General features: G+C 45.7%; 1 protein-coding gene and 1 long non-coding RNA gene across 3 annotated transcripts; both read right to left on the bottom strand.

Annotated features, from left to right (window-relative positions):
• Positions 1–1,233: 1,233 nt before the first annotated feature.
• On the bottom strand, positions 1,234–4,652 carry LOC101287051 (sal-like protein 4). Of its 2 annotated transcripts, XM_049707688.1 has the most exons (2): positions 3,439–4,652; positions 1,234–2,121 (listed from the first exon to the last, which is right to left on the bottom strand). In XM_049707688.1, exons 1-2 carry the CDS (start codon positions 4,586–4,588, stop codon positions 1,421–1,423), a joined length of 1,851 nt encoding a protein of 616 aa, XP_049563645.1. In that variant the 5' UTR covers positions 4,589–4,652; the 3' UTR covers positions 1,234–1,420. The 2 variants fall into 2 exon arrangements, with proteins under 2 accessions (XP_049563645.1, XP_049563644.1); XM_049707687.1 differs by having other exon boundaries at positions 1,234–4,652.
• Positions 4,653–27,583: 22,931 nt separating this feature from the next.
• On the bottom strand, positions 27,584–33,441 carry LOC125963921 (uncharacterized). The gene is made up of 2 exons (XR_007476368.1): positions 32,049–33,441; positions 27,584–28,212 (listed from the first exon to the last, which is right to left on the bottom strand). It is a non-coding gene; the product is annotated as an uncharacterized LOC125963921 (long non-coding RNA).
• Positions 33,442–72,089: the final 38,648 nt, after the last annotated feature.

The following is a 72,089-nucleotide window of genomic DNA, read 5'->3' as shown; positions in this document are numbered from 1 at the left end:
GGAAAGGCACAACTTGGCAAAACAAAAAAAATTTTTTTTGGATCCTAAAGTCAGGTGCAATTACCGAGAGACAGACTTGAGAACAGTCACAATCCACTTTTCCACATAGAGGGGCAAAGACTTCACCCAGAAATGTGGGTCTTTCTTTCTCCTTCCTTGTTAAATCCTCAAGAGTAACGCTTCATCGTCTGCTTAATATCACATATACAAAAGGGGGATTAAGAAAAAAAGAATCACAACATGTTGAACTTCCAGCTGCTCCCACCAATACATCAACTCTTAGGTTTACGACAGGACCTAGGAACACTTCAGCGGTCATCAAATAAGAAAATAGAGACTATAGCTACAAAAATAACACATGAATGAGGTAGATAAATTAAAGCTTTCACATCCAGGACTTGCCTGTTCCAACTTGGTAGCCTTCATGCAATACTCAGAAAAAAAAAATCTTCATAATTACTTGGCATAAGTCACAATCAAGGAACTTCTGGTACAAATTAGTATAAGAAGTTATTAGTGTATAATAAGACACACCCTTCCTGTGAGTTTGTTTCTTCAAGAACGGACACCCAGCTCTTCAGAGTAGGCACCGGTGAACTAAATTAGGTCACCTGAGATTCCCTGCTCAGGTGCTCACCTCTCCTGGTTTTAGGAAGAAGAAGGGCATCTGGAAAGCATAGGGAGGACACCTTGGCACTCTTGGGACTCCAACTGAACTGTATTTAAATAAGCAGCAACACACACACCGACTTTCTAAGGACTAAAATCCGTCCACTTGAGGGCATTCTACTTCAGGTTCCAAGGTTGAAAAAAAATTTGGAATTCTACAACCTCGGCTTTAAAAAAAAAAAGTACATTCAAAAAAGAAAAGAAAAATGGGTGTAGGGTTGGGAGAATACCAAACAGGTCCCTAAACAGACGACAGACCTTGTCCATTTACCCGCATACAGTCACCGCAGAAGTAAGTATACAGTACCCACCCACCCCTCCCCCCACCCCCCAAACAGGCAAAACAGTTGTCTTCTCCATGGTGGTTCAACACCTTCCAACTTGAAATAGGGGACAGTCTTTGGAAACAGTTACTCTAGGTTGTACAAAGGTTTTATGTATATAGTTTGTTGCAAGTAACAAAACTACTTTGCAAGACCCGCTTTTTTCCAAAATTAAAAAAAAAACTAGTCTATATTTGTTTTAGTATGAATTTTTTTTTTGATTTTTTTCTTTTTTGTTTGTTTTTGCAAAGCAGCATAGCAACATTGTGATTGTAGGATGTGCCTGAGGTTGTGGTCACAACTGTAAACATTATTTGCACATCAGGAAGAAAACTGGAGGAGATGGGGTCTTTAAGAAAAACAAACAAAAAAGGGACAGTTCTAGAGAGGTCACTGCACTACTCCTTCGACGTGCGTTCTCCTGTAGCTTAGCTGACGGCGATCTTGTTTTCCTCCAGGAAGTGAGGGAACTGGTGTTTGGGGACGCTGTCGGCAGCTCCTGGCTTCTCCACCTCGGCACTGATGGCCGACTGGGAGCCATCCATCTTGGAGGTAGCGGTGTTATTCACCACGGAGCTGGCCCCCAGCGACACCGGGAGGGTGGGAATGCCACCACTCTGGATCACAGAGATTTCGTTGGTCTTCATGGCCAGACCACCATTGAGCATGGTGGTGTACTGATTCCACACAACAGGGTCCACGTTCACCGAAGGGGCCAGGATTTCCTTGGGCAATATCTCGGGGACCCTCTTTCCGTCCGTTCCTAATAGAGCCATGGTGTTCTCGATGGCCAGCTTCCTGCCACGGCGTGCCGAGCTATTGTTGGCCCCGTGCGTCATATAATGGACCTTCAAGTTGCCTTTGGTGGTAAAAGCTCGCCCACAAATGTTACACACGAAAGGCCTCTCCCCGGTGTGAGTCCGCTCGTGAATCTGAAGCGCGCTGGCAGATGAGAAGTTCTTCCCGCACCTCGTGCAGCCGTGCTGCTTGGCCTGTCGTCGGGGCTGGATGGCTAGCAAAGGTGTCACGCCTGGGGACATGGTCGCGGGACCAACGAACGCACCAGGAACTTCGACTTTGACATAGGCTGGCTGGGCTCGGATAAATGTCGGTGGGCCAGTGCTCCGACCTTCCGTCTCAGTGCGGCTGTTCTCGGAGCTGTCCACTTTGCCACCGGTATCGGGAGACTTGGACTTGACACTCTCCGCTTGGCTATTGGCTGGGGAGACTGCCTGGAAGGACGTGGTCTCCAGGACATCTGGACTTCGGCTCGGATACTCCTGGTCCCCCATCACTGAGGAGGAAGAGTCGTTGGTCAAGCCATCACTCTCCACGGAACCATTTTCTCGGCTGCTCTGTCGCTGCAGGACAAGACCAGTGAGACCCGTCTTCCCCTGGGCATCTAGGGAAGCCACCGAGGCCAGCCCTAGAGTAGGTGATGCTGAGTGAATGCTGGGAAGGGGCATGGGGACCTTCGAGGAGCTGCCAGGGGCCTCCTGGGAGCAGACTTCGTCTACATCGATGCTTTCGACATCATCATGACAGACAACGCTTGTACTGCCATTTTCACCGACCATCATCGGCTCGGGACCCGCAAAGTCACAGGGATTCTCCGGCAGAGGCGTGTTGGGAATCTGACCGCCCATGTGCATCCGAATATGCTGCTGCAGCATGACCGCGTTGGTAAACTTCTTCTGGCAGATGGGGCACGAATGCTGCGTCTTTATGGACGTGTTGGTCCGGTGCACCCCGAGGTGCGTCTTCAGGTTGCCTTTGGTGGAGAAGGCTCGACCACAGATCTTACACTGGAACGGCCTCTCCCCGGTGTGGGTGCGGTAATGCATCTTGAGGGAACTTTGGCAGCTTAAGACACGGTGGCATATGAGACATTCGTTGGGGTCGGTGGTGGCCTTGTCGATGTTCTCCACCAGCTGCTGCAATTTCAGGGTCTCTGACCCCGGCTCGGGTGTCCCACTCCCTTGGAAGCCACCAACCCTCGGGGAGTTATGGTTGGGCCCCACCCCAGGCAGGATGCATCCATCCTCACTTTCCGGAGAAGGCCCGGGCTGCAGGTCGCTGGGCAACGGGCCACCCATGAGGTCCTTGGAGTTAGTCCCCGAAGAGAGATTCTGAGATAGCCCTACATTGGGGGTCCCCGTCGCAAGGACGGGTTTGTTGTCTAAGGAGAGCCCGGACTCATCTACGGGGACAGGGCCAGAGAGCACGTAGGGAAGGCCACTGCCTGCCGCCATCTTGTCGTGGAACTCGGCAAACAGCTGCGGGTTTGCCTTCACCTGGGGATGCCGATGAAAGTGCACCTTGAGGTTGCCCTTGGTGGTGAAGCGGTGACCGCAGACAGAACACACGAAGGGTCTCTCTCCGGTGTGGGAGCGGAGGTGGATCTGCAAGGAGCTATCAGTCCCAAAAACCTTGCTACAGTACTTACACTTGTGCTTGTAGAGGACCTCGTCCTTGGGTTTGACATCTACCGGGGAGACACTCGGTGGCTTCCCTTTCCCTTTCTTGGACGGGTCTAACGCCACCGCGGAGAAGGGGCTCTGGAAGAGCATAGAGCCTGGGGCCTGAGGTAGCAACGCCCCCGGGAGACGCGACAGGACGTTGGGGAGCACCCGGGTCCCGTCTGGCTTCAGGGCGAAGGGCGTCAGCCCTGGGGACACGGAGCTGGCAGCAGAAGGGATGCTGGTGTGAGGTAGCTTGGCTGGCTTCAAGGTGTCCAGGGGCAAAGCCGGGCTCCCCGCCTTCTGGCTGAGCAGAGCCACAGCCGCCGAAACCTGCTGGGACACGTGGCCACCCAGCGTCTTCAGGGAGTCAGCTCCGGCCACGCCGCTGGAGTGGAGGGCGTGGGAGGCCCACAGGTTCACCTGCACGCGGATCTGCTCCGTGAGCTGGATTTGCTGGAGCTGCTGCTGCTGCAGACACAGGATCTGCTCGAGGACCCAGGGGATGCTGCTGGCGCCGGGCAGCGGGGCTGGGGGCGCGTCTGCGCCCCGCTGGTTCACGGCCACCTTGGTGCCCCGTAGCGCTTGAAGCGTGACGTTGGTGTTGGCCACTTTGCCTTTGGGTAAATAGCTTATGTCCTGGGGTGTGGGTGGCAGGGCGGCCTCCGTCTTTAAGTACACGATGGACTCTGCCCCCGGCTTCTCCCTCGTGTCCCCTGAGCTGCCACCGTCCTCTCTGTGACCGTCCTTCCTGCTTGGGCTGCGTGGCTGGTGGCTCAGCACAGCCCCGGAGAAGTCTTCTGAAGGCACCGGCCCCTCGCTGTCGTTCATGATGAGGACAGGTGGATTTTTAGTGCAATTCTTCTTATGGTCTAAGAACTCCGAGAAACTGAAGAACTCGGCACAGCATTTCTCACAGATGTGAGTCTCCTCCCGCCGAGGCCTCTTTATCCCTGCTCCGTCCACGTTCACGTCATCGCCACTCCCTGGGGGGTTCATTGGAGTACCCGGCTCCCCCGCCGCCGGCGCCGCTGCGGCCGCATCTGCAAACTCCGGGGCCGGCTGCTGCGGCTGCTGCTCGCCCTGGTCCTCCTCCGAGTTGATGTGTTGGGGTTTCGCCTGCTTGCGCCTCGACATGGTGCGAGCATCGGGGCGCCTGGAGAGCCGCGGTTATTTGCCCACTCCGCCACAAATTCCTGGAGTTGGGAAATTTACCCCCCTTCTATAGTTTTTTTTTTTAATATTTATTTGGTTGTGCTGGGGCTTAGTCACAGCAGGCGGGCTCCTTAGTTGTGGCTTACTGGCTCCTTAGTTGTGGCATGTGAACTCTTAGTTGTCGTGTGTGGACTCTTAGTTGCAGCATGCATGTGGGATCTAGTTCCCCGACCAGGGATCAAACCCGGGCCCCCTGCATTGGGAGCACGGGGTCTAATCCACTGCACCACCAGGGAAGTCCCTCTATTGGATTATTTTTATTTTTTTAACATCTTTATTTGAGTATAATTGCTTTACAATGGTGTGTTAGTTTCTGCTGTATAACAAAGTGAATCAGCTATACATAATTAATGTTATAGTTTTAAAAACACAGACGAGCTAAATGAATTTGAAGCTATACTTTCTGAAGCTTTTGAATTAGATAGAATATTGTGTTCATCCAGGACCTCCAAGACAGGACCAAACATGCCAGGATGTATGAGGGGGTAGCTGGAGACAGCTGGGAACACCGCTGTCAGACGATGATGCAGGCCTGACCCTGAGGGCAGGAGAGGGGCAGGCAGGGGGCAGGTGGCATAAGGAAGGTCTGGTGGGGAGGCCACAAGCCCCACTCTGGCTGCCACCGGAGTCGAACGACGCCAGGGAATGGGCACTGACCAGGGCGCCAGGGGGAAGCGTGACCTCAGTGCAAAGGTGGGGCAGGATCTCAGAGGGCAGCAGCTGGGCCCTTGGTCAGTTACATTCCCTCCAGAGGGAGGTCAGTGAGGCACGTTCTCCTGGCCACCACGAACACCAAATACGGTGGCCGCACAGGAGTAGTTGCCAGGACCCAGCCTGGAACCAGTTCTTGAGTTCTGCCTCTGCTTTGAGCAGTGCCAGCTTGGGCACCGTGCTGAACTCTGTCATGACTCAGTTTCTTCAGTTCTAAAATTTGGATTCAAATGGTACTGAATTGAATTCTCACGGCCCTATAATTAATCGGCATAAAGCACTCGGAGCAATGCCACATGCAGAGCAGAAATGCTCAGGGAATGTTAGCTTTTCTTATTGGATTCCAGTTTAGTTGTTGTCTGTGATGGGTTGAATTGTGCCCCCCCCTTACACACACCAAAAAGATGTGTTGTAGCCTTAATCCCAGCACCTCAGAATATGACCCTATTTGGAGATAGTCCTTACAGAGGTCATCAGGTTAAAATGAGGTCATGAGGGTGGGCCCAATCCAATACGACTGGTGTCCTTATAAAAAGGGGAAATCTGGACACAGGGACAGACACCCATAGAGAAAAGGGATGTGAAGAAACATAGGAGGAAGCGTCCATCTAAGGCCAAGGAGAGTGACCTGGAACAGATGCCCCCTCACAGCCCTCAGAAGGAAACGAGCCCGTGGAGACCTAGAACTTGGACCTCTGGCCTCTAGAACTGCAAGACTGTTTCTGTTGTTGAAGCCACCCAATCCGTGGTACTTTGTTATGGCAGCCCTAGCAAACTAACACACAGTCCATTCTTAAATTCTGAAACTAGTCCTTTCTGACGAAGTTTTGAGTGAGAACACCTGCCAGAAGTGGGTGCCTCAGTCCCTGGCTTCAAGGGACTGCGGCTCTTCCAGCATCTTTAGCCAGGTGAGCGTTTCTGGGGTCAGACCCCATCAGGCAGCACCCACTTCCCTGCAGCCACACATGCCCCCGTGGGTGGGTCCCCACCCCAAGGGAAAGAACAGGTGCCTTGCTGTTATTTTCAACCACGTACAATTTAACCCGCGCTGGCAGACTTGGAAACTGACATTTGCCCATAATTGCCGTGACCCGGCACCAGCATTGCTAGCGAATGATAGTGATGAGCTTTATCAGAATTGGAAGCTCCAGACAACGAGATTACAGAATTCAGGATGAAGTTTGCTGTGATTTCACGACCTCAGCCCGAAAACATGTGGCCAAATAAACTGGATTCATTCAAGAGATTTGGGGGCACTTTTAAAACCCACAGAATCTAAATGCTCCACCTGAAATTCAGCATGACCTTATTTCTTGGGAACAGTTGTCTCAGCGAAGAGACTTGGGGTTGAGGAGGATAAAGAAAAACAGAGCAACATTGGTCTGATATTATCTGTGGTTGTCTAAGAGTCGGAGCGAGTTTAATGAGCACCGATCCGAGTTTCAACCAATTTGATTCTTTGCGTTATTGGAATCGGGTTCTCACTGTGCCTCTTATACTGTTTAAAAGAAGGATGCTTTCCTCCCCTGCGCTAGATTGGAGACACTCCTGGAGATGTCACAGCAGAGGTTAAGGCTAGAACCACTCCGGGGACCATGGCCCACCCCTCCGGATGTCTTCTGGGAGAATCTGTTCGATCCAAGCAGCTTGTGAGCAAAGGAAGAGGCGGCCCTGATGTCACTTTACCCGTGGCAGCTCCTGCCCAGTCTCCTGAACTGATGGGTGCCTGTCCCTCTGGATGAGTCACGGGGTAAGAAGCTAGTCCAAGTGGGGTGGCTTTTTTCTTTTTAAGAAGATTGGTTTTTCAAAGGGTTTGCAGGGAGAACTGAATGCATGAGGTTGGAGGATATCCTGCAAACGTCAGATATTTCCAGGATAAAAGAAAATGCCTACAGGAGCAGACCCTCTCAGTTAAGTAGGTCTGGCCACGGGAGGGTGAAGCTGTGGGAGCATAACCCTTCCTCCCTTCCCACCTTACTGTGTCTCCTGGCTGGGCTCCCCCTTGGTAAATTTATTGCTTATTTTAGCATCTGAAGCCAGAGAGTGGATGAGTAAGCTCAACCCCTGTGTCCTAACAGATTGAACAAGATGGTGTGGATGAGAAGAGAGTAAATCATTGGTTCTCAACGCTGGCTGAACTTTAGAATCACCTGGAGAGCATTTACAAACCACCTTTCCCAGCTGGAGCTCCAGATATTCTGATTGAAAAGGGCTGGCCGGGGCTCAGGCAATGGTAGCTTTGAAAAGCTCCCCAGGCTACTCCAATGTGCAGCCTTGGGTTCCAGACCCATGAAGTAACTCCTCACCTGAAGCAATGACGTAATGACCCAGAAAGACTGGATCTCCACCCCTCCGTGCAGCCCCAGCCCAGTTGGCCCTCACTGATGGAGACGCTACGAGAAATGAAGGGACCCCGCCTAGCTGAGGGAGTCCCTGAGGCTGCCAAGGGAGGGGCCCTTTAGTCCAGTCCTGGTACCACTGGAGTCAGGAAGTCTGCAGGGACTCCCTCCAAGGGCAGGGATTGGGGTGAAAAGGGGAGTGTGGAACTTGTTATGCCAGAAAAGAGAGGCCCAATTGTTTCTGCCAAAAAAGAGGAAGGTCGAGGTGGATGTTCCAGAGTTTGAACCTGAAGCCAGGAATCTGTGCGGCGGCAAGAGAGTGCCGTGCTGCGGACCTTCCCTCACGTCCCAGCACCACCACTCAGTGAGGGGCAGGTCACAAGTCACAAGGGTACAGTAATGGTGGTCTTCTTTCCCACCTAAAGAAGAAATAGAAGGACGTTATTTCCCCCTTTGACGTTGATGTTTTTGCATACGGTTCTACTAGGACATCAGTTGCAAGCTGTGCTGTTTCTCTCTTCTGGATGTGGAGGCGTGTGGCGTTTCTTTGTCATTGGCCATGCCCTTTCTGAGGACTGCCCCACCCAGCTGGGCATAAGCTCCCCATGCTTCCGTGTCTGCGAGGGCTGGCTCTGCTCGAAGCGTGGTCACCCAGGCTGAGAGAGGATAAGGGTGACGTTGATGGGTGCGGGGCCGGCTCAGTCATTCAGTGCACCATCTGAGTCTTGCCTCAGAGATGTACTTTCTTCTGCTGACGTGAGATCTAGGTGTAACACACAAGCAAGTAATGCCTCAGATGTGAGAGGAGCCATAGGTGGAGGTCTGTGAACTGCAGCCTTGCCTTCTGTATTGCATTTAAGCCCCATCATGGGAAAATAAAACCAGATTGGCTGTTAAATGCTCAAAGAAGGATTCCCGAGGAAGCACCTAATCCCGCTGCTTTTGTCAGCCAGGCCTTTAATCCTTGTGCGTCTGAAGCCTTGTAAATGAGGGGAGAGGGTGTCCTCTGCTCCCTGGCTCGCACGTGGGATAGATTGGGAAGAGGCACTGCATTTTCTCACCTGCTTATATTTTGCTTCTGGGGGTAGTTCCTTCTACCTTATCTGGATTGAATATTTCTTGAAGCAAGAAATGCTTTTGCCACCTGCCCTGTCAAGGCATTCTAACTCAGATGGAACCACCCCAGAGAATTGTGTAAATGCCTCGGCAGCCCTCTGCGTCACAGGGAAAGAGGCTGACCCCTCGCCGGAGCCCTCCAATTCTCCCGGAGGGCATCCCTGGCCTCTTGTCCTCCACGCAGACCGTGACTTGAAAGAAGAGGTATTTCCTATAGCTGGTTGGAAGAGACACTCGGGAATAAATCAGAGCTCTGTAAGAGCAGGAGTGCGGCTTTGAAACTGCCAGTAGCTAATTTTCTGAAGGAGACAGAATTGGTTTGGCTAAATTGTTGGGCTCCTGTTGGCTGCCTTAACTACGCGTCAGAGTGACCACAACTTCAGAGGGGAGAGAAAAGCCATGGCAATGACAGCTCTGGAGAGGGTGCGGGCCAAGAGGGTGGAGCTAGAGGTAGGAAGCCACTCTCTCCTCTGTTCCTCCTTCCTGTAGTCAGAGAGGTTCAGGCCACACTCCGTCCAACCACGTGGACCCACCCAGCCGGCCTTCCACTACTATTCTAAGCCCCCGAGTCAGCCCATAACCCATGTGGGCCACAAACAGTAGAAAAGGAATGACCTCTGGGGAAGTAGAAAGGGGTATGAAACCACAGGACTGTGCTTTGGGAAAGCAAAGTATTAGAATAAATCCTTAAGGATCTAATCTCATCCTCAGAAACAGTATTCCCAAACCATATAGGCCTCTGACAAGTGTTGGCTCCGGCCCCACTTCTTAAAGCCGGCTGCTGGCCATATCATCAGGTTAAAGGTACAGCAAAGAGGTGCACTTGGAGATGGACCACCAACAATTTCCTGACGGTGGAACCTCACAGAATTGGCTGCAGCCAGACCCTCCTGGGAGAGAGGGGGCTGCAGCAGTGCCATTAAGTAGCTCAACGCAATTATCTTGGATGACAGAGAGGGCAGTGGGCCCAAGGGGGCTTGCTGGGACTTGAGCAGCAGGGACTCCAGTCATATAGACCAGAGTACGAACTGGTCCCACAGACTACAAAGTAGACTAAATTGGGCAATGACTTAATCTTCTACTCCCCATTTTCCTCATGCAAAATAGGAATAATAATGTTTCTATCTCATAGAGCTGCCGTAAGAATTAGTGAGGTAATCTGTCTAAAGCACTTTACCTAGATGTGTAAAGTGCTCAATAGATATTAGATATTAATATTATTAAGAATGAGGCACAGGTTGGAAAAGAAAATCTATACATTTCTAAACACCCAAATTAGCCCCTTTCCAAGTGATTACATACATGAAATACTGTACCATTACACATCTCCTTTTATGAAAATGTCCTAAAATATGCTCACCATGCCTGCACACCAGCCCCACGTGCTTTCTTTCAGACTCCCTGGTAAATGAGGTCTGGTTGCATGTTTTCAAAGCCGATTTTTGCTTTGAAATGATGCATTTAAGAGAACTATTGGTAAGGAACATTTGGGGCAGTTTGGATACCATGAGTCAGCAGAAATTTGAGTTCCCAGGATTATTGTCTTTCGTGTTGTTGAAAATTCCAGCAATTCATGAAAAAGTCTCTTTCATGGCATATTCAGGTCTGGAGGGACTAAAGCATCAGGTATATTCAGGTCTGGAGGGACTAAAGCATAGTTTGTCTAAATGATATGTCCTTTAGGACATTCCTTAAATAATTTGCTTTGTTTGAAGCTCTTTTAAGAAACCACATGTAATTGCGTTCAAGTATTCAGAAAGTTACGCCTCAAACTAGCGAATGCCAAGAAATGTGAAGTTCTGACTGCCACCCCAACCCTAATTCAGCAAACGGGCCTTTGTTCCTCCCCTAAAGCATGATGCCTTCAGAAAAGAATGCAAGCTGCAGTGTCCATGGCTTCTGGCTTCTCTCTGCAGCATTCCTTTCCATTATGTGGGCAGGTCTTTTGATATTAATCAATTCTAGTATTTATAAACAGTCCTGTCTAGGGGGAAAAGGCATATACATATTTTAAGACTGTCACTATGTGCTAATGATGGGGTGTCATGAGATTTTTGTTCAAAGTCTAAGGATGAGTCAGAAACGAAAAAGATTCTAAATCCCAGTTCTCAATGGTTTATTATTCCTTATTCTGACTAACTTGCTTCTAATGTGTATTCATGCCTCCTGCATGCAGAAATATTGCTCTTATTAATCACAGACTAGATCTCCATTGAATTCAATATTCTTCTTTTAGACCATTGCGACCCCGGATGTGGTTTTTTTCCCCTTACAGTTGCTTAAACTATCACCAGTGCATAAGGCCAAAGCTGAAAGAAATAAGGCCATGCCTACAGGAAATCAGACTTCACACAAGTGTGATGTGCAATTAAAGACAAAATGTGTAACTGTTCTCTCCATGACCAGTCTCTACGCTGGATTCCCTTGAGCATTTGGTGCTCGGGGAGTACCAGATTAATACCTGTAATGTGAATAGAAAAGCAAAGAATGGCTGGGAGAAAAGAGCTTCATCCATCCATTCAGCGAACAGTTAGTGATGTCTAGTCTGAACCAAGTACTCTTCTAGGCTCTGAGGATACAGACAATGTTTGCCCGCATGGAGCTCAGGTTGTAGTGCTGGGAAACAGACAATAATGTAGGTGGGTATGGCGTTTGAAGGTAAAGTGTGTGTTATGGCAGGTGGACGTGATACGGAAAAATAAAATACAATGAGGAAGACGGATAGCGGTTTCTGGGAGCACAGGACAGGTGACTACAATTTATAAAAAGGTGGTCAAGGTAGACCTACTAGTATTTGAGCAAAGACCCGAAAGAACTGAATATACGATCCATGTGGATATCTGAAGAAAAAAGCATTCACGGCAACAATGGAAACTTGCAAAGAAGAGGCCAGCATGACTGCAGCTAGGGAGAGGGCAGAGTGGCAGCAGTTAAGGCCTGAGAGAAAGGAGGGGCAGTTTAAATCAGGCACCATGAGTCATTTGTAAGGACTTGGGCTTCTACTCCAAGTGAGATAGAGCCATTGCTGTGTTTTGAGCAGGGGTGCAGGACCCAACTTCTGCTTTAATTACATCCCCTTGGATGCCATGTTAAGAACGGGCTATATGGGGCAAAGGCAGAAGTGGGAAAACCATCTAGGAAGGCTCTTTAAAGACTTGGACCGGAGGTCTGAGAAGCAGCCAGGTCCTGGATTATTTTCAAGGAAGAACTAATGGAACTTGCTAAAGGATTAGATGTAGGTTGTGAGAGAAAGACAAGAGACAAGAATAACTCTAAGATTTTTTGGCATAAGAACCAAAGGGTGGAACTGTCATTTTTTGAGAGGAAAGAAAGTGAGAAGGGGGTGAGGATTTGAAGATGGATGTGTTAAGTGTGAGATGCCTATTAGACGTCCAAATGGAGATGTTGAGTAGGCAGTTGGAGAGAGAAATCTGGGATTCAAGGGAAAAGTTGAAGCTTGAGACATATTTTTAGGTTTTTATCAGCATTTCGATGATATTTAGACCCATGAGACTGACTGAGATCACTCAGGTAGTGAACGTAGGTGGAAAAGAGAAGGTACCTGAGGACTGAGCCCTGTGGCATTTTTTAGCATTTGGAAGTATGTACACGATGCAACTCTGGACAATGGGGTTATTCGTAAATGTCTCGTCCTGCATAGTTCAGAAAACGCTCTTTTGTCAAATCAAGCAATTTAACATGGCCTTTCTCCAAATATTCTCAACTAGAGTGCTCCTGTAATAAAATAGTGCTTAACACTAGGATGACAATAACTCTAAAGTTTTCCATCTTGTTGGTGCTGAAGGAGTCTTTAATCACTGGCTTTCAGAAGCAAGTTTCAAAAGCTTCTTTGTCAATGACTAGGCTAGTGTTGTATATCAAAGCAAAGACAGAGCTCTGAATGTCTTTTTCATTGTGTACATGATGGCAAGTGGGCACTGTTACAAAACCAAGAGTGCAGACGCCAATCTTATGTTTCACTAAGAGATAGTGTATTAGTTATCTATAGCTGGCTAACAAATTGCCCCCCAAACTTAGTTGCTTACAACAACTATTCATTATCTTACAGTTCCTGCAGGCCAGGAATTCAGGTACTTTTAGCTGGGTCTCACACAAGACTGCAATCAAGGTGTGGGTTGGGACTGTGGTCTCATCAAAAGGTTCAACTGGGGCATGATCTGCAACTGGTCAGAAGCCACCTCAGTTCCTTGCCGCATGGACCTCTCCAACTTAATTGATTAGAGAAAGCCTGTGGGAAGAGCCAGAGAGAGAGTGCTAGCACGAGAGTAAGGGTGAACAAGAAGGTAGTCGCAGTCTTCTGTAAGCCAACCACAAAAATGACATCCCGTCACTTTTACCGTATTCTATTAAGCAGTTTCAAGTCAGTGGGCCCAGTCTATATTCAGACTACCAGGAGGCAGGAATCACTGGGGGCCATCCTAGAGCTTTGTCTACCACAGGTAGCATGGATAATTTTTAACACCAATGAATTTAGAGTTACACCATTCCTTTCAGCATGGTAGACGCCATTTGTCCTTTGAAATTGGTTATGATATCCCAACGTTTTTTAAACTGCAAGTTGCTACTATATATAAAATAGATAACTAATAAGGACCTACGGTAGAGCACAGGGAACTCTACTCAATACTGTGTAATGAACTATATGGGAAAAGAATCTCAAAAAGAGTGGAGATGTGGAGATGTATAACTGATTCACTTTGCTGTACAGCTGAAAGTAACACAGCACTGTAAATCAACTCTAAGCCAACAAAAATTAAAATAAAAAATAAATAAACTGCAACGTGTAACTTAGTCATGAAATAAATTTAGTAGTCACGATCAGCATTTTAAAAAAATAAAATGGAATAAAGCAGAAACTATCAGAGTACACTGCACGTAAAAATGTTTAGAAGAGGTTCTAGGTTGTGATATAAATTGTATCTCTTTTTAAGGGTCATGGTCAGAATTAGTGATTTCCAAAATACTGTTAGATATGAATGGGCCACCAAAACAGAATCTGGTAAAATCAGTCACCCCCAAACTATACAAAGGAAAGAATGTCAGAATCAAAAAAGCCCCAATGCACTCAGGTGAGCTAAATGAGCGTGAGCTTGCCAGTTCATGCTTAGAGAGCCCAGTTCCCTCCTGGGGTCTGTAAAGAATAATCAATAAGAGACTGTAAAACCCTAAACAGACATGACAGATGTGACATCTTGCCTCTGCAGAGGCAAAGCAGACACACCACAAACTCATGAAAATACCCTATACAACCCTACACATCTTGAAAGTTCAAAAGCAAGAATTTTTCTGACCAAAAAACCAGCTGTGAGTGGCCTAAGAACAGTAGGCTTGCTCAAGACAGATGAGGCCAGTTTTCAGCTGAATCACTCCCTTCCCTCTCGAGGGAGGCAGCCACCACTGACAAGCACGGTTTCCCTGCCACAGACAGAGTGCAGTCAGTACTTTCCCAAGGCCTTGACAGGTTTGGAGACTGAGATCCAGCTGCTCTGCGCCTGCCTCCTCCCCATCTCCAGCCCCTGGCCCATCTAATCATCCAGGCAGCTCCTACGTTAGCAGTGATTCCCAGCAGGGTAGAAAACAAAAGACTGTCCAGCTTAATTACCTCTTTCATCTGAAATGTCCCTTTTAAGATGACTGCTCAGATTCTGCAGTGGAAACAGCAAAGCAAAGTCTTCATCTCTCATCCATCCTTATCAGCCAGACAGCAAACAAGCCAAGTTTTGATTTGAGTCCAGATTTGAAAAATCTATCGTATGCCTGATGTTTCACATTTTCCACAGTGCTGCCCTGCAGATCATCCTGGTTTCATGTGAGAGTGCTTCAGAGCAGAGCACGTGAAACCAAAGCCAGGAACTGGGGAGACACGCTGAAAGTCAAGGCATCTTGGCAGTGCTGACTGGGTAGGAACGGAGGCTCAGTTAATGGCATGTGCAACCTATTAACATTGGGCTTTGAGGGAAAAGGCAAGGAGAGAGAAGAGACTGAGGAGGAAGGACTCACTCTGTGAGTTTGAGTCTAAGCTTTAGGCTCCCCTAATTCCTAGAGATGAAAAGAGCTAAGCGTTTCGGAGGCTTTGCATAAAGTGAATTTGGAAGTATTTCTGCATTTTCATTTAGCATTGAATAACCATAGTCTGAATGAGTTCATTTAAAGTTGTATAATGGGCCAAAAGATTTGCTGTTCTACACATCCCACGTGTTATATAATCCCAGCATAGGTGCCTGAATGTTAAACATTGTTTGCTGATATATATGTTGTTAATCAGTTAATTCCAAAATAACGTTGACATTAAAGTGGAGGTAGTGCCTAGGTTTTAGACCAACTAGAAGTTGAGAAAAGAGTTATTTCTCCTTTTCTGAAAAATGAGTCACATTCCTGAAAGTTTTTTATGTGATAAAATCTGAGAGGCATAGCAGGAGGCTTATTTTTTTGCCACGAAGTAAGATGAAAGGGCCAAGTCATTCTTAGATTTATAAATATCTCGAATAGTGTCTTCATAAATGGCTGTGATCTCATCAGAAGGGCCCCTTCTTAAAGCATTTATATTTAAATTAAGTTTAGATTTAGACTAAGATTAGATTTCGATAAAGGGTATAGTTAGATTTAGATTAAGAAGCAGACTAAAAATAGCCTATTTAGCTCTATCAGTGAGGTATGCTTTGGGCTGCAATTAATAGCAAGACCAACTAATGCAGGCTTAAACAAGCAGGGATTTACCTTGCCTACCTTAGGATTTCTTATTATGTGAAAATGTCCAGAGCTGGTCACTATGTTAAGAACCCAGGCTCTTTTTACCATCTGCCCCACTATCCTTAGAGCATTAGCTTATTGCCCCACTATTGCAAGATGTTTGCTACGTCTCTACCCGTCATGCCCACATTCAAGGCAAAAAAAAAAAAAGATGTTGCCATTAGAAACATTGGTCCCTTTTGTCAGGAATGCTAACAACCAACAAAAGGTCTTCTTGTATCTCATTCTCCCAGCTCAGCCTCAAAGCAAAGACTAGCTTTGAGGGAGGCTGAGAAAGCAGGTAGATAGATTTTCCATTCTTTAGCATGGAGATGGGTGGGAGAGAAGGGTCTTGGGAATGAGGTTGGGTCAACAGGGAATCCATTAGCAGAAATGCCATTGACCCAAGCAAGAGCAGCAGTTAAGTCAGCTCTAGGTGACGAGGCCTGCAACTCCACCTAGGACCTCTGCTACTGCCCACATGGAGGACAGAGATTTGCACCCACATAGGTAGAAATAAAAGTAGAAATCTGGACTGTTAAAGGTCAGTAGGGAAGTTCAGTATTATTTGTGGGTTTTGTATGGGACACTGTTATGTAGCCTAAAGTTGAAGACCCAATTTCATGGTTACAAATTGAAAGTTACATAAGTTATCAACCAAATACCTTATTTTAAAAAAAAAGAAATCAAATGATGTTCATTATAATGATTATGTGCAGCAAATGAGATAAGCATGTTTTCAATGAGAATTGGTTTAAGCCATGACCTTTCTTATAATCATTTCTTACAGTTCCCGTCTATGCACTCATTCATTCAAATATCAGCTGGGTCATTTAATTATTCATCTAAATCATTCAATATATACTTGTTTGTGCTTTTTTCCAGGTGCTGGTCTAGGCCCTGGGAATACAGGGCTGAGCAGCAGCAGCGGGCACAGTCCTTGCCCTCATGTTCAATCACAACCATAATCGTTGCTATAACGTACAAGGTATTATGATATCAAGCCTTAGGAGAGGAGTGGGGTAAGTCAGAAAAGTCTACCTGAGAATGTCAGGTATCTTGAGTCCCAGGAGATGGCCAGGAGTTGGCCAGGCAAAGAGAGATGGAAAAAAGCAGTCTCCAAAGGGGAGGGACTCTTCCAGAAGCTGGAAAACAAGCAGGAATACAGCATGATTCAGATTTCAGAAGAGAGGCACTGAAGAATGTTTCTTCAAGCTCATTTTGGGGAACGTTTATTTTTTTTACTACACCTAAGCTATAATAAAAATGATTGAGAGTGTTAGCATGTCAAAAATATATATAAATATGATTATCACATTTTATATTCACATGGAAGTCTATCCCATTTACTGAAGATGAAAGCTCTTTCATTTCCAACAAAAGCTCTAACTATCAAAATGTGGTTCTCTAAGATTGACATTATTTATGGTTTAAGCATGAAATGAAAATAAGTTATTGAGTAAATTAATCTCAGGAGGTTTACCTTGAACATACTGTAACATATTCAATTCATTACAAAGTCAGTATGGTTCTTACAACCTAACAACTTGGGACATCTTGCTAGGGCCATAGTGGGAATCTCAGTAATTATAGTTGCTTTTGACCATTAATGTTCATGTTGGTTCAATAGCCAACTAGAAACTTCAAAATCTAATAAATGAATGATAACACTGATTATGTGCTAAAAACATTCTAAAAGCCGGAGGACATGTGACTCTGGAGACTTGGATGGAAGGAAAGGAGTTTGGAGACTTGGAATGGAACTCAAAGTATTGGCTTAAGTACTAGAAGAACAGAGTTGAAGCAAGCAGCAAATACAGAAGTTATGTTTTAGGAAGTGGAAAGGGAGGAGACAAATGGGAAATCAGAACTGAATTGACAAGACCACAGAGGGAGGTGACTTGGGAGGACGCAGACATGGGGAGGCTCAAACCCAGCTGCTCTGGCCAGGGACTGTCTCCAGGCAGACAGAGAGAAATAAAAGCACTGAGAAAGGAGAGGAATTCTCACTGGGGAGGCTGGGGTCTGCTGTGCCTAAGGGGAACAAAGAGCAGGGTTAGGAGAATCTATACTACTCTCCTCAACACTAGGCTCTGTAGGGTTGGGCTCTTGGTTTGGTGACATATAAAGTCAATATTTCTGGAAGAACAGGGCTGTTGAATCTGCTCATGAATGGCCTTCCTGCCTAGAGCAGAACTGGCTTTTCAGGTCAGGCTATGAATCTGGGCCGAAATCTGTTGCCACCAGCCGGCTTCATGCTACAGAGCTGAACTGCGAGGCCCCTGGCACTGCTGCGAGCTAACTCCTTCAGACTCTAAGGAATGAAGCCAGCCTCACCTCGAACCTTCTCCACTCCCTGCTCCCTAACAGAAGCTGACTGAGAATTTGCCCTTTTCTGAGGGTTTATTTGAGACTTTAAAAGCATAATTTCAAAGTTTCAGCCAGGTCTTCTGTATAAAACTGTACATGGTCAGCAACAGGTCAATTTCTAATTTCCTGGAGGCTTGGAGAACACAACTTGGAAAGGAGAGTGAGGAAACGATAGGAAATGAAATCTAATCCCTATACTCAGAGAGGTCATGCAAATTCTGGGACAATTAGGGCAATATTTCCTCTTCTTAGGCTTTTAACCTCAAATGCCTTTAAGAATAAATATTTATTCTTGAAAGACCTATGTGTGTGTTCAAACAATTACCAGCAAGACAATAAGAAAAATACGAGATGGATCTCTAACTCACATTGATGGGGATGCCTCCATGTAGACTGGATGAATCACTCCCGAATGTGTCTCTGAGCCTCAGAACACCAATGGAAGGAATCTGGAGAGCCCAAGCCCACTCTGGTGATAGTGGTGGACTAGCCCTCTGGAGTTCCCTGGGGTATCACTATGGACTGAATAACTCCAACTTAAGGAAAGATACTATTAGAGAAAGAGAACTCAATCTCTTCAGTTCGAGTTCAAACTCAAAACAACTTCATGGGTAGAGTTGGAATTTCTCAAAAAGCGAATGAAGATTATAACGCAGATTTTATAAAGGAGGTTCTCAGAGAGATGAGGGAAGACATGAGGGCAGACACATGTGGTCTACTCCCTGTTATCCCTTTGGAGACTTTTCCTTTGTAATCTGGGCTGAGTCAGGCCCATAATGTAGTTTTAAATGACTTTCTTCATGTATTGTCGTTCCTTTTGGTTCTCTCAGTGTTTCACAAAATATGATGAATCCACACAGATGTGGATCATGCTTTTGCCAAGGGATGTAAGAGACAGGGCCTACCTTATGTTGCCTTCCCTCTCCACGTAGGCCGTTGTGGAGGTAGCGGAATTACAACATTGAAACCTCAATCCATTATTGGACACCAAGATCCTCAGCAAGGGGAGCAGTGACCTTCAGGGGAGCTGGAAAAGACACACTTTATGGAGGAGCAGCTGGTTGTTTTGTGGACGATTTGGGACCTGAATTGAGAGAACTTCCCTTTCTCAAGAATACCAGAGGGAGGCAATCCTTAAGGGAAAGAGAAAATCGATCCTTGGTGTGGCCTTCTTAAGACAAGGCCACCAATTTCTTGACATTCCTCCCATTGAGAAGTGGGGTTTATGTCCCCTCCCCATGAATCTGAGTGGGCTTGTGCTGCTCTGACCAATGGAGTATGGTGGAAGGGATGTTACATGACTTCCAAGGTTAGGTCATGCAATGTCATGGGATTCTGCCTTGCTTGCTGGCTTACTCTTGGAATCCTGAGCCTTGCAGAGAGGCAAGCCTTGCGTAAGTGCTCTGGTTGACAGTCCCAGCTGAACCCATCCTTCCAGTCATCCCAGCCCAGGCACCAGTCATTTACATGAAATCTCCAGGTGATTCCTATCCCCAGCGGTGCTAATCATCTCCGATGAGGCCCCAGATATTATAGAGCAGATACAAGCCATGCCCCACTGTCTCCTATCCAAATTCCTGCCCCACAGAATCTGTGAGTATCATAAAATGGGGGTTGCTGGATGCCACTGACTTTGGGGATGATTTGTGTGGTAGCAATATATAACCAGAACAGTTGGGTTACACACATGATTTAGCTACCTGCCTTCCTCTAGTTTCCCAAGTTTTGCATTCTCTGCCCTATTAATTTTTTCGGGTCCTAGTCAACTATGCCTGTCCTGGCCATTGTCTCATGTGACAATCCTCTCAAAGGGCAATTTGATTGCATCAGTTTCCAGTGAAGTGTGTACTGTGCTAAAAGCAGGTTAATAAGGCTTTGAGTCAGCCTGTTGAAAGGAGGAATTAGTGTATTGGTCACACCAAACCTCAGAGGCCTGACATACCCACAGTATCCTTCTAATGGGTTACTTCAGCCAAAATCACCCCAAATGAGTTCCACTGTTTTAACCAATAGTAATAAATCAGGAACCTGACCTAAGAATAGCTAACAGCAAACTTTAAATTGGCTGACAGTCTCTAAACTAGACATGTCAAGAAGAAAGATGATGGCTAACTGGTCCAAGGAGATTCTCTGGGAACATCTAGACTCAAGAGAGAGAGAAAGAGAGAGAAGACTTGGGAGTTGACAGTAGTTGGTAAATATGTAAAGACACACAGAGAAAACAATACATAGAAGTCCTGAGATAGTAAGAACCATCTGAGATGGACACAAGAGTAAATGAAAGTCATGAGTAAGCAGAATCTGTAGGATAAAGAAAAGGGGAGTCAGGCCAGGTGCTGGTGTAAGGAACAACAGAGCAAAGTAGGACGATGGCACTAGGAACAAGTGAGTGCTGATTTCAAAGGGTGTTGCAAGACACACAGGTCACTAGAGCTGCACTTTATCCAAGTCTTTATTCAGGGATATACCTCTCAAAAATAACGCTGTTCTCGTGGGAAGCGAATTTCCATTCCATCAGTTGGTGCCAGGATGTCTTAGGATGCCATTTCTAGGAGTCAGTTTAGGTGTAAAGCACACACTGTATATATTTCCCACCCATTTTCCCATCTCATAAAGGGACCCTATAGAATCTAGCATGGGTTTGATAAGATGCTGTAGGGGTCCCTCAGCACCCGCTCTTGCAGACACCATTGCCAGAGCTGCAAGTTCCCAGGAAGCAGCAGTAGCCACAAAGGCCTGGCCTGGGAGATGCTCGCACAGCAGATTCCTTCATCTTTCCCCGTCTGGTTTCTGTAAACCCAGCATAGGACTATCACAAAGTGGCCAAGGAAGGGCCATGGAGGTCCCTGGACAACTCCCCGTCCTCAACTCCTCCTTTGTTTGGACAACAAACCCCGTCCTCAAAGATGGCCAGCAGCCCCAGCAGAACAGAGTTGGGAAAAGGCCACAGTCAGCCAATCCAACACAGCAACACCGGGAGAGTCCACGATGGAGAGACTTTAAAAGGGACGCCAAGTCATTTTGAGACTGTCTTTGCCCTGAACTGAGCTCATGCTGACACCTCAGAATACAGACCAGCTCATCCCCGAAGATTTTCCCTGAACAGCATCCCACGGAACCCATCCCATCGCCTTGGCCTCCACCAGCAGCTGTAGGACGAGTGCTCATGGAGTGGACGCTGGAGCAGGGCTGTCCACTTCCTGCCCTGAGGGCCACATCCCAGCAAATGTCGGAGAGAGCCCAGGCCTTCTCCAGAGGATGCCGAAGGAAAGAACTCTGCCCAGTAGCAGCCTCTGCCCCAGGGTAACTAACGGAGACACTGATTTCGCAGCACCGTACTGTGCCAGCTTTCTGCTCACTGTGGACCTGGGCATAAAATAAACAATGGGGCCTCTTTGTAGAGACCCTGTTGTTCGGCAGCTGTACCTCCCTCCTAAAGGTAACCAGTCCCTCAGTCTGAGGACAACAAGGGTGCGTCTGAAAACGCTCAGCTAATGGATAAGAATGATTTGCCCAGACATGCTGTTAACCAATCTGGTGGCTTCATGTGAGTGAGAAGAAGGGGGCTCAGAGCAGAACCAGCACTGCCAGGTGGATGCATGGAAGTTTGGGAAACAGGAAGTAATCCGTGCCTGCCCATGTTTCCATGAAAAACACGATTTAGTAACAACAAACACGTGCCCCTGGAGATAAAGCAGGGCAGGGCCTGACTGTACATGTGCAATGCACAGGATTAGGCATGAGGAAGAGGAACCAAGGAAGGGCCAGTTAGTGTTTTGGGCAAACAGGGTGACTGGACAGGTGTGGTGCGTGTCGTGTGGACGGGGCTGTGATGGCCTCCATCCGCTTCAGGCTTAGTAACCTGAGATGTGCTTCCAGGACTGATTGGCGTTCGTTATTATATCCTTTGACAACAGCGCTCCCTTTATTAATGTCCCTGGAGGAAATAGGAGTCCTCTCCTGGTTTTGACTGCTTTCATTGACCCTTTGCCCCAAGTCAATCATGGCAAGGTGGTGCGTATCTCGGGTGCACTTTCGCAGTTATGACCTGAAACTGAATGCTTCATCTTCGCGGAGCGCAGGAAGGAGACGCACGCCGCGGGTTGTAACCTGTCTCGGGAGGCGGAGCCTCAGATGTCGAGGGCTGGGGGATGGGGGCACGTCCTCGCTGCTCTAAACAAATGGCTCCCGGTGCGTTGGTCCTCGGCATGCTCTGCCTAGACTTGTGAATGAAGCTCTATCCCTACACTCCTCTGCAGGTTCCCTTTGCCACAGCGCATCATCCGGCATACCCCTCCTTGGAGGACAAACCTACCTTACTAGGGTGAGGGGAATTTGGGGGGCTCACAATATAGTCATTACAACTTCTCACAGAGCACTTCCTAAAAGGAGAATTCTAGGTGGGAGGAGTTCGCTGTACCATCCCCCCCAACTCCTGTTTACCTAGAGACTTCCTCCCAGGAGACTTCTAAAACATGGAACTTTGTTCCCAAGAGGAAGCTGTGCTGGCAGAGGACCCCTTGTTCACGGTGACAGTCTTGGAGTCAGACCCCACTTCCCACTACTGCTGCTTCTCACTGCTCACTCGCAGGCCAGCAAGGGCCATCTCCCCTAAGCTTTGCGTGCAAGGCCACAAAGTGTGCGTGTGCTCTCCAGGCTCTGCCCCCAGAATCCAGCCAGGACTGTCGCTGAGACAACTCTCTACGCTCAGGCACACCGCCCTGCCGTCCTCACCTCTCACGCCCAGGGAACCCTCCCCACCCCAGCCAGCCTCCTTCTGAGCACCATCTCCTCGGGCCAGTGCATATGATTTTATCAGGCCATCTCTGACTCATTTCATTTTATTTTATTTTTTGGCCATGCCACGCGGCATACAGGGTCTTAGTTCCCCTACTAGGGATTGAACCCACGCCCTTTGCCGTGGAAACGCGGAGTCTTAACCGCTAGACTGCCCGGGAAGTCCCAATCTCTGATCATTTTAAATTGTTGTTTATGTCATGTGTGTTTACAGTTAACAGCAAAGGGGACTTCTTTGGGAGTTGGGGCAGCCACCCAAAGCAGATGTGTAAGACCTCAGGGAATAGACGCTTCCGGGCAGTTAATCTGTGAGAATTATAGTCTATGTTTAGGAAGAACGAGGTGAGAGAAATGAAGTAGAGAAAACGAAACAGCAGGGGACAGGAGCATGAGAGTGGATGTCATAATATTAGGTCCCTACAACTCTCTGGCTTGACAAAGGAAATGACTTACTCGGATTTGCCTACCTGATAGTGCACATAACATGGAAGTGCTGATAACTTCCTGTATATGGGATCATTTGATTCTCATTCTGGCCTAGCCTCCCCGGAGGGAACCCTGACCAGACAGCCTGGCACCAACGCCCAGCTCCAAACGGGCTCCAAAACACAGCAGTAGACCTAAATGAGGCAGGGTCTCTCTCATCAGAGTAAACCTTGTATCAAAACCCCTCAAGATTTCCATGGTCAGGATACAACCCTGAGAGGGATTAAGATCAAATCCTGAATCCTCTCCCAGCATCCACACTCCACATCATGTTCTTTTGTGCTGAGGGTTTTAAAAGCATACAGCTGAATTGCTCAGACCCATTTAAGCTGATGGGGGACGTGGGCTCAGTCCTAGGACAATAATTAACTGGACTCACTTCTTATAGTCCCAGCTTGCTCCAACCATAGAGAATATTGTCAATGTCCGGGGGAACGAGCCTAATGGCCTTGAGAAAATAGGCCATGATAGTGCTGGCATCTACTGGAACTGCCTCTGTGCCGGATACTTTATATACATGGTCTCTAATGCTTCCAATGGCACTACAAGGTTGGTGTGTCTATCTCAATTTTGCAGATAAAGAAACAGATTCATATGGGACGAGTAACTTGTCCAAAGTCACACAGTCATTTATGAGGTTAAGTTCCTGTCATAGATTGAGATCTCCAGAAGCAGTGAGAAGATGCAGGTGAAAGTACTTTATTAGGAGAGATTCTTAGGCAAAGTGGTAATAGAGTAGAGAAGTGGGACCAGGAAGGAAAGTAGGCCAAGTAAAGGTGCGATGTCAAGGAAAGTAAGCCCTGAAGACAATATTAGTCTCAGAGTTGATCCAATCAGGGGCAAGAGAGCTGGGGTATTTATACCTCTGAACCAGTCAGTTCACTGGCCCCCCAGGGATTGCCCCCCCCCCCGGGGAGATGTAAATTCCCAGCTATTCCCCCCCCCACCCCCAGCCCTGGCTCTGCTGGCAAATTGTTCCATTAGTCTGAGGGAAAGCAAAGAGAAACAGGGATTGGCTGCTGGGAAGAAAGCAGACTGAGAGCCACGTGCCTGCAAATGGTGGGGACCCAGAGACGATGTGGTGCCCAGGCTTCTCCACTGGGACATACCCCTGCCACAGACACAGTCATAAAGCTATAGGCCTTCTGCATCCAGGGACTGCCCAACTGGGCCTCGGCTGCAGCACTGTAGGGGACCAGGCGGGGTGCTGGCAGAGGAGGAGAGGGGAGTCGGGGAGTGCATTTATCTTATGTCACACAGTCATAAACAGCCTCAATTTTAAACTTTTGCTTCTCGCAAAGATAAAGTGAGAGAGCGGAAAGATATCATCATTTAATTTTAATTTCCCAGACCCAGGCTGTCTCTAAGGCACTATAAATTAATATTTTCTATATTTCCTATAATTATCTTGTAATTAGCAACTTCATATTATGTGACACTTCCTTCTGTGATGGGACATTTTTGTCTCTTTTTAGAATGTAATCAATAGATTATGAATAGAATGTAGTAATGATTTAAATCATGACAGTCATGACATTCTCATAAGTCACGACATCCTTCTAATAGTCATGATTATCAATGTTTAAAGTTACATTGTTTTGCTATAAAACTTTTGATATTTCACATCAGTCAGATATTTTTGTATCTTTTTTTTTTTTCCGGATGTGCAGGCCCAGCTGCCATGGCCCACGGGCCCAGCCGCTCCGCGGCATGTGGGATCCTCACGGACTGGGGCACGAACCCGTGTCCCCTGCATCGGCAGGCGGACTCTCAACCACTGCGCCATCAGGGAAGCCCCAGTCAGATATTTTTAAACTATACTTTTGTCATGTATAAAAATGAACAAAATGTGACATTTCATATTAAAAGCATCATTTTCTTGAACATAACTATAAAAAGAAAGTCACAATTCTTGTTAGCCTGTTTCGGCATTTTTATTTAATATATTGGAAACCTTGATATAAGAGGGAGGCTGAGCCTCTCAGACCCTGAATGAGCTGCCAGAGAAGCAGTGGTGACACACAGCAGTGGGGCAGCCACCTTCCTGGACAGAGAAAAAAAGCCACCAAGATGTCAGGCTCAGAAGAAGGATGTCCCCCGTGTATGCAAATGACCACCAACCATACACTCCTCAGGAGGCAGACTGGAAGTGCAGGAAGGTACCACTCGCTCAGGAAATGAAATGATAAAGCATCCTAAAGACCCATGGGCCATAGGGGACAGTTCCAGATGAGGCCAAAGGCCTTTGAATCTGGAGGGGTTGAGCCGGCAACCTGAGCTGCTGGAGGTTGGAAGCCAGCACGGAGCCCATCCTGCAGCAGCCTGGGAACCTCCAGCTTGGGACGCCCCAGCAGCATGGCCAGGGCTGTGGGCCTCACTCTTCACGCCCACCTCATGGGGAGCTGCCTCAGTCCTCAGAGGCTGAGGGGGCCGGGCATTTTGAGGGGAATGCAAGCGTGCATTTGACATTGTTTATGGCAATGATCTGCAGACTTTTGCTGAATATCTGAACTGTCCAAAAAAGAATTTTTTAACACATCCCTAATATCGGCAGAACAAGATCTTTTGACCTAGATCTTTCTGACACGGGCTGGCAAGGTGGTGTATGTGTTACGGGACACATAACACATTATCAGATTAACTTAACTTCAATTTTATCCAGCATGAGCCACTAGCCCCTGAGTGCCGAGCCGCATGCTAGGTGCTGGGATCCGAAGATGAACGATCCCTATTCCCTGCCCTCCGGAAGGTTATGGTCCAGTGGGGTAAACAGTCCATACATGTGAGGTAGAGGTGGGGGGCAGAGGGGTAGACCTAGAGGTTAACAATAGGTCACAGAGGACCCTCAGGCTAGAGGGAAGCCCAATTCGGCCAGCTTTATAAAGAGATCACATAGAATTATCATCTCAACCACCTAAGGTACTAAGGGAAGTGGAAATTCCTAACTCTAAAGGAGAGACCTTCTTCTAAGGTACAGTAGAAACATACATTTAGACAAGAGGCAAAGGAGCTCTGGGTGGGAGCTCAAGGGTGAGAGACCTTGTTGAAGGAAGCAGAACTGTGTACCAGTCTCCATACAGACCCAGTGGAGGCAAACTCTGAGCCCTAGCCTCCGGTGGCTGAAAGCTGCTGTAAAGCTCGAGGGGCTGGGAGGCCGACACGGGGGCCAGCGTGCATCCTTGTCCCTTGTATGTGAGCTCTGCCCTCGGATCTCAGAAGAGAACCTTCAGAACAGAGTAAATCACCAACTCTTTTCCCTTCTTGGTGAACTGATCTTCTATAAGGCTTCTTCATCCTTCCACCCCACCCCACAACTCCTGCCCTCTCCATTCCCCTCACCCAAAGCTTGGAGTCCCCTGCCTGTACCCATCTCAGCCTCCTCCCCAATCCCCGCCTGACACGGAAACATTAGAAAAGCAGCAGAAGCAGCAGCGGCAAAGATGGCAGAAGCCCCACCAGGAGAGGGGAGGGTGCTTCCAGTTTACTCTGGTGGTCCACTTTATTGGTCCCATCGCTTCTCCTCTGGGAATGCAGGACCTCAAATGTTAGTGACTCACCCAGCAGGCTTGGTATTGCTCAGCTGCGAAGAGCTGGCAAGCAGTTCCAGTTCATTGCAGCTCTATTTACAGTAGCCAGGACGTGGAGGCAACTTCAGTGTCCACCGACAGATGAACGGATAAAGGAGATGTGGCACATATACATATAATGAGACATACCACAGTGTTCATTGCAGCTCTATTTACAATAGCCAGGACATGGAGGCAACCTCAGTGTCCACCGACAGATAAACGGATAAAGGAGATGTGGCACATATATACGATGGAATATTACTCAGCCATAAAAAGGAACAAAATTGAGTTATTTGTAGTGAGGTGGATGGACCTAGAGACTGTTCTACAGAGTGAAGTAAGTCAGAAAGAGAAAAATAAATACCGTATGCTAACATATATATGGAACCTAAAAAAAAAAAAAAGGGTTCTGAAGAACCTAGGGGCAGGACAGGAATAAAGACACAGACCTACTAGAGAATGGACTTGAGGACATGGGAAGGGGGAAGGGTAAGCTGGGACGAAGTGAGAGAGTGGCATGGACATATATACACTACCAAATGTAAAATCGATAGCTAGTGGGAAGCAGCCGCATGGCACAGGGAGGTCAGCTCGGTGCTTTGTGACCACCTAGAGGGGTGGGATAGGGAAGGTGGGAGGGAGACGCAAGAGGGAGGAGATATGGGGATATATGTATATGTACAGCTGATTCACTTTGTTATAAAGCAGAAACTAACACACCGTTGTAAAGCAATTATACTCCAATAAAGACGTTAAATAATTTTAAAAAAACAGGAAGCTGTACTTCTACTCATTTTATTTTTCAAAATCCTCTCTCATTCAGATTGTCCTCTCAATTCCTCTGAAATTGTGACCTTTATTGTCCTGTTAACATATTCGCCTCACAGACAGCAAAGTGCTGGCTATGGCCCTCCTCTGACTGTGGCGAGAGCAGTGATTCAAGGTTGCCCTGTGGATGAATGCTCTCAGAGTGGAGTTTCGTCAGTCATCTCGTCCAAATGGTTTGGGGTGTGAACGTATTCAGATTCCTGCTCCCCCATTCCCTCATGGGGGAGTAGGGGAAGGAGGGTGACTCTGATTCAATAAGTCCAGGCAGGTGCTTAGGAATTTATCTTTCTCCAAGTGTTCCTGGCAATTCTGCTATGTAGTCACATTGGGGACTCATCGCTCCAGAGCATATAATTAGCTTTTCTTCCCATTTCAGACATGAGCTGGTTTTCTTAAAACTTGTGGACTCTCAGACTCTCTGGAAGCCTTGTTTTCCCTCCGAAGGGAAGTGACACGTTGAGATGTCTCCCCCGCTCGGCTGCACACGTTCCACCTCGGCGTCCCTGTTCACAGCCAAGGACGGGGCTCATCGCCCAGCTGGTGGGCAAGTTCTGTCAGCCCGACAGCTCTGCAGTCAACTCTGTAAAAGTCGTCATCAAAATGTGCAGAAATGACCGTTTGGAGTCGCTCTCCTGTTTCTCTGCGACGTGACACTCGTCCAAAGGGATCATGTGTGGAGGAAACGTGCCCCTTTGACAGAGGTGTTATTTCAGTGGGTATCCTCTTTCAAAGCGTTCCCCCTTTATCTGCACTATCAAATTGTTCCTGGTTCCATAAAAGCAGGGCAGCTATTGTGATGGAAATGTATATACACAATGCTGAGCTTGTTTGTTGTTTGAAAGAAGCTGCTGGAAACTGACTAGATCAGGTGTGTCCTGGGCCTTCATCCAGGCGGCCAATTCAAAGGCTGGTCCTGAAGAGAATCCCTCCTCCCTCTTCCTTATTCAGGTTACAAAGGCCACCGAGGAGGAAGCCTGAGCCTAGAACCAGCTGAGCACAGAGCGAGTCTTCTCCTCACCCTCTCAGAGTCCTGAGCGGGTGGTGCTTGGTGGTGAGGGCCTGGGTTTGGGGGCAATAATCTCCCTCTTCATCGCCTGGGAAAACTCACGGATCCTTTTTCAAGTACAGCAACACTTTTTTGGTATTTACTTTTCCCACCCCATAGGTGGACTTCTGCTACCGTGTACCAGATTTCATAAGAGATTAAGAACTACTCCTGACACACTCCAGAGTGAATACCTAAGGTCTGGTCTGTGGGCAGCAACCCATGAGTCATTCTTGATTGAGAAAGTTTCTGAGTGGGCACCACAGGAGGAAAGAAAAGAGAGTACTTCTAAATTTGGCAAGGGCTTAAAGTCACAGTGGGAATAGAAGTGTAAATGCCTGAAGCACAAGTCTTACAAACATATTAAAGACAATCATAAACACAATCACAGCTTCAAGGGATTTTTAACTAATGTGTCCCTGTTGCCAAAGCTTAAAATTAGATGTATTGACCCAAGTATAAACCACACTGCCCAGTATCTTGCCCAGAGCAAGGTGGAGACATCCATTTGTCTCATAAAATATGAGTGGGGAAAAAAATAAATGAGAGGACTAGAAATTGGGAGATGAGTTCACATCCCAATTCCATCATCAGATGTGTTTCTGCCCATGTACCTCAACCCCACATGTATTTCTGAATGAATGGTAACAGTGAACGAAGGCAGATCAGAAGGGAGTTTAGGGATAACTTCACCAAGTCCCACATTTGATAGATAAAGAAGCCAACCACTCCAGAAGTTAACTGTTATGACCAAGGGAACCCAGCAATATTGAACATAGCCTGGGCCAAATCCCATGCTTTCTGACTTCTAATCAGTGCTCTTTCCCATGGTGGCCTCAGTTTTATCACTCAGCACTTGAGGACATTAATGCTTATCCTACCTACCTCATAAAAGTCTTAGAAAAATCAACTGAGATAATATGTGGGTTGGATTGAATTATCTCTAAGGTAAAGTGGTATTTAAAGACCATATATTGGTTCTTTTCCTGTTTTCCTTATCATAATGAATGGCCCCACCACCCATTCTGTTACACAAGATAAAAGCCTTGATACTTCCCTTTCTCATGCCCTCAGATCCAATCCATCACTATATTCTATTGAATTTCCTTTAAAGGCATCTTGAGTCTGTCTACATTTTACCGTGTCTGATTCACCATCCTTGTCTAGCTACCACCATCTCTCACTTGGACCACTGCAGCAGCCTCTTAATTGGTCTTCCTTCATCTACTCTTACCCCCTTAAATGAATTTTCAACACAGAGGCCAGAGGGATCTTTAAAAATTCAATCATGGTCATGCCCATTCCTGCTTAAAACCCTTCAATGACTTCCATTGCTTTTTAAAGAAAATCCTTGACCCAGTTATATAGCTTCGTAAAATAAAATAAAATAATAATAAATTTAACAAAAGTACAAAACTTATACTCTGAAAACTACACATTATTGAAAGAAATTAAAGAACTAAATAAATGGAAAGACATCACACGTTGAAGGACCTGAAAACTTAATATCATTAAAATGGCAATACTCCCCAAATCAATCTACAAATTCAAGGCAGCCTCTATCAAAATCCCAGCTGGCTTCTGTGCAGAAATTGACAAGCCAGTCTTAAAATTCACATGGAAATTCAAGGGACTCAGAATAGCCAAAACAATCTTGAAAAAGAAGAACAAAGTGGAAAGACTCATACTTTCTGATTTTGAAACTCACTACAAAGCTACAAAACAGTGTGGTTATGGCATAAAGATAGACATACTCATCAGTGGGACAGAATTGAGAGTCAAGAAATAACACCTTCACATTTACAGTCAATTATCTTTTGACAAGAGTGCCAAGATGATTCACTGGGAAAAGAATAGTCTTTTCAACAAATATTGCTGAGAAAACTGGATATTCGTATGCAAAAGAAAGATGTTAAATCCCCTTCCTCATACCATACACAAAAAATTAACTCAAAATGGATCACAGACCTAAATTTAAAAGCTAAAACTATAAAACTCTTAGAAGGAAATATTGGAGAAGATCTCTGTGACCTTGGGTTAGGCAAAGCCTTCTTAGATATGATATCAAAAGCACCAGTGGCAAAAAGAAAAATTAGATAAATTGTACTACATCGAAATTTAAGACTTTTGTGCTTCAAGAGATACCATCATGAAAATTAAGAGAACTCCACTGAATGGGAGAAAATATTTGCAAATCATATATTTAATAATGGGCTTGTGTCTAGAATATATTAAAACCTCTTATAATTCACTAATAAAAATACAAATAACCCAATTTTAAAATGGGTTATGAGTAAGGATCAGTCCAGGCAAAGTATAAATAAGTCATCAAACTATGAGATTCCTGGAATAAAAATGCTCTAGGAATTCAGAGAAAGGAACAACCCATGCAGGCTGGAGGAACAGAGTTTGAGCTCTGTCCTTTGGGGGATTATTAAAAACATGATCTCCAAGTTTTAGGACCTGTGTGTCCAGTAAAAATAACAACCAGTGAGTAAGGTTTGAAGAGAGAATGATCTGGAATTCTGGACACAGGCATCTGTTGGAGGAATAGTTCCTACGGAGGCCTTAGGGGCAGCACAGAGCAAGGAACACAGGGAGACTAGGAGACAGAGAGAGAAGGTTGCAGAAGCCAGATGGATTAGGGCGTTTAGGTCAATATACTGGCTTTTTTTTTTTTTTCACTCTAAGTGAGATGGGGAGTCAGTAGATGATTCCAGAGTGCAGTGCTCTGGCTTCAGTCGACGTCAAGGGCAGAAGCAAGGGTATCACTTAGGAGATTATATACAATAACTCAGCTGAGAGATAATGATGACTTGGATCAGAGAATAATAGTGGAAGTGGTGAGAAGTGGTCAGATTTCAGAACAGTTTGGAGGTACAGCCCAATGTATCAATAGATACCCCAGAGGAGATGGCCAAAGTAGGCCGATTTTCAAGGATTGTGACCAGCATTTGAAAATGCCTCCAGGGCAGGATTCTTCAGAGCTTGGGCAGTGGGAGTTTGGGAAGGATTACCTCCTGTGACTCCAGCCATAACGCCACAGCAATTCCCAGAAGACACCAGGAGAGGCCATGTCAGACCATCTTCATTTCATCCCCAGGCTGTTCATTATGGTCCTTTTGGCTTTCTCTTTATCTGATCTGTCCAAGCTATGCACAGACAAGCATCCTAAGGCTATTCCTTACCCTTTACATGGTCATCCTATCTAACATGGTAAAGAGGTTAGTATACACAGTAATTTGCTTCATGATTTAAGATGCTGAACTACTCTTAGATTGAAGAGCAAACTGTTTAACTGTGGGAGAGTTATCAAGGGCCAGATCCAGAAAGCCCACTACCAACTCAGCTGGGTTTTAAAAAACACCTACTGGGGCTTCCTTGGTGGTGCAGTTGTTGAGAGTCCACCTGCCGATGCAGGGGACACGGGTTCATGCCCTGGTCCGGGAAGATCCCACATGCCGCGGAGCGGCTGGGCCCGTGAGCCATGGCCGCTGAGCCTGCGCGTCCGGAGCCTGTGCTCCGCAATGGGAGAGGCCACAACAGTGAGAGGCCCACGTACTGCAAAAAAACAAAACAAAACAAAAAAAACACCTATTGTTTTATAATAAGTACCTTCGGAACTTTAAAATCACACTGCATTTTCACTTCTTATAGCTCATAAACCATGTTCCATGCATCAACCCAGATCCAAAGGTTGGCCTGATAAACCCAGATGCTAAGTTTTTTCCAAGAGAAAGGAACAAACATTTGCAGATTCTTTTATGATACCTTATTAATCTTCCTTTTGAGAAGAAAGCTCAGATTCAGAGAGGTTAACTAACATGCCAAAGGTTACACAGCAAAGAAGTGGCAGAATCGGGAATAATAGAATCAGTAGCTCTGCTCCATCACACATCCCAGATCTGTACAGCATTCCTCCGCTCTTCAGAACCCATCAGCCCTTTAGCTCTCCTGGTGTAGTCAAAGGAGGTCCCTCTGGAGCAATCACATGTGGATTCAGGAAAAGCAAGTTCCTCCTAAACCCTTTGGGATATGAGACATGTGACCCCAAAGAATGAGTCATGACTTGCCTTTATTTTTTTGGTCCTTCTTGGATTTTAAATATTTGAGATGTTTTGGTCCACAACTTCAAACTTCCTAGAGCAGGGCATGTGGAGCCTGGCACAATCTTCAGCAGCAAAGACATGATCGACTACAGATTTCCATTTCCAACAAACAAACTTGTGCTTAACAATAAGGCACAGTCTTGTTGGGGCAGGGTGGGGGGGAGGGGGTTCTGATTTCATCCCCATTTTACAGATGGGGAAAATGAGATTCAGAGAGGTTAATTCACCCCAAACTCACACAACTAGTAATAACAGCAGGGCCTTTGCTTTGTGCAACAGCACAGGATTATTCCCATTGCTTCTATGAATAACAAATAGTGTGCTTATCTAGAGCTTACTGTGAAGGAGACTTATGTTGAGTTAACTCAGCCCTCACAAAAACCCCATGAGCGGGGTGCTAGTCTTATCATCCCCATTTTACACAAGAGGAGACTGAGGCATAGTGGTATTAAGTAGCTTGTTCAAGGTCACAGACCTGGTAGGAGGCAGCTTCAGGATTCACATCCAGACAGCCTGGGTCCACCGACCATATGCCATTAACCGCTCCGTCATGATCCTCTCTCTGCCTCTCCTGGCAGTGCCAGATTCGGACAAGATCATCTGAGTCTAAGTCCTGGGCTCCCTCATGTCTCTTTGGGCCAGTGCAAAGGCCGGGCTCCAGCCCAAGGGGATGAGCACACAAAGGGAGGAGAAAGTATGTGGGGTGAATGCAATCTGCAACAGGTGCACAGCTCTACAATGAGGCAGAACTGGTTCCCCAGCCCGATGACTCTGCAGGAAACTAATGTTATAGCAGGAAACTAATGTTATACAAATACAGACCCAGCTGAGTGATGCCTGGGAGACTCCTGCTCTCTGTCTCTTTGTCTCTCCTTCTCTCTCACACACTCACACACACTCACACTCACCTGCTGTGTATTAAAATTTCCTCCATCACCTACCTCTACAAGTGGCCCTGCCAGTGGAGGAAGAAAAAAGCAAAGATCTGTAGATGTGGCTGGTTTGCAGCTGCCAAAGGGACAGGTTGGTTGGCAAGCACTGAATAGAGTGCACACTCTGTGGGGTCCTGGCATTGTCCAAAGCCGGGCAACAGGGAGTTTTCTGCAGAGGGGTGTGAGGGTGAATGTGCGTGTGCGTGTGCGTGCGGGGGTCACAGCAGGGACTATGGCACCAGAGTAGTGAGTAACACATAAGGAAATGGATCCACACATATCAAAGGCAGGAAATATGTGCACAGTGATTAGGAAAACACAGTCATTCTGACGTGGGGACGGCGATTGCGGTTCTCTTTCATGTGGAGCAAAAAAACCCTTAAACTTATATTGACTGTGTCTGAGAAAGCCCCAGCCACAGGGACACAGGTGAGTGTCACCAAAGCAGGAAGTGCTGTACTTCTAGCTGCAGAGCTGCATCTACACCCTGATGATAATTGAAGGACCTCAGTTATTAGCTGGCACCCGCCCCCTCGGACTGCTGCCCCCTCGGGTGCCCCTGTGTCCACACAAAGCCTGATGAATCCTATGGGGCAACTCACTTGGAAAGATCCCAAGGCTTCCTTAAAGAGCCAGGGAGACCTTCCATTCTGGACCATCTGTCCCGGCACAGAAATGCTGGGGCAGTGGGAAGTGGTCCTAGGAATGGCTACTGGTTAGGAAAAAAGAACAAAAGAAACACAGAAGGAAGAGGAAACGAGCATTAAAAAACACCTCCCAAAATGCAAACCTCGCACAGTGCTTCTGACCCAGGTGTCCCAGTCACACACTGTTTTTAGTGATTTGCGTTACAGCAGGAGGCAGGGTGGGAGTTCTAAGAATGGGACATTAGTATCCCCCGTGAGGAGAGAACTGGTAAAGAATATACTTAGCTATAAGCATTTTTGATCTCCTCCCAACCCCTCCCCACTCCCCACTCTAAACAGAAGAAATTCATGAATCTCACACTGGGCTGCTGTTACCTGCCTGGGACTGTTCACAGAGTTAATGGAGTTTTAAGGGGGCAGAATGAGATAAAACTGGAGTATAATGAGAAGCTGAGATTCCCATTGGACAGGACAGAAAGGGACTGAAGGAGAAATGGACAGGTCTGCTAAGGAGCTAAGGAGCGGGGAGGGGGAGGAAGGAGGCTGGGAATCACACTCCAGAAGCTGAGTTCAGGAGTCTGCATGTAGTGAGTGGAAGGGAGGAAGGGCAGGACTTTGGAAGCAGGAAGGGGAGGTGGGACTTGAGAGTGGAGTGGGGAGGGAGATCCAGAGAGAAATTATGCTCTGGTGATGAATTGAATATCCTTCTCATAGTTTTTTGTTTGTTTGATTTGTTTCATTGTTTAAAACCTCAGTAAACAGTTAAATCCTTTTTCTTTTTTAAAAAATTTATTTCATTTATCTTTGGCTGCATTGGGTCTTCATTACTGCGAGCAGGCTTTCTCTAGTTGCGGTGAGCGGGGGCTACTCTTCCTTGCGGTGCGTGGGCTTCTCATTGCGGTGGCTTCTCTTGTTGTGGAGCATGGCCTCTAGGCGCACGGGCTTCAGTAGTTGTGGCACACGGGCTCAGTAGTTGTGTCTCGCGGGCTTAGTTGCTCCGCGGCATGTGGGGTCTTCCTGGACCAGGGCTCGAACCCGTGTCCCCTGCATTGGCAGGAGATTCTTACCACTGTGCCACCAGGGAAGTACTTAAATCATGTTTCAATTAATTTGCAGATTGGGTGGATGTCTTCAAATGAGGGAGTGAGTTCAGATGAGTGACAAGGTAATTTTATTAAGGTTTCATTCCGTTTCAAACTCCATGGGCTTCCTTGGGGTGTCCGGATAGAGAGGGAGCAGGGTAAGGCTAGCAGACAGAGTCTGGGTCCTCCTCTATCTCAGCCAGAATCACTACACTCCATTTTTTAAAAATCAATTTCATCAATAACAATGATTTAGTCTGTGTCCCTCACCCTATCGAGAGATAAACTGAGCCCTGGAGGTTGTGATTCACCCAAGCTCGAGCTGCTTAGTTCTCGAGCCAGCACCAGCCCTAGGTACACGTTTCTGCCTCTGGACACACAAATATTTCCGATCCATCCTGTGCTCTGCTCCCTATCTGGGAGTGGGCAGTTTAGGCTTTCACTGGGAATGTGAGGAAAAAAAATTAAAACCTAGAGTAAAACTATTCCACAACTACTACATCTAATATATACAAATGCCACCATACAAAATGGAACACCCGCTACTAGAAAGAAAAAGTGCACCAAAATCCAGCACATTTAATTTTACTCCCAGAGCAATAAAATTTGAGTCTATATATTTGTTTACTTAATTCTAAACTCAACCGTGATCTTCTTCAGACAATTCCCTACTTAGTCCAGTGACAACCTGGAAGTAAATGGCATCTTTCCTTGACTCCCTGGCTGAGAGCTCAGCTTTACAACCCGCCCCAGCCGCTCCTTAAAGACACCTGCTCTTTCCTTCCTAACGTCTCAGATCCAGCAGCTGCTATCAACCAAATGCCATGGAAGCTCCTTTCCTTATTTAATAAAAACAAGAGTTATGACTCTGAGAGGTGACCTGACCAGCCCCAGGCTTATTAATCTCTGACTCCTTTTTCTCACCTGTTCTCTTCTTTTTATGGAAAGGTATGTGCTGAGGCGTCTCTGCTCCCCAGCTGTTTCTAATTATCTTCAAAGACTCACTCAGAGTCAATGATTCAGCACGGCTCAGGAATCTGATTTTGTAAAAAGGTGAGCCTGTTTGGAAACACCACCAGCCTATGCTAAACAAAACTGCAGCATTTAACGTTAATTAAAAGTTAAGGAGAAGCAACAACGAGACAGCTTTCTTCACACTAAAAAAATCCAAAATACGCAGGCCACTCAAACCAAATCTGAAATGTATTAATTTAATTTCAACCAACATCAATCAGTAGGTTGAAAGAATTATGTCCAATTTAAAAATGCCCATTTGACCAATCCAAAAAGATCAGGTTTGACTCTCATCTTTGGGCACCTTGTACCTTACTTTCCCTCCTAGCACCATGGCTGGGGGTAGCCTTTTTCTCTTTACATTCTTCGTGGGCCAATCTAACCCCCTACCCCACGTCCTGTGCCGGGGACTGGAGGTTCCCATGTGATTCTGACTCACCTGCATGAAGGTCGCAATCCAGGAGGGAAATAGAGCCATGGCACCTAAACAGAAGAGAAATACAATCACGGCATATTGAAGTGTGCTGAACTGTGACAGCAAAGATGAGGAAGTAATTTATTCTCCTTAGAGGCATTGTGAAGATTCTCTGCCCTCCTTAGAGGACTGGGTTTTCTATGAGTGGGAGGATTCTCTGGGGACTTGGGGCAGAAGGAACAACATGTGTAAAGACATAAGCTTATGAGAACACAGGATCCAGCTCAGAGCAGGCTGAGATTCTCTTCTGCTGCAGCAACACTGGGCAGGTGTTGGGTAATCAAGGGAGGTGAAAATGGAAAGGAAGATGAAAATAGTATTTGCCACATTTAGAAGATATGACTTTTTTCTGTATGGATCGTTTTTAAATATATGCATTTATCCTTTCTTTCCAAATTACAAAAGTAATACATACTCAGTGTAAAACTTGAAGAATTTTTAAATGGTGGGAAGAATCACCCATAGTTCTATATCTCCAGTGAGGACAGCTGTTAACATTTTCACTCAGTATTTCAGATACACACACAGTCAAGGGACCAGATGTACAGATGGCCTTGTAACTTGTTCTTTTCATTTAACCACATACTGTAAACATTTTTCCCTTTCCCTTATGGGATATTAGACCATTTGTAATTTCGCCTTGTTTTAATGAAGCTATGAGGAGCCTGCAGGTACAATTCTGTTTGTTTAGTTGCTCATTTATTGCCATAATTTAAAATCACAATTTATGACTCAAAGTGAATACACATTTTAAGGCCTTATGCATTTATTGCAAAATAGTTCTTGAGAAAGTCTGCACCAATAACTTCGTGTGAGGAATTAAATGGGGAAATTTCCTCCTCTTCTTGCTTTATGGGTTCTTGCAATCTTTATAGTTTTTGTCAATTTGTTGGCCCAAACGAATACATCATCAACATTTAACTTGCTTTTGATTACTGCAAGGGCACATTTTTTTTAATGTTCATTGACCTTTTGATTTTTCTTCTTTTGTGAAATGCCTATTCCTATTCTTGGACTATTTTTCTATTAGGAGATGTCTTTTTCTGATTTATAAAAGCTTCTCATACATTAATGATAGAAACTTTGTTGCAAATGCTTTTTCCAATTTGTCAATTCTTTGTAATTTTGTGTATGGTCATTTTAGACCTAAGCAAGCTTTTACATTTCTACATAAGCAGAACCATTAATCTTTTCTTTTATGCTTAAAAGGGCCATTCCCCTTCTGAGATCAGATGACTATTTGCCTTCATATTCTTCTATTTAAGAATTTAACACATTATCAATTTACTTGATGTATAAGGTGAGATGAGAATCTAATTTACCGCTGTAGTAGGCTGACTAATGGCCACCCAAAGAGATGAGGCCCTAATCCCTGGAACATGTGCTCCCGTGTAAGTAAAAAGGATTTTGATGATTGAGATTAATTTAAGGATTTTGACATGGGGAGATTATTCTAGATTAACTGGATGGTCCCTAAATCCAATCACAAGTGTCCTTATGAGAGAGAGACAGAGGGAGATTTGACACACAGAGACCAGGAGAAGGTGATGGCAGACGAAGGCAGGGTGTGGGGTGATGCAGCCACAAGACAAGGAACGCCAACAGCCACCAGAAACTTGGAGAGGCAGGGAACAGATTCTCCCCTAACGCCTCCAGAGGGAGGGAGGCCCTGACAGCACCTTGCTTTCGACTCAGTACAACTGATGTCCAACTTCTGGCTTTCAAATCTGAGAGAAAAAATTTCTGTTGTTCTAAGCCCCCAACTTTGTGGTAATTAATTACAGCAGCCCTAGGAAACTAACACAACACCCCACCAAATAGTTTTCCTAAAACAATATCATTTTCTCACTTGTCTGAAATGTCATCTCTATCACATATAAAATATTTTTATCTATGTATATATTTGGGTTTTATTCTTTTCTATTCATTAGTCTACTCTTACGTTGGTAAACACTTTTAAATATCACGTCTTTTAAATTTCATATCAGGCAATACAAGTATCCCTTTACTAACAAATTAGTCTTTCAGGTAATAGAGTTAAGAATAACTTTTCAAGTTCCTTAAAAAATTTCATTTAAGATCAAATGCATTAAATTCACAGATTAATTTGGAAATCGCCTTTTTAAACTATTACTTGTTCCCATCCCCATTCTCTTCTTATAAAAATCTTGTTTTATGTCCTACAATAACTCCCCAAATTTCCTTCCTATAGTTCTTGTACATTTCTTAAGTTTCTACTTAGTTTTTCTGTCCTTCCTCCCTCCATCGCTCCCTTCCCATCCTCCTTCCCTTCACACTCCCTCTCCATCCCTTCCTGGCTTCCTCCTTCCTTTTCCCTTTTTTTCCCCTTTCTTCTGTTGCTGCTTATATAATGTTCTTAAACAGAAAAGTGACATATGATTTCTTCTTTGGCAGTTAATTTAAATGTCTAACTTTGTTTTGTTATTCTCTTTGGCTAATACTGTGACTCGTCCTTAGGTTCTAACAGATGCCTTGTGGGTGGCAAGAGGCGGTGCAAGTGATGATGTCTGTGTTATGCTGGGGCAGTGGGGCGTGCAGTGTGCAGGCCACAGCAGTGCCTGTTCCGTTTCAATTAGCTCCCCACAATCAAGGGATCATTCTTCACATATTTGAAAATTGGGTACGACGGGGCCTTATGACTTCTTAAAAAAAGGAAAATATGCCACCAAGGGCCATAGTTAGAAGCTCTCCTATAAAGACCTTAAATTCCCATTGATTGTTGTCAGCCCTTTATTTTAGATATGCATCCACAGAGTTCTGAACCTCAATCTAGCCCCAGTCACGTTTGTATCTGCATAACGCTTTGGCTTCCCAAAACCCTGGGTGTGAGGGTGAGGAAGGCTTTCGAAGGAGAAGAGTTATAGCCTACTATTCAGGTCTGAGAAATAGCCCTCTCGTCACATCTTCCAGACCAAGACAGTTGTAAGATAGAGCTTCGTGAAGACTTGCTCTGCAAAAAGAGAGAAAAGGGGAAGATAGGATTCCATTTTTACCAGGGGGAGAAATGAGAAGGAAAAATAACACAATCTCCACTTCATTTTCAACACCTAACGGAATAGAAAATGCTGGGCAGACAAGCTGAGGCAGTGGTTTCCAGCCTTGGGAATAAAACGAAGCAGATGTTTTAACGGCACCTTATGTGAAGCACCACATTAATAATCACTAAAGATTAATTAATGATGCTGATAATGACTGGAGTATTAGTTTTATTAAAGTACAAGAGCAATCTGTTAAAAAAAAGATATCACCTTCTTAGCTAGGCAGACATTTTATATTCTTTAACTCATCAACGTTCTGCCAAGGAAAAGGGAGCACTCTGCCAGGATTTACACTGAAAAAAAAAAGTCCTCGGACAAGTTTATATAAAACCTAGGAAAAGTGATACGCAATAAATTAAATATACTGAAATAAGCAAAGCATGAATATTTAACACTCGACTGCTTTCATTTAAAAGGGAGCCGTGAGACCAAAGCTCGCTCGTACGGGATGGAAAGTTGAAGGCCTGGATGGCAGTACCAGAAGCTGTCCTGCACCTTTCTTTATTTGGGAGACTGGCAAACAAAACACGGCACCAACGTGGAATCAAGCTGCGGGCCAGGCCAAACGTTTGCCAAGGGCTGACCGTGTCCCAGAATCTACATGGCTAGGGAACTTGGACACAGAGCATCCTGCACATCTAGCTGCTTGCGCCGTTCATCAGCATCACGTAAGAAGCCTGCAGGCACCAAGTGACCAGCCAGAATCATTTTGTTGGGGTCCTGGGATGGGGCCAGCTCCCCCTTACGGAGACCAGTTCCCCTGGGTCAAACCCCAAAGCAGGGGTAAGTGAACATACGTGGAAGCACTAACCAGCCAGTGGGCTGGATGCGTGAGGAAGAGCCTTGGGGGCAGAGATAGCATTTGAGGAAGGGCTCAGAAAGGCAAAATGAGATCCCACTGTCACACAGAGGGACATCTGTTCCAGCCTCAGCGAAAGGAGGCTCTGTATCCGCAGGAGGGTTATCCTCCCTCTCTGGCCCCAGTTTCCATCTCCGTTTGAAAGCCTGCCCTTTGATATTTATATCAGATGATTCTACGCCACCCCATTCTGTCCCCCGAGAAGCCCCAACATTGCTGCCCAATATTTCTGTGCACAAAGCTAGCACACAATTCTCTGCCCTCGTGGGCTTTTCTGTCTGGGAAGGAGAATGGCTGTAAGACACACAGCAGGGCAAAACCAAAGAGGGCAGATGGACTGACTGGGTTGTGTCCTGAAGGAATATTCCACAGAGCTGCAGAGGGATGGCAAGAAGCAAAGATGAGTGGGAGGCAGCACTGCAGACCATGGGGAGGGAGGCCGTTGCCTTACGGTCTGGCAAAAGGTTTAGGACCTAACATTATAGGATATTTTCTACCTACCTGGCCCCGTACTGAGAACTTCACATGCACGCTTTTATTTAATCATCACACAGTTCTATGAGATGTGTTATCATCATCACCCCATTTTATGCATGAGAAAACAGAGAGGCAGGGAGCCTGCAAAAAGGAAACACATCACCCAAGTGCCAGCCTGCACCAAAGCCCAGGCTCTCCGTATTCACGCTGCGCTGCTTTCTGATGCAGGGGTGCAGGGGTGGCGGCGCAGATGTCAGCCCAGCATTTGCAAATGCTCTGTGGTCCGTGTCTACGTGGTGTGCAGGACTGCAGGGCCAACTTTCTTTTGGGCTGCGCTAGGGCTGACATATATCTACCATAGACGTGCTTAAAATGCCAAAAGGTAATTGATTCTTGAAAACTAATATTATAGTCTGGCAGGTGGTGCCAGAAGACATAAACTAAAGCAACAGATTAAAGTACCTATAACGGCATCAGCAAGAACAGACTCTTCTCTTAGGATGAGCAGAACACAATAAAAATGCTTCGTGGTTCTATAGCCCTTTCCGCCCAATAGCTCGTTTCCCCAAACACTTATAACCCCCATATGTCTTCATTCTTTTGAACTGCCCCAGTGTTTCTTAGTAGCTTGTCATGTAATAGAAACATCTAGAAAATTGTTGTTTTCCCCCTCAATACTATCATTAGAGTCTTTCTTCTGTATTCACTTCATATTCAAGGAGAATGAAGCATAGAGAAATTGAGCGTGTCCTGAATGTGCACTAAGGGGACAGAAACAGGTGAGGAGTCTGAGGATCCAACCTGTCTCTTCTTTGAGAGTCAAGTCATCCCTTTGTGATCAAGAGGCAGAAAAATTCCAGGTTTCCTAGGAAGAGATTATTTACACAAACAGATTCTTATCAGCGCAACTAAAATGCTTTTCACACAATAATGAAAACTCTCAGGGGACATCCACGCAGGCAGCCTTTTTTCCCCGGTGAGCTCTGTAAATGCAAAGGCAGGGGGATAAATGAGACAAGAAAAGCTTTCTTAAAGCGTTACTCACTGCTGGAAAAAGTACTGATTTTGTCGGAGCTTTATAAAAATAGCTCAGGTCAAATGTAATGTGAAATTTGACTTGAGTCCTGCACCTGTCAGCCCTCGGAGAGAAGATTTTCACTCCTAAGGCTTCCGTGTAAGCAGTTCCTCCTGGCTGGGCCTTCAGAACCATGGCCAGCCTTTCAATTCCAGGGTTGAGTCTTGTTGTTTGAACTCCCTCTGCCTCACATTATCTTCCTCCCAATCTGTCAGTGGTATGCCTTTCTGGGTGGAACTACAAGGTTCTGGGTTAAAATGTGACCAGCCACACTGTGGGCGTTTCTCACGCTAGTCAGAGTAAGCCAGGCCTGCCTCTTCTGTTACTACATGGTTTCCTGACTTGTAGTTAGGCCCATTCAACTAAGATAATAGGCAGTTATTACACTGTGTTCAGATACTAACTCCATTGGTGTGTGTGTTTTAACCATACCTGGATTGTGTTTATGAAAGGTGAGGGAATCTTGCCTTCTTTTTTCCCTTTGGAAAATAACTTAGTGGTGAAGGAGGATTTTACTTTATATAATTATATTCATATTATACAATATATATAATTATATACATTATATATTTGTTATTTATACTATTTATTTATAATTACCATATCACTAGAGTTTTTACAATTAGAATATATCCATGTACTCTTGTGTCATTTAAAATACATTTTTTGAAGCTTGAATGTCACATTTACCTTCAGAATTTTAAAAAATAGTATGAATATGCTCATTTTAAAGAAACCTTTGGATAAACCGATAAAAAGACTCAATTACAGACCATCCGTAGTCATATCTTTTTGAGGTAACATCTGATAATTACTTGGACGTATAGCCTTTCATTTTTTTTTTTCTCCTGGACTATATACATACATGGAAATGTGGTAGTCTCCCTTTATCCAGGGTTTTGCTTTCCGTGGTCTCAGTTACCTTCAGTCAACTGGGGTCTGAAAATATTAAATGGAAAATTTAAGAAATAAACTATAAGTGTTCAATTGTGCGCCATTCTGAGTAGGGTGATAAAATTTCATGTGGCCCCAACCCTGTCCTTCCTGGGGATGTGAATCATCCCTTTGTCCAGCGTCCCCTGCCCCTTGGTCACTTGGCAGCCTCCTGGGTTATCAGATCAACTGTCATGGTTTCGCAGTGCTTGTGTTCAAATCACCCTTACTTTACTGAATAATGGCCCCAACGCGTAAGAGTAGCGACGCTGGTAATTCAAATATGCCAAAGAGAAACCCTAAAGTGCTTCCTTTAAGTGAAAACGTGAAAGTTCCCAACTTGATAAGGAAAGAAAAACAATTGTATGCTGAGGCTGCTAAGATCTATGGTAAAAACCAATCTTCTGTCTGTGAAATTGTGAAGAAAGAGAAAGAAAATTGGGCTAGTTTTGTTGGTGCACCTCAAACTGCAAAAGTTACGGACACAGTGCATGATAAGTACTTAGTTAAGATAGAAAAGGTGTTAAATTCGTGCAATAACGTATTTTGAGAGAGAGAGAGACCACATTCACATAACTTTTATTACAGTATATTGTTATAATGGTTCTATTTTATTATTATTTATTGCTTTTAACCTCTTACTGTGCCTAATTTATAAATTAAACTTTGTCACAGGTATGTATATATAGGAAGAAACATTGTACACATGGGGTTCAGTACTATCTGTGATTTCAGGCATCCATTGTGATCTTGGAACGCATCCCCCATGAATAAGGGGAGATTACTATATTTTCCTGGAGCCATGTACAAACACACACATATAAAATTATATTTCATTTACTCTTTTGAACTGCCTTATGCCTTTTCGCTTAAAAATATATTATGAACCTCTTTCTACTTAGGGATGTATATATATATACAATAATTTTTAAGGTGGCAGAGTATTCTATTTTAACCACCACTGTCAATTCTAAGTTTTTCTAATATGAACAATACTGGAGATAAATGCCCATGCATTTTCATAGGAAAAATCCCCAGATAAGGAATTGCTGGACCAAAAAGCCATGTCTTTTCAAAGGCTTCCCACACCTATTGCCAAACTGCCTTTCAGCAGTGTAACAGCACATTTCCCTACGCTCTGGCCAATGTGATATTATAATTCCTTTTAGTCTTCACCAATTCGATAGGCAAAACTAAAATAATGTCTCACTGTTTTTATTTGATAGGCAAATATAGAATGGTAAATCTTTTTTATTGAAGAAATTATTAGAGATACTAAGCATTTTTCATTTATTTTGATACCTTGTTTTTCTTCTTTGGGGATTAGTTATTTATTTCCCCCCCCCCTTTTTTTTCCCTATTTATCCTTTCTAATTTAGTCGTAAAAGTTCTTCATGTGTTAGGAATACCAATTATTTGTCTCTCATAATGTTACAGAAGCTTCTCAGTTTTCATTTTTCCTGATTTAGCTTATAGTATTTTTGATGTGCTGAAGTTTTAATTTTGCCTTAGTCAAACCTGTTAGCCTTTCTCTTTATGGTGTCTACCATTGGTGATCTTTGCTGCATATTGATTGAGATTGCTTATTTTATGGTATATCTCATAGATGGAATGTGGGCTAGTAAAACATACCTTAAGTCAGCTCAGATGCCAAGCTGAGCTCTAGCTATGCCAAATATGCTTTGGCAGAATAAGGCATGAAATTTTTTCTAGAATCAGAATAAAGAACCTGAGTGTTAAGAGCGCCAGGAATATTCAAATGTATCCAGAGATGGTATAGTTTGACACTGAAGAAAAGCTTTGCAATGTATCTCCAAAATGTTACTGAAACATCATCACTGTGGCAGATCATATTTTCTTCCTAACATGTGACTTTGACCCACCTTCCATGGGGAAGTAGAGTCTGTGTTCCTTCCCCTTGAATCTGGCATTCCAGGGGAAGTAACGCTATGTGACTTTGGAGGCTACGTTATCAAAAAGCAGCATCGTTTCCTCCTGGTTCTCTTGGGACACTTGCCTTTGAATCCCTGGTCATCCAGGTGAGAATCTGATGGCTCTGAAGCCATCCTGGGAGAGAAAGCTCAAACCAGCCCGGGTGGAGAGACCACAGGGAGAGACCCCAAGTAAAACTCCATGAAGGAGAGATACACAGCCAGCCTCCAGCTGCCTTAGCAGCTCTCTCCCCACCCCAAGCTGTTCCAGGCCCAGCTCATTTCAGATCTGAGAGTCTAACAGATATGAAAAATGGAACTACCAGTACTCCTCCCCCAGCTTCTTCCCTTCCCACTTGAGGGCACACCAACCTTACTTCCAACTGCTAGCACCTGCATCTTCCAACTAAGGGACTGTCTCTGACCCCCAAAGCCCACTCTACATGCCCATTCAGTGGACCAGAAGTGCCAGGAATTCATTCCATCCCTCTCGCTGAGATTAGCCCTCAACCAATGGCTAATGCACGTGGTGTATCAATACCCAAGCTCCCTCACCCTCAGGTTGGATAACTGCAGTGCATATTCTAAACCAGCCCACAGATTCCCCAGAAGGGTCACATTCTGGTTACCCACCATGATAACTTACTTCATAAAGACTCCTTTATTTCCCACCTTTCTTTTTCTGTCTCACCTCCCTACTCCCCTGACATTTTGGGTTTTTGTTTTATCTAGGATCACCTCCCAAGTAAATTACCTGCACTCACATCTCTGTCTCAGAGTCTGCTTCTGAGGGGACCCAAACTCATGTTTTAAGTGACAGGAAATTATCATGCGCATGACAGGGAAAATATCTGATATTGAGATAACACAGATGGGAACCTGACCTAGCCCTGGGGGTCAGAGATGATGCAGGGATTGAGTGAAGGTCTGAAGAGCAAGTAGGAATAGGAGTAGGAGGGACAGACTCAGGTTGGAGGGAATTCTAGTCAGAGGGATCAGCATGGCAAAGACCTGGAGGCAAGAGCATGTCTGATGTATTAAAAAAAATGGAAGAGATTCAGTGGGGCTGAGACATGGACCAGGAATGGTACAGAGACGAGGGATGAAGCTGGAGAAGTAAGAAATGAATAGATCATGACTTTGTGTACTAGGCTGAGAAGTATGGGAAAATGTGCCTATCTTCAGCAGGAATTTTTAACATTAACGTTCCCAAGCTTTGCTAGGATTTAGATATAAAATGTGGGACTTGGATAGTCTAAGCATTTTCCTATATATTTTTCTCAAAAACTAATTCTATCCATCTTGCTCTGCTCTTCCTCGTGGCAGTTTTTCTCATTCTACCAGAAGCCATGCCCTTGTCCTTAAGCTCTGGTTTAAAGCTAAGCTTCTCGGTGTGGGGAACACGTCCTGTCATCCTTTGTATACCCAGAGTACCTAGCACAAAGCCCGGGTCATGGTAAATGCTTAGGCGTCTTGGCGTCTTCACTTGCCCATCCCTTTCCCACCTCCCTCTATCTCTTTCTCTCTCTGTCCCCTCCTCCTCCAATTAAAAACTTTTCTGCAGTCAACCCACATGTGTGTGAGTCATCAGCAGCATCTCCCAAAGGGGAAACCCCCTCTGCCAAGCAGCTGGTCCAGCCTCATTCCATGAACATTGCCGAGTGGGAACTTTCCTATTACACAACCGTGATGCAGCCCAGTGCTGCATCTACTTCCAAACTCAGCTTTTCCACCATCTTCCATCTTTTCTTCTTTTTCCTTGAGGGTCTGATTCTTTGCTTTCAAGTCCTACTTACTGTCAAGTGGGCATGTCTTGGCCTTCAGAGGGAAAATAAGTACTTATCCAATTGTGAGACACAGAGAAACACTTAAAGAAAAAGATTAGTTCAAAATATAGAGGAATTGTAGGGTTTAGAGTTTGAATAATAAGACTCCTTTAGACCTGGTTGAACAAATGTTTCCAGTAAAAGACCAGATACTAAATCCTTGAGCTTTGCAGGCCATAAGGTCTGTTTTTTTGTTTGTTTGTTTGTTTTTTTGTTTTTTTTTTCTTTTTTCTTTTTTTTTTTTTTTGCGGTACGCGGGCCTCTCAATGCTGTGGCCTCTCCCGTTGCGGAGCACAGGCTCCGGACGCGCAGGCTCAGCGGCCATGGCTCACGGACCCAGCCGCTCCGCGGCACGTGGGATCTTCCCGGACCGGGGCACGAACCCGCGTCCCCTGCATCGGCAGGCGGACTCTCAACCACTGCGCCACCAGGGAAGCTCCATAAGGTCTGTTTTGCAGCTACTCACCTCTGCCTTTGTAGTGGGAAAGCAGTTACAGACAACACCTACATAAATGGCCGTGGCTGTGTACCAATACAACATGACTTACAGCGAGAGGTAGTAGGCTAATTGGACCCACAGACTGTAGTGGGTCAACACCCAATCTAGACCAATTCTCTCCTACAAATGAGGACAATGGGCCCCAGAAGCGATGCGTTCCTGTTCACCCTGATAATTAATGGCAGTGCTGAGCTCAGGACCTGGGCCTCCCGGCCGGCTAGTCCTTAAGACTTAAGTCCTGCTTTTTCCGCCTTGACTTGTATTCCTCACCATCACTCATGCCCAACCAGTTTGTCCCATCCTGATGGTGTGATAGATCCTAACACTCAGGAACCAAAGACAGATATCAAAACTTTAAAGGTTGTGGACTCTTTCCCATGTTTCCTGTCATTTCTAATATAATGTCTGTCTGCTTGGGGAGTGATCCACCTCCAAGTTCAGTGGAGTGTGTGTGACCCAACGTACAGAAACATGCCCACTTACAGATAGGCAAGTATATAGACAAATGGTCAGATGGATCTTGCTCAAATTAAGGAAACTTTTTCTAGTTTGTTTTTCTGGAACTGAAGTGTATAAACAAAACAATAAAACCTAGCTGAATCCCTGGTAGGACATTCCAAATTGCTTAGTGTGCTATTCATGACCCTAAAAGGCAAGAAGGACAACAGAACTGGTTCCCACAGAGAGGATTGTTTTGTCTCACATCTCAGCCAAAATTGGCCCTGTGACTTGAATGGTTCTAAGCATGTTCTCAGTTATGGGAGAACTGATCTGTCCTTTTAAACATAGATGCCTTGAAGCTGTTCCTTCAGAGTACAAAAGAGGGCGGCTGGGACATTCTTAAAGGCTTAAGCAAAGGCTCTGTTGGCCCTTCTCTGACCTAAAAACTTGACAACCAAGGGCTTGGCTTGAGAGGACAGCAGACAGCAATAAATAACAAATAAAGTCCTTCTTCTACTCCCTTCTAATCCTAAGGATTTCTTCTATTAGATCATTTCCAACACTCAGGAACAGTGGTTACAGATGTGTAGCTAAGGACCAGTTTTACCTGTGCACCCTGGTGACTTTTGTTTCTCACTGGCCATTTCAGCCATTCTCCCAAAACAAGCCTTGATCAATTTCAGTAGGGTCATCTTCCAAATGACTCAACAGCACTCCAGAGTATTAATTAATAAATTAAATGACACGGTTCTATAGCTGGAGGGATCATGTTTATTCTAATGACGACTTAGGAATTATAGGAAGTTACTGTCCTGATAATTAACACTGGCAGCTGCTGCAGTGGTCATAACAGACTCTCCTTCCCTACTCTTTGCTCTAACCACTTTTTAAAATTTGACACTCAGCACCAAAAATCTCCCACCAACCAGGAATTCAAGGAACACTGATAACGGACCAAAGGTAACAAAACTCATTCTTGAAAGTGAGGGTTTTAAGCTAATGCACCTGCCCTCCCCCCAACAATCCAGGTCACCTGTCCAGGTTTGTGCCAGTGTTGCCTAGACATTTAAAATTTATATTTACTTTCATGTTTATTTAATAAAGGAAAAGCTAAATTCCCTGATGTTATTACAGCATCAAGAGATACTCTCATCCCCACCTATCTCCCTGCATCAGTTTTTCTCAACTCTTCCTAAAACTTAATGGGCAATCAATATATGTCTAGTGAAGAAATAAATTAAAGAGTGAATAGAAGAAACATAGGAAATATAAAAAGAATCACTCTATTCACTATGCATGAACAAAGAAAGCAATAATCTTTTGTATGTTCTTGAAATATTTCCATGAAACAGGGTAGATTTTTTTCTCCAACCCCTCAGAAACTGTTGATAACAATATTTTACATAGTATAGTAGGGAAGGAAAACTATTTCCTGAGAGCCTGTTATGCCAGGCATTTTGCTTAGATTACTTTATTTCTCATCAATTCCCTGGGAGATTATTGTTATCTCTATTTCATAGATGAGGAAATTGAAGCTCACAGAGATTAAGTGTTTTGACCAAGGTCACAAACTAGGAAGTGATGGACCCCAGATTTAAAGCCAGTTCTATCTGACCCCAAAGTCCTTGTGCTTTCTGTAGCATCCCTTACTCTGAAGTAAGGGAAGAAACGTTTCCTGTACAATGAGATTGCCGTAACACTAGCATTAAGAGGGAAGGAGAACAAATTCAGTATTTAGAAAACAAGTTTTAGTTCCATTTCAAAGCTATAGACACCCAAAGCACAGAAGATTAAGGTTCTACTAGAAGTCCCAAGTGACATCAATAAAAACTCAAAACTCTAAGTTCCCAACTTTCTTTTGTCATATCGATTTAAACATTTTGCAGAGATCTGATGTGAACAATAGACTTGGAAAATTTTGAACAAGGTGAATGTAATGCTCAATGAAAGTATTCTTAACTCAAGTTTCAAATGGAGAATGCTGTTAGTGCCACTGTAAATATTAATGAAATGTAAAGTATTTACTAGAATACAGTGATCAATAATGCAGCTTCGATGAATGGGCAATCATAAATAATATTTTTATTAGTAGTGAGAAATTTCTTTTATTATTTAAATCCATTAAAGAATGACTTGAGCACTTTGGAACGTTGGTCGTAAAGTGTACACCGTGTGGAGGAAGAAATGGCCTCACACATTGATTTTTATGTATAACTAGCCACAAAGTATTTTTCTTCTTTTCTTGCTTTTATGGGACACTGATCATGCCTGTAGTTTAATGGACTAAATGTTATGTATTTTTTTGAAGTAGCTGGTAGGGTACCTCCTCCACAACAAGGCTCATATTAAAGTCTCTATTTTGAGCAGAGGTAAGAAGATGCCCATTTGTAAATAATGACAGTGAAAAATAACCACTGGAATATTTAAGCAAAGACACTCTAACACAGATGAAAACTAGTTCTGTGACCAACTTTACATACGTAAGACTCCCAAATTGCCTTGATTTAACTAGCCACGGGGCATTGTATAGATAAAACCTAAGTCCACTGTCTTGTTAGGATGAAAGAATAAAGATAATCAAATCATCTAAGTTTTTCTCTGTGTAATAAAATGATGCCATACTCAGGCTTTTGTAGGGAGGATTAAATAAGGTAATGGATAGAAAATGATATAGAGTTCTCCTAAGTAGCCACTGAAATGGTTGTGGTTGCTATTTTACTACTATTTCTCCTTCTATTGTAATCACCTCACAGCCCTCATTCAGTCACCTAATCCACCCAGCAGTATGGTGCATGCAATGATTCAGGTTCTTTGGGAGGATGTCATAGGGCAAGGCAGAATCACTGCTCTAAAAGGGACCATGGTCCAGAAAACCAGTCAGGAACACACAAACGCTGCAAGACTTTCTTTCTCATATTTTGTGTGGTCAAAAGTCCTCAATTCCATTCTCCTGTTACTAGTCCCTAAAAACTAAGAGAACAGCTGTTAAACCTCAAGAGATACGCTTTGAGAAGGGAGGGTGCTCAGAAACGCAAAGTGTTTTCTTAAACCTAAACTGAGTAAGAAACTGTAATTCAAAACATTTCCAGATGGAGGATCTGTGAATCACGCACAGGAATGAGTTGCTTCCTTTCAAGGCAAAGACCCTTGATGTAGTGACCATCTTCAATAGGTTGCTGATAGGGTCATTCCAAAGACGTTGTCCTTCTCAGCCTATTCCCAGTGGCTCATCACTCAACACAGACACTGAACTGAAAAGTGGACTCCTGGGCCAGTCAGGATCATTGACAGGCTGGGCCATACTGGGTTCAAATGGAGGTGTGATTTTGATTCATATCCAAACTGGTCCAGAGTGCTTTCTGGACTTGTATCTTTCCACCTATACTCAAAATTTTTTCCCATCTATGTCTTTCTAAAGAGATTGTCCAACCCATACACATCATAAATTTCTCCTCCCCTCTCTCATCTTCCCAGCTCCCAACTGTGGCCACAGTATTAGACCAGGATGACACTTGATCCAAGCGAGTAGATCAGATCTGCTCTTCCAGGGGCTTGGAGTTGGGACCTAGAGATTGGGCCAATTAGCTACGGGGACAGGAAGTAGAAGATCATATAGATTCAGAGAATGAGGCGGCTATTGCCGGTGGCCATGGTAACTGCCTCTAAGTTGATGAGTGAATCAGAAAAAGGGTCTGCAGATAGAGAAGATGAAATGAACATGAGAAGACAAGGAAAAAAAGATGCAATCTTCCAGTGATTTTCCTATTCCTAGGAGGCCCGGCTGTCCTTCCTATACATGTGTTTCTGTAGGATTCCTTTGCATCCTGTAATAAACCTCCTATTCACTTGAGCTTCCTTGAAAGGATTTCAATTCCCAGAAACCAAAAGCACCCTGGCTAAAACATTCTCTAGCCACTCTGGCAGGTTATTTTGAACTAAGCATCTCCCTGCCCTAGTCTCCCAGAGGCATCAATAACTTTTCAGCTTAGGGAGTGCCCAACCGGTAGAAGCTGTGCTGGTTGTTGATGAGAAACAGGAAGGCGGCAGACACAGAAACTTATGTAAACAGTGAGTAGCACTGAAGAGAAGATCAAAGTTCTGTCCTGCCCTAAACAAGAAGATGGGGCACCGCAACTGCCTTTGAAATGTAGGTTGTCTTTTCGTATCTGCCTTGTGTAGGTCTTTGGTTGTTTCCATAACATTTGGAGTAAGAACTAAAGGAGTTCCTATGACCCGCCCCGTTCCTTTATTCTGAGAGGAAGACTGACAGCAATCGACCCCCATGTGTATACACACACACACACACACACACACACACACACACACACACACACACACTATTTTCTTTGCTTGACTAGATAACAAATCTCTATGGTGTTTAACCACGGTAGGTAATTAATAAAGTCTTCCCTAAAGAATAAACAGAAGCATTCATGAATAAATACCACCCCAAAAGGGACCTAGGGCACCAAAGAGAAGGAAGAGGGTGATTTCAAAGTGGAAAGGGAAAAAAGCTGTGCTTTTTGTTTGTGTGGTTTTTATACCTCTACAGAATTTGAAGACTTGAAGACAGAGTATGGGGCAGTAGCTTTCCTTTTCCTCGGACTTGGAGTCAAGAAGCTTCTTATTAGGAAGAGGAAGAGACAAGGGCATAAAGAGAACCACACAACAGGAAAATGTCAAATGTTCTAAGGGGAGGACAAAGAGGCGTGGGACCTTGGAGGAGGAAAATACTACTTCCATATGGGAAATAAACAAGGAGGATATCATGATAAAGAGCAGAACCAGGGCTTCCCTGGTGGCGCAGTGGTTGGGAGTCTGCCTGCCAATGCAGGGGACGCGGGTTCGTGCCCCAGTCCGGGAAGATCCCACATGCCGCGGAGCGGCTGGGCCCGTGAACCATGGCCACTGAGCCTGCGCGTCCGGAGCCTGTGCTCCGCAGCAGGAGAGGCCACAACAGTGAGAGGCCCGCGTACCGCAAAAATAAATAAATAAATAAAAAGAGCAGAACCAAAGGAATATTTGGGGGCAAAGTAGGGGGATTGTGGACTATAGAACCTTGGGGCAGAGCGCCTCCAGTGACTGACACCAGAGGAAGCTGGACGTGGTCATTCCACAGTATATGTCTCTGTGGTCATAGCAACTCTGGGAACAAAGGATTGGGTATCTGAATATAGTTGTTCCCACATCTAGGAAAGAGAATAGGAAATGTGTTACTATCAGGAGAAATGGGGATGACTAGTGGGCTGTGGCCATTTTCCTGGGCATGGCAGGGCAGGGGTGGGGGCCGTGGAGGGAGGGATGGGGAAGGGGGGTGGGTAGCGATCCAAGACCTCAGAGGCTACACATCTCCGTAGACCCTGCAGGCTTCCCCCAAAGCACCTGTGAGTTTATGCAGCGGCGGAGCAAGACTGGGAGAGGGTGCTCTCCCACTGGTCCCTGAGCGAATCAGTGGATGATTTAGAAGGGTCCCTATGGTTTCTGTGCCTGGAACTCACAGAGTTCGCCAGTCCAGGACAGGTTTTTAGGTGGGTCTCTGGGTTCCCACACTCTAGGATTTCCACACTACACGTGACACAAGCATTCAGGCCCCAGGAGTCATCATGCGCCACAGAACTGGGGTATGACTCTCTCTCAGTTAACTCCGTTTCCACCCATGGTCCGGGGCAAGGAGCCCAAGTCTGTACCATTCTTGGGATGGGGTGGAGACTTTCTTGTCCCCATTCAAGAGAATCTTAATGGTTCTCAGCTTTGTCCAGAGAAGCCAGTCCTGTCTCCCTCTGACTCATGAGACCAAACAATCGCCGTTCCCATGTCAGTTATAAAACCTTTTCCTCTGAGCCACATATCTGCTGTGTGTGTCACCACAGGCCATGTGGCCTCAGCTCTTTCCCCACTATGGTTCCTTCTTTATCACGGCTTCTTGACATTCCCCTCTCTTGCTTTTGAATTCAACCAGGTATGTTAAATTCCTTAAGTTTTAAAGCATTTGTATGCATTCAGAATGGGACGGAGGATTCCCATGTAAGCTCAGTGTACCGTCTTCATTGAAAGCCCTTGTCATCTAATAAGCGACAAAGCTGGGTTTCAAACCTAGGTATCCTGAACCTAAAACCAGGGGTAATTTTTTATTTTAACACATTTCTTCCAGAGCATCTCAACGAGGTTGAAAGACCTAGCCAAAGTGAATTTTAACAAAGAATAGAAGTAAACTCATGGAATGATTACGCCCCAAAGCTATTATAAGTTAAAACCATACATTTGAGAAGGTTTTAGAAAACCGCACGGAATGAAACTCTGCAGTCAATTAGGATATTCTAGAGGCTGCTCCTGACCTTCTGAACCTGGCATTGGAGGCAGCTGTGTGAACAGGGGTCTAGCCCAGCCTGGTAATCCCCATGTCCTTTCTGGCCATAGCAAGAAGGAATCACTTCGTGCAGGTGCTGATTCTCATATACAGATCATCTCCCCCCATCTGCCGGTGAACATAAACACACACATCCCCAGGGCAAAGCCAATAAGACGATGTTATGAGCATGGGCTTTGCTTTGGGAAGAAGTGATGCTTGTCACGCAACCTGGAATGTCTGCAGAAACAGGCTGCAGGAAAAAACAGGAGCCACAGACACTCCTAGAAAGAGGGGACTTTTGCCCTTTACCTGCCACAGTCCTCAGGTAGGCCGTCATGTTCTTTACACCAAATTGCCATGTACCTGGCAGCAGAATTTCATCACAGACACAGCTGGATTGTCCACAGTTTCCATCTCCACTCATGCTACCTCCTATGACGCAAGTAACTGAGTGGTGATTGAGTACTGATTGCACAATAACAATTCAGTTAACTGATCTGGCTGGAAGATGGAACCATTGGTTAAGTGAGTTTCCTCTTTCTAAATCATTTAAGAGGTTAGAACCTGTGTCTGAAATCTCCTTTATGCATATGCAGACATATAGATTGACTTAAATTAATAAACATTTATCAAGTACAAAATACAAAAGCTTGGGCGTTGGCACAAGCTTGGGTTTCCATCAAGGCTGTACATGTTGTTGGCTGCATGATCTTGGGGGAAGTTACTTAACTCCCGAGCCTTGGTTTCCTCACCTATAGATTGGGACGATAAGCCCCATTTCCTAGGATTATCGTGGGCATTATGTGAGGCCCCGGACACAGAATGTTTGGCATGGATCCTGACGTAGAATTCATGCTCACTAAGTAGCATCTATTATTGCTGTTATTATTATGGAACTGAAACCGTGTCACTGCCGAGGAGCCTCTCACAGCATGATGATCAGGGATAGACTCAGAGCAACCCACAACAAAAGTCACTTGGAGAAGGTGGGGTTGGAAAACAAAGCCAACGATTGGCCTAGAGATTTGCACAAGTGGACAAGTAATGACTAGTTCCTGGGCACCCTGGCTGGTGACTGAGCTCATGCTGCCTGAGTCAGTGCCCCGAAGCCCATGTGGTTCACTGTTGACAGAGAAGAGAATTCCTTGTCCCTATAAGATGCAAATCCCCAAGAGGTTCCCTTTAAGAGTCATTTTTGGACTGGCTGCTGTAACACAGCATTTGGAGCCAAGATTGTTTTCCTGTGTGATGATAGCTCAGTAAAAAGAATCACGGCCTGGAGTCTAGCTGAGGAGATTTAGACTGTTGTCATTTATGGAATTCCAGCTAACAAACTCTCACCCAGCAGGACACGGTTTAGACAGATAGGGAGACATTTACTCTTAAGAAAAGCCACCCCCTCTTTGGCCTCTCCCGTCCCCCTTCCAGAACCCCTGTCTGGTTTCCCACACACAGTGTTTGTTCCTCTGAGCATTGCTTCTCAGGAGGCTGGGAAAAAAAGGGATTCGGTTCTCCAAGGTTACCAAACTTATCTCTTCTCCTTGGCTGTACAAACAACTCGTGTGAAGGCCACCCAGGTTTCTGCAATTAAAGATAAACTCACAGAGAAGGGGATGGCCAAGGCTGTTTCATATTCTGCCAAGTTGAGGCTCACGTTGCCCCTGTGGGAGAATTCCCCTGCCGTTGCTAACCAAGCCAGCTGCCTGTCCACGGGGCAGGGGGTGTGGAATGGGGCGCTAGAGTCCCAAGTCACTTTTCTGGCCTCTGCGCGATGTTCTGAGCACAGCCAGAGTCTGCTCGTGGACCCCAAGTTGAAAGTGATTTCACATTAGCAACAGAGATTCAAAGAGAGAAAATCCAATAAAATCTGATGACCTGTAGCAGCCGTTCTCAGAGTCCCACCTGGACTCGTGGCGCTGGCATTACCCGGGAAAGGGTTAGCAAGCCAATTCTTGGACCCCACCCCATTCCTGTCTACTGACTGAGAAACTCTGAGGATTTGGCCCCAGAAGTGGTTTAGAAAGCCCTCCAGGTGATTCTGACACATGTTATAGTTGAGAACCACCGGCTTTTGCAAACCCCGGCGATGGGAGTGAAGCAAACCATTCTAGAGTCTTATGAGAACCAAAGTGTGGCCAGACAGGTATGCCTGTACTAATTCCCACCTACCATTTCCCCCATAATGATATAAGAAAGGAGAGGCATGTGGAGGTAGGAGACGTTTTGAACAGAGCAAATAGACGAGGGGGACACACCTGAGCCTATGTGAGTGGTGGTTAGTGTCTGTTTTCAGTTGCTCATTTATTAATTAATCTTTTCAGTGGCATATTAAAGGGTTCTGTTTATCCTTCAGAAATAGCCATCGTCATGCACAGGATTCTCAAACTAGCAAGGTGGGGAAATGATCCAGGACAGGCAAGGAAGCAGAGAGATCATCAACACCACCAGTCCCGGAGGTCAGTACCAGAAGCCAGCAAATCCCAGTGATACGGTTCAGAGGAGAAGAGAAGACGGGCTGAAAAGGGAAGAGGAGCACAGAAATAAAATAGAAAGAGGACTGCATGTGAACGATCCCACCCCAACACGGCAGGGCCAGGGGCCAAAGGACAAACAGAGATTCATACACTGTACGTCTGAATTTTTGAAAGTTATAAATTAATTGTATATCAAGTGAACAGACTATTAAGTAAAACATGTAATATCCTCCTACTTTGACAGACATGTCTTCTTAGCAAACTGAAAGCCCAGGGCTGGTAAATTCAGTATTCTTGGACTCTTCAATCACGCAAGGAGAATGGGTGCCCATCCTGGCCTCTGGTCCACGACTCCACTCCCTTTCTCTTCCCATCCTGGCTCAGTCCCCAGACCACCAGGGGCTTCATTCATACACACAGATAAGCTGCCAGTGAGTCCTGGCCCCATCCACACCCCCTTGTAAATAGCTCTTCCTGGCTACCACTCCCACCTAAGAGGAACACCTCAGCAACAGAGGCTGGATCCAGGGAAGATGCCCATAAGGGCTCTGGAAAGACTCAGGGTCTCTGGGGCAGAGAATTCTGCCTGACTTCTTAGAGCCAGGTCTTGAAGTGCAGGCTCTAGGTGTGCGTGACCCCTTGGCTGGTGAATTCTTCATCCCTTGGGGAGGGGTAGGAAAACAAAAGCAGGTCCCTGGAAGCATGGGACCAGGACAGGGGCCGTCTTGCTCAGGGCTAAGGATGTGACAGAGAGGAAAGAGGAGGGAGAAGGGAGGAAATAGCAGGTGATAAAGACTTAGAAGACATCCCTCAAAAAGTGGCTTTTACTGTTACCCATATATGAGGGACCAGGTATTCTTCTGGGTATCAAGCTACGAGTCTTCCTCTAGACTGAAGGAACCACCCACACCGTGGAGAAAAGTGAGTGCCCGTGCCTGATTCGTGTTTTATTCCCCCACCTCCATTACTTCTCAGAGACTAGGGACACCTAATTTTCCTGTGATAATAACTGTAGATCCATAATAATTTCCTATACTGCACACTGGGGGCAAGGGAGGAAGGAAGTTATGATCACAGACCAGAAGTTTCTCTGGGTGAAACAAAGGAGTATTTCATTAGATAAACAACTGAAAAGCAAGATTACACAGACAATTGGTAACTTGATGCAGCATTTGGGGCTTTGTGTGGTGGGTTGGTTACTACTTAGCTTAGCTTCTGATGTTGCAAAATTTTCATTTGTGAACGTTTCTACGGGCAACTGTTTTGATGTAGATTACTTGAGTTTTGTTGTTTGCTGTTTAGCAGACATGAAATATGATGCATTTTCTCGGGGAATGTTTCATTTCCTGGAGCTGGAAGTGCAGCGGGCTTAGGGGAACTGCTCCATTTCTGAGCCACGTGTTCATAGTACTGAGGGCCAGGACAACCTTGATCACAGCATTCTCGTGCTTTCCAAACCATTCTTTAAAGTATTGTTTCTTGGGAGAAAAAAAATACTTTTTAAGCATAAAACGAACAGAAGGAATCACAAAGGAAAAATTGATAGAAAAGCATCGTGCAAAACATTTAAAAGGCAAACAGCAAACTGAGAAATAGATATGCAGCAGATATAGCAAAAGGAACAGTTATTAATATATTAAAAACTTACACATATTTTTAAAAATCATTAATGTTCCAATTTTTAAAAGAGTGGTAGAACATTCCCAAAAGAAAAATTATAATGACTGAAAAATATATTAAAATATTCAAAGGAACGTACACAAGATGAAAATGAGATATGTTAATTGATATAACTTTTCTGGATGTAGCTTTCCAAATGTGTCAAGAGCCTTAAAAAATGTCCATGGTCTTGACCTTGGCAACTCTGTCCTAAGAACATGCTAGAGATGTGGGAAGATATTGATATAAATAGGTGATCTGTGCAGCAGTATCTGCAGTAGAATTAAAACAAAAAAAACAAAAACAAAACACCCCGTCTCTTCTCCCGTCACAGTTCACCTGTGCTCTAGAACTTACACTCTGGCCCAACTCCCTGGGGCTTTCATTGCTTCGATTATTCCCTCTCTCTCCTTTATCATCAGTCTCTCTCTAGTGGATATATCCCATCAGCATACCAATACGCTCAGTATCTCTCGAATTTTTAAATCCTTTTTTGTCCCCACATCTCCATCTGCTACAAATCCATTCCTCTGCTTCCCTTCAGAGGGAAACTCAAAAGAATTATCCCCACCCACTCCCTTCACGTCCTCGCCTCCCATGAATTCACTTGCTCTCTCCTGTCAACATGAACGCCATCTCTCCAAGTCCAACGAGCTCTTTACATTCCTGTTTTTAAACTCTCAACAGCATTGCACATGGTTAGCCACTCCCTTTTGTGTCTTTCCTTGGCTTCCAGGGCACCGGTCTCCTGTTTTTCCTCTTACCTCACTGGCCACTCCTTACCAGGCTGCTTTCCTGAATCTTTCTTCTCCATCTGCCTTTTAAAGAACAGCGTTCCTTGGGGTTCACCTCAGAACATCTCGTCTACCCATATTTATTTCCTTAGGTGTTCTCATCTAACCTCATGGCTTCTGATGCTGTTTTAAGTGGCTCCAAAATTTATGTTTCTGCCTTGAACTTTTCCTCTGAAGTCTGGACTCCGATAGCCAACCGCTTAATTGATATTAACACTTGTATATCTCAGCCATCTCAAACTTTCCATATCTAAAACAGACCTCTTAATCCCATCTCCTCTCTCCAAAATACCAGATCTCCCTCTGCCATCCCCATTTCCTTAATCACCACCACCCATCGGCTCAGTTATTAAAACCAGATGGTTGCATGACATCCCTGACTCCTCCCACCCCTCACCCTGTACATCCAAACAAGCAACAAATCTTGTTGGTCCTCTTTCCAAAATACGTCTTTCTTGCCTCTCTACCACCACTGCCACCCCCTTCATCCCAGTCACTCCTTCCTTTACTAAATCCGTTGTCTCCTAAATGGCCTTTCTTCTTCTACACTTGCTGCTACCTCTACAATCCTTTCTTTAAGCAACACCAGGATTTTAAAAATGCAGAGCAGATCATGGCTCCCTATTTCACTTAGAATAATTCCCAAATTCTTACAGTGAATTGCTAAACTGGGCATGAGCCAACTCCTACCTACTCGTCTGACTTTATCTCATAGCACTTGCCTCCATGCTCGCTCCAATCCTGTCCACTCTTCCCCTCCTACTTTCTGGAACAGATTTATGTGCATGTGCCCACACAGCAGTGTTCTCAACTGCAGTCAGTGGTAAGATACGAAATGTAAGCTTTGAAGGACAGGAAGCCAATTTATTTTGAAACTCATTAGTTTATGAACATACATGTTAAATTTTGCAACTGATCTCAAATTCCACACCAGTTAGGAATTATTTGGGGCTAAAATAACAGTAGCATAAATAATATACAGGTTTTTTTTTTCTCTCTCATGTAACATGAAGTCCTGAGGTAGGCAATCTAAAGCTGATGGGCATCCACGTAATGTCATCCATGCCCTGGGTGTCTTCTGTTTTTCACACCTTTACCTTATATGGGGCTTCCAACGTCAAGGTCATCTCCTAGTCTCATTCCAGTCATCATGTTGACATTCCAGAAGAGAGGAAGAAAATTGTTGGAATTCCTTTTGCGACTAATGAAGTAGTATCTTTGAAAAAGAAAAACATTAAGATAGATCATCTTCCCATGATTTCTCACAAATAATTTCCTGGGAAGAAAAAGAGGGAAAGTTAAATTGAGGGTAAAGGAAATACATTCCTTTCTACCAAGGACAAAGGAATTTCGAATTGAGAGAAGGAAGAACGAGAGCTAACATTTTTAGCATCTGTACTGTGTACCAGGAATTTTATTTTACAATATCTCAAAACACCTTTTTAGGATAGGTGTGTGTTATGGGCTGAACTGTGTCTCCTCAAAATTACTATGTTGAAGCCCTAACCTGCAGTACCTAATCCAATATGACTGGTGTCCTTGTAAGAAGAGGAGATTAGGACACATGCACAGAAGGAAGATCATGAAGACACAGGGAGGAGACGGCCATCTAAAGCCAAGGAGCGGGGCTTCCCTGGCGGCGCAGTGGTTGGGAGTCCGCCTGCCGATGCAGGGGACGCAGGTTCGTGCCCCGGTCCGGGAAGATCCCACATGCCGCGGAGCGGCTGGGCCCGTGAGCCATGGCCGCTGAGCCTGCGTGTCCGGAGCCTGTGCTCCGCAATGGGAGAGGCCGCAACAGTGAGAGGCCCGTGTGCTGCAAAACAAAACAAAACAAAACAAAAAAACCGGCTGTTCTTAGATTCAGAGCAAAGACGACCCCCATCTCCAAGAAACTGGGAAGCACTTGGATAAAATATGAGACCCCTAGGCAGAGATCTGAGAAGACATAGTCTGAGATTAAGAAGTGCTTATGGATTTTCAAAAATTAGCAAATTCAAGCTGCAGTGGAGGCAATAGAGGTAATACACAGCCAGCCAGATACTGAAATAACAACTGAGAATTAGGAGCAATTTGTCCACTATTCACAGGGAAAGGATAAAGAAAATTACACATTGGGCCACCTATAAGATACACAGAGGAGAAGTGGAGGAAGAAAATTTTTTTCCAGGAAAGAAGTAATCATGTTCCTGCAGAATGACTTGAGACTTCTAATCAAAAGGTTACAAATTATTTGGGAAAAGAAGATCCACACATAGGCATACCCTGGTGACGTTGTAAACACTCAAACTTTGAATTTAAAAACTATGGAAACCCACAAATGTATATATAGCTATAAAAAATAAATTACCTTCAAAATAAATTAGAGTATCAGGGTTTCCTGTAGTACTAAATCACAAACGTTAAGAGAGTCATATAAAGGCTCTGAATTCTGACAAATAATTAGAACAAATAGGGTAACTTGATAATGTGGTTGCTTACAAAATGAATCATCAAAAATAAATATCTTTTCCTGTTCTGGACAATATGGCAAAGTAAACTCAATTCTGGAAAATGCTGGGAAGTGACAGGAAAATCCAGGACCCCAGAGCCTAACATAAAACCAAAGAGTAACCCGTGGAGATGTACACGATGGTTGGGTCTGGACTGAGGATTTGGCAGAGAGACTGGGAATCACCCAGGCAGGAATCCTAGTGTTTGCTCTTTCTGTGATCCCACTTTGCCTTGGGCAGCTCAATGCCTACCTTACTGCCCCTGTGGGACAAGAAGCGTCAACCTCAGCCCAATGCCAGCTGCATCCATTGGGGGTGACGGGGCAGCACCACGGCAACATCGCAGGGTAGCTGAGCGGAAATGGAGAAGAGCCAGCGCAGGCATGCTGGCCAGCCCCCGACAGTGTCCCCTCCCACAGATCAGTTACGTAACACTACACGATCCTGCCTGCACAGAAGGCCAATTGTGTCTCCACGGAACCATAATGAACACACTCATTGTTTCCTTACAAATAAATCCCAAGAACCTGTGTCATCTAGCAGTTTCTTTCTTCAACTTAGGATGTCTGCTGGATTTCATCTGTGGTGGAAAATGTGTATCAGGAGGGATGCTCGCTATTCACCTGTAAGGGGCTGTTTCACTTGATTAAGTGGAAGCGAGAAGTTTTCCCTCCATGATGTTCACAATACCTACTGTCACACCACATACACACATGCGCCACACACACATTCACCACCATCACCACCACCCCTACCCCAGCCCATGCTACACACATGCCACACCACACCATACACACTGCACACGCACACACTTGCTTCTCATTTGAAGATTCTATTTGTCTCCGTCATAAACCAATGACTCTTCCAACATTTTTAAGCTAGTGGATAGCCCTGGGACCGATCAACATTCACTCATAGTTACTAACGAGAACAGAGAAATGGTTTTAGGTGAATATAAGAGGAGAAGAGTGTCGCCAGGGAGTCACTGTTTCTTCAGCTTGTGTTATGCTTCTTAGGGAGCAAAAGGTCGCCCCTGCTGACCGTGAAGATGGTTCAGCGCCTTCCTGAATCTCTACTCCCCCACGCCACATACACACTTTTGGATTCACTCCCTCTCACATCCTGCTGTAAAATATTTCTGAGGGCTGAGCCATCCCTCCCTTACAATATGTCTGTCAAGTCAGTTTGCTTAAGAGCAGCGCTTGGTTAGTGGTTTCTCCAGGGTGTCTCCCTCCCACTGGCCCGGAGGAGAATGAAGAAGATGGATGAGTTGGGAGGGAGCAAGGCGGACAATCTTCTCCCTCTGGCATTGGCCCGCCAACTTTTCCCAGGTCCGCAAGAATCATGGCGGATGCTCCCATGTCCCTATTGGAAGGGCCCCAAGGCAATGGTGCTGGCTGGATCCAGTGCCTCCGTGAAGATCTGGACCCCCACTGGAAGGGTCTAAGAGGCCAGTTGGGGGAAACTCAGCCCGAAGTTGGCTGGATCATTCAGGAAATAGCAGAGCTGCCAGGGCTGGCAGGGGGCAGTCTCCCTTTGACCTCTATCCTAGCACACCCAGTTCTTAGCCAGAACCCATCCAACCTCTGAGCTGCTCCTACAGTTATCTCAAGGAGAGAGAAGGGCGGCAGGTGGGGAGGGATGGAGGGCAGATGTTCTAAGAATCAGCACAGTATTTAATCAAAGCTTTTTATTTTTTTGGCTTTATTTCTCAGGATTGTCATCCAAGACCATAGCATTTAGGAATCCGGAGAACCCCAAATTGTGCTCTGCCCTTCTTCCATTTGGCCAGGCTCCAGTTGGATTTTCCTAAGCCTCATGTTTGGAATGATGAGGACATTTTTCCATAGGGATGGTGTCATATGTTAGGGTCAGGTGGCGAGGACACACAAAAGCCTATGTAATTTGCGATGCTTTTTAGCTTGGAGGCTGACTCTTGGAACAAAACCTGCCAGCCACATGGGCCAGGACAGAGTGAAAGCAGGACCACCATGGCCTGGGTTCTAACCCCAGCTCTTTGCTTGTTAGCAGTGAGACCCTGGTCCCACAACCTGATCTCACTCTGTCCCAGCTTTATCCCTAAAATGAGGAGAATAATAGGATCGACCACCTCGGGTCATTGTGCAGATTAAATGAGATACCACGAGTAAAATGGTTAGCATGGTTCCTACGTCAACTTTAATATCCAGCAAGTATTGATTGAGCATGGCCAGGCACTGTGCTGGGCGCTGGGATACGGTGTGAGCGAAGATGAAAAATCAAAACCCTCTCCCTTGCTCTGCTGCCTCTCAGGCCTTGGGTGCAGGGATGTCTGGTTGGTACGGGTCCAGGCGAGCGGATGAGAACATTTAAGGGGTGAGGACCTTCTGTCAGGCCAGCTCCTGGACACCTCTATGTCCTAGACTGACTCTCCATCACTTGGTTTCCTACTCAGGGCTTCGGGGTGCATCTGCCCATCTCCCTGTTGCTTAGTCTAGGCCCACCTCTCCCTTCCTGGGTGATTGTCAAGGTAAACAGAGTCTCCTGCTTCCCCTCACTCCCCTGTCTCTGGCAGGCAGTGTTCAAGAGATGTTTTTCTGCTTGGTAACAACAAAAAGGGCACACTCCCAGGCTCACGAAAGCCTCCTCCTCATTGCCCTCACCCCCGCCAAGCTGCGGTGGGTCTGCAATGAGGCCCAGGCAAAAGCATTTTTCAGAAGATCCCTGGCGATTCTGATGATCAGACAGACTCTAGTAGGCTCAGAGGGACGCCCAGCTCCCTGAGACCGCTGGGCCCTGCAGTCCGAGGACACCACCACCACAGATGTGCGCAGAGTGAAGCCAGGCAGACCACAGCCGCGAGGGCCTTCCTCCCGTCCGTCCCCTCGGTCAAGGCCACCGGGGAGAGGGGACAGCAGGAAAGGTGGCAGGACCCCTTTAAGCAGATGGTGGGGTACATGGGGAGGAAGAAAGAGGAGGAAATCCCACAGCTGATGGGGAGGGTGGAGAATGCCTTTGGTCACAGGGCTGCCCCAGCCATTCTCAAGATCCCAAGTGACCTCCAGCCTCTCAGGACTGCCTGCAAATCAACTCACATAAGCCAGACACTGCCTGTGTGTTGGAAACTGCCTTAAAACATTTTCCAGTCAAAAGTTCTGCCCCTTTCTTTTTTAAGTCACAGGACCCCAACCCTCCTGGCAGATCCCGAGGGAGACAAGTTACTGCAGAAGAGTGAGCTCTGTGCCCTGGCCTCTCCACCTGCTGGCCTGCAGCTGGCCCTCCATGAGCGGGGCTGTTGTTATTGCCCTGGGAACCGCCACGGGCCCCCTACCCCCGCCTCTCCCGGCAGGTGTGCCAGAGAGGCAGCAGGAGTCTGGAAAAGACAGAGCTCTGGACCTCGAAGCTGATCCAAGCTACATTCTTATGAAGAGTTATTAACTGATATTCAGTTACAGGATCATGGGCGGAACAAAGAATGAGGCCCAGCGCAGCCGAAAACCATATGGCCTTGAAGGGTGCACACACCTGCCAGAGAACGGGCAGGCCTGCCTAGAAACCGCCATCAGTTCTAGGAAAGCCATACAGTTCCGACTTGCTTCACGGCACTTTCTAATTAGTTGTGCACTGAGTTTTCTCCACTTCCTTATAAAGGCCTGTGCCCCCTCTCCCACGGCCCGGGACATCTGGGGAGGAGGTTCCCACCCAGACTCCCAGCCCTCAGGCAGACCACAGAAGACCTTACAGACAGGAAGATAGCATTTACCTCTGGATCCAAAGCAAAAATAGAAAGGAGACTCTTAGGAAGTTATCATGAAGAAATAATCCCAAAGGGAAAAAGCAGAGTGCTTTCCTCTAACAGCAAGAAGCTGGAAGCCATTCATACTGATTAAGTGTAGGAAAATGGTTACCTCAATTATGTGCATTATATTCACCCAATGGGATGAGTAAGCAAAGAGTAGAAAGATAAACGCAGATGCTACGTGATGACATGGAAGAAGGCTTCCCGTATAATGTTCAGTTTAAAAAAAAGTTGATGCAAAAGGTCTCTCTGCTATAATTATGCCGGTAAAGTTACATATTCATGTGGCTCTGAGCAGAGGGTGACTGAAAAACAAAACAGCTTGGGTGCTTGTGATGGTGGGATCGGGGATGGTTCTTCTTGCCTTTGACTTAGAATTCTGTTAATGCTTTTGTGATGTTTGCGTAACGCACACTTAAAAATGCTTTTGTGATGTTTGCGTAATGCACACTTAGAACTAAAAGGAAAATAAAAGTAACGAATATCGGTTTTAAAAAGCGTGGGAGGGGGCAGAAGAGAAAAACAGACAATGTGGCGTCCGAGCCAAACCTACACCAAAGGTTCCCAGAATACAGCCACGTGAAGCGACTTTTGTGAAGAAGAGTTCATTTTCACCACTGCTCATCCCTCTAGGAAAGAAGAAAAATGAAGAGTGCTTGGAAGGGAGCAGAGGTTTCCACAGGCTTCTTCTTGGCCGGTAGAGATGCTGACGTCACAGGTTGGCAGTTCCCAGGGTGAGGCTCTGCCTGGGTTTACTCCACTGAACCTGCGTGATGTGAGCTTGTCACGGAGATCAACGTCAACCGAACACAGAACGAGGCTTCCGGTACCTGGGTACATGAATGCACCCCCAACAGCTGCTGGGAAAACGCAGGGGAGATTTGTGAAGAATTCCCAGGAAACAGCGCTCGGCGCCCCTCCCAGGCTGGGCCCCCCTGCTCTGGGGCCGGCTCCCCGGTGCTTTGCCAGAAGGCTTGGCCACCAGCCCCCTGGCTACTGGAATGGCCGAGCTGACTGTGCCCGGCCCCCAGCCCACACTGTGCTTTGCAAAAGGAATTACCTTGTAGCAACTCAGGACTTTACTCTTGGTCAAGGAAAATATACATTTCTACTGTCTTTGGATTCACATGCATTCAGAGTCAGGGGCCGGTCACTCCTCCTAAACTTGAGGCCTGAATAAATATGTCTTGTATTTAATATTCAACAGACTCATCACAGCGGGGAAACTCATCTTGGGCTAGGTTTCCATTCTTTCCCACTCTGGGGGTGAGCGTAGGTCTCGGAGGAAGTGTTTGTGCACTCAGAGGAGGAGGACAGAGTGTGTGGGAAGGGTCAGGGGAAAGCGTCCCCCTCTGTGCTTCAGAGGATGAGACAAGCTTGCAAAATATCTCATCTTCCAGTCCCAGAAGGGAGGCGGCTGCACCGAGTAATATTTCCAGTTAAGGGAAACACGTGAACGTTCAAGGAACAGCCTGGAACAATCAGGGTTATAATTCCTGGCTGCAGCAAACGGAAGGGAGAGAGCAGGAGTCAAGCAAGAGTAATTAGGCAATCAGTGAACCCAGCTCAGGACCTGATAACATAAAAATGTCTTAGGGCCACACTGCATGGAACGCAGCTTCTATATCTGAGAAGCGTTCAGACTTTGCCCTCTTAGGAGGCAACTCAAAGCTTGTAAGTTACACCTGTGATTCTCACACAGCTCTTCCGGCCAGTGCGCTTGCTGCCTGCCCCCTGCCCTGCACTTTGTAACTGCCATGTGTATGTCTTCTTTTGAGGAATTGGCCTCTTGGCGCTTCCAGGATGCTTTAGAGACTGTGAAAATAGTTTTACCAGTTGCTGCATCCTGGTCACTCAAGGATGAGATGAAGTCTGGGGGCAGTTAACACTCCCTGGAGAAATGAATCTGCGAGAGGAAAGTCTTTCTTAAGCCCTACAAGATTCTCTGCTTTCAAGCATCTTGGGTGTTTTAAAAACCTCTCCCTTGCTCTCTGGTCGTGACACTTATCTTTGTGTTTCAGCAGACAGATGGGAGACATGACATGCATGGGGATTTCCACTGGAAGTAGGTCCAAAGGAAGAAATCCTGCATTCCCAGAATACATTGCTCTCTCCTGCCCTGTGGTCAAAGCTTCCCAAACTCTTGCATCTTGCAGCTGAGCAACATGAAGGGAAAAAAAAAAAAAGAAGAAAACTAGGAAAATCAAATGTAAACACACAATAGATTTTATTTATTTACCCTTTCTCAAGTGGAGATTGAGTCCTACACTTGGCAACATTAAGTCGTACAAAAGAAACAGACTCCCTGGTCCTGGACCTTAAGACTGTCACAGATGTGCTGGCATTCGGAAAACACTCCTACCCTTCAGCTGAAATGCATGCCCCGCCCCTGTTTCCAAACAGCCAACTCCTGCCTATTGCCTCAAGGTCAATGCCCTGTCCTCCACGAAGCTTTCCCTGATATTCCACTCCCACGGGTATCAGAGATGTCACTGTATAAAAGCACAGACACTGGAGCCAGACATACTGTGTTCCCATCTCAACTGCCACTTGGCATCTGTGCAACCATGGGCAAGTTGCTCAACCTCTCTGTGCCCCAGTCTCCTTACCTACAAAACGGGGATACAAATAGCATCTACTTCACAGCTTTATTAATTAAATGTGTCAATACGTGTGAAGCTCTTACAAGAATGCCTCCCATACAGTGATCACCTAATAAGTATTAAATTATTACCCTCCCGACCATGTTTTATTTTTCACAGAATTATCCTGATGCTCTCTAGTGGCACACCCATTTTTGTGTTTTTTTTTTTCTTCTTCTTTTTTTGCCTTGGATTTGTCTTAGTTGAGCCATATCTTCTGTCCTATAAGGAAAGATCTGGGGCCCTGTTTTCTTTTTTTCATTCCTTAAACTCACCTGGTAGCAAAGAAGGATTGGCTATTAAGTGAAAGGATAATGAGAGACAGAAACACGAGAGCAAATCACTATATTGTACCAAGCTATATCCTTCCTGCCTGCCGGGATCCTGCTGCAGAGAAGGGAAAGCGGAGGAAACATCATAGAGGGTCGACTACTGAGCAGAGTATGTAAGAAGAGAAAGACATGAAATAAAGAGAGGGGAAAAGACCCCAGGTAGTCCAGGCTGGGGAATGACATGTGGGAAGAAGTGTGTGTATACAGCACGTATTCTTTCCAATATTCATATAACATATACGTGCTGAGCTTACCTGTGCTGGAAACAAGGGAGGAGGTTGGGGCAACGGTGGAAAAAAATTCGACAAAGCTCTAACCTCAGGGGGCGCTGTGACTTTGGGGGAAAAAATCCCCTTTGGCATCCAAGTAACCACGTCTTCTGTGTCTCCCCAGGTGCTGCCCTCTATCCCGCCCAGTTCCTTCCAAAGCAACTCTCTTTTTGCCAAGGCGAGAGGAAGACAAACCCAGGGCCCCTGCACTGCCCCCCAGCGCCCTCCCTCTCAGTGGCACCTGCTGCCCCCCTCAACCTGCACTCCCTACCACCTCCGCCCCCCGGAAGCCACTCCCTAGCCCCTAGCCCCATGCCCCATTCTCCCACACGGGCAGTGCAGCATCCCCGCAGGCCCCCTCATCTGCCGGTCCCTCCCCTGCTGCAGTGAGGCGAGCATTCCCAACAGGAGCCTCTTGCCTGCTCTCCCTCTACGCCCAGTCAGGGGGAAGGGCCCCTGCACTCTGACCCACTCATGAAGCCAGGGTTGGGGGAGAGCAGCCCAGGTGGGTTTGAGCATCTGCAGCACTTCAGCAATGGCCTGGACACCCGGAGAATCAGAACTAATGAGAACTCCACAGATGGTCTGGCTGAAGGGGTGTGGCACATTCACTCCAAAATATGCCACTCTGGCATAAGGAGTATTTTGAGCTGAAGACAATCGAGAAGGAGGAGACACAAGGAAAATTCTCAGCCCTCCCCCTCTTTACCAGGAAGGGCAGGAAGATTCCTAATCACCACAGACAATTCCAGCCTCTTATCATCCCAGAGACTACACCAGAGGCAGCTACATAACAAACCTCCTTAAAAACAACGCATCTTCTGTTACTTTCCCCTATATGTTTACCTTCCCAGAGTTTGCTGCCCCTCAAGGCCTAAAGCCCTTTTTCTTTGTCTTGTCGTTTCTCTACAAACTTATTGTTCTTTTGTTAAGATGCCCCATAACCCAAGTTCTAACCAGCCCTTTGAGTTACTCGCCACTGAGGCCTCCCACGGGTACGCTCAGATGCACACATTAATAAACTTCTGATTGATTTTCTCCTGTTAATCTGTCCTTTGTTGTTCTAATTTGCAAAGCCCCAGCCAATGAACCTAAGATGGGAAGAGAGAAGAAGAATTGTCTTTCCTCCCCTAGAAGCCCCTCAATTTAGAAATGTGAAAAAGGAAACTTGGGGATTACAGGACCTGCCTCACAGCACACAGCACGTTTGCTGCAAAGCTAAGGCCGGCAGCCAGGCTCTTTGCATGTCTTTATCCTGTGGGAAATGCCACTTCCCAATTCAGATGCTGTTGTTTTCTTCATCTCTCTGATCTCATTTCCCTTATTGAAATTATGTTGGCTTTTCATAAGTAAAATCGTCAAAAGCACTTAGAAACTCTGTTGACCGTGACCCACAGGAGGAAATAAATTCTTACCATGACCCAGTATACATTCATATGTGGAGCTGAACCAAAGTGTCCATGATATAGGACTCACACTCACTAACTGGGACACACAGTAATATTTCCTATTGTTTGAAAATGCTGGTTGGGTCCAGCACTGAATTCATGACAGACAATTTGAACACCATTGACTTAGAAGGATCTCTGTGTGGGAACCATGCAAAAGCAGACACCGTGATGAGGACTTGTGTGCAGGTAACGACTTGGGAGGTGAGTCCAGGAAACACACCTGAGGGGGTGGGGAGGTGAGAAGGGAAGGGAGGAGAGCCGCAGGTCCCTTCCTTAGGCACATGGGGACTTCTGGCACTAGGATGCTCTGAGGAACGTTTAGAATGCATCCCAGAACTCTCCCAGCAGAGCTGGGGAGCCTGGCTTGCTTACCCATTACTGAGGATTATTGAGGATTTCCCTGGGAATATTAAACCTGTGAGACTTCGCACTGCTCTGGGAAGGCTGAGATGCATCTTTGGTACCACAGAGAGCCCTCGGGCAGGAGGAAGCCAAGAAAAGCAGAGCGTGTAGGTGCTTGATGTGGGCTGCAGTGAGCTCAGAGGTGAGTGGAGGGAGGCGACGTGGAGTGGAGAGACATAGCACCTGCCACAGAAAGCGCCGTGGTGTCTGGGGCTCTTGTGACCTCCCCATAAACCATCCCAACTAGATTCCAAAATGAAAAAGCAACAAGAAAAAACAAACAAACAACAAAAACAACAAGAAAGCCAAGTTAAGAGGAAAGAAAATGTTAACAAAGAGAGATGCTGTGAGATCCAGACCCAGGGAAAATACAAAGCACGCCCTTCTCATTTTTCACTTAATTGTAATATCACTGACATAAAGAAAAGGCAAGGAGAAAATCGACTGCCATCTGTAATCAAACCGTGTAGCACACTGGCTGCTTGAAATGTTATGATCTAATGTCTGTGACGATAAATCCAGACATTTGTGGCATAAAGATTTCGCCTGCAGATTTTTCTTTGTCTCTGTTGGATGTTCTACCCACACGCCAGCGGTGGAGGCCCCACAGCTAAGCACCTCCATGATGCTGGAGGCTGCAGAGTGACCCACAAAGCCAAACAGAAGGCACTAGTAGATTTAAAACCTGAAAGGGGTTTGAGGGCTTTGACTCCATGTAATTACTAATTGTCGTCATAATACAAATATGTCTGAAGAGACAAGTCCAAGGGACAAGTGGGTTTTCACCAAGGACTGAGTCCTCGCCATCATTGATCAAACACACATTTCAGATTTCCCGGCTGGCATGTTGACACCGCCGCATGTGCAGTCCATCTGGAACACACGGTCAGTGCAGGCAGACGGGCTGCGGGGCCGCTGGGGAAAGAGACCTGGGCGCTTGGCATGCTTCTGCCCGTAGCTGTGTGACCCTGGACGGGTTGCTTAAGTTCTCTGAACTTGTTTCCTCCGAATCGTGAAAGCACTTTGAAGAGTAAGAAAGGGCAACGTCATAATCCCTATAAGGGATCAAAACAGAGGATTGCATCTTCTCCTAATTGCATAATTTGGGATAGCCCACTTGCTCACTGCCCGGACCCTTTCATCCCATTTTCAGATGCGAACACTATACAAATAAAAGCAAATATCAGAAGCGCGAGAGTGGCATGGACATATGTACACTACCAAACGTAAGGTAGCTACGTAAGGTAGCTAGTGGGAAGCAGCCGCATAGCACAGGGAGATCAGCTCGGTGCTTTGTGACCGCCTGGAGGGGTGGGATAGGGAGGGTGGGAGGGAGGGAGACGCAAGAGGGAAGAGATATGGGAACATATGTACATGTATAACTGATTCACTTTGTTATAAAGCAGAAACTAAC

The sequence above is a fragment of the Orcinus orca genome, chromosome 3 (assembly GCF_937001465.1).
Source record: "Orcinus orca chromosome 3, mOrcOrc1.1, whole genome shotgun sequence".
NCBI classification, from domain to species: Eukaryota; Metazoa; Chordata; class Mammalia; order Artiodactyla; family Delphinidae; genus Orcinus; species Orcinus orca.
The sequence above is the reverse complement of the archived record's forward strand: the minus strand, read 5'-3'. Positions and strand labels throughout refer to the sequence as shown.

What these genes read in the sequence shown, in the direction of transcription:
- LOC101287051 (XM_049707687.1), bottom strand. Translation starts at nt 4,588, where the DNA reads ATGTCGAGGCGCAAGCAGGCGAAACCCCAACACATCAACTCGGAGGAG.